General features: G+C 43.1%; 7 protein-coding genes across 7 annotated transcripts; 3 read left to right on the plus strand and 4 right to left on the minus strand.

Annotated features, from left to right (window-relative positions):
* Positions 1–7,404: 7,404 nt before the first annotated feature.
* Positions 7,405–8,830, minus strand: LOC133917536 (uncharacterized). Its single transcript, XM_062361418.1, has 3 exons — positions 8,401–8,830; positions 7,864–8,283; positions 7,405–7,628 (listed from the first exon to the last, which is right to left on the minus strand). The coding sequence occupies exons 1-3, from the start codon at positions 8,497–8,499 to the stop codon at positions 7,539–7,541; spliced, it is 609 nt and encodes a 202-aa protein (XP_062217402.1). The 5' UTR covers positions 8,500–8,830; the 3' UTR covers positions 7,405–7,538.
* Positions 8,831–11,399: 2,569 nt separating this feature from the next.
* LOC133917537 (uncharacterized) lies at positions 11,400–13,287 on the minus strand. The gene has a single exon (XM_062361419.1). It carries the CDS (start codon positions 13,265–13,267, stop codon positions 11,783–11,785), a length of 1,485 nt encoding a protein of 494 aa, XP_062217403.1. The 5' UTR covers positions 13,268–13,287; the 3' UTR covers positions 11,400–11,782.
* A 180-nt stretch (positions 13,288–13,467) lies between these two features.
* On the plus strand, positions 13,468–15,943 carry LOC133917538 (uncharacterized). Its single transcript, XM_062361420.1, has one exon. The coding sequence runs from the start codon at positions 13,997–13,999 to the stop codon at positions 15,548–15,550; it is 1,554 nt and encodes a 517-aa protein (XP_062217404.1). The 5' UTR covers positions 13,468–13,996; the 3' UTR covers positions 15,551–15,943.
* Positions 15,944–18,268: 2,325 nt separating this feature from the next.
* On the plus strand, positions 18,269–22,848 carry LOC133919054 (uncharacterized). Its single transcript, XM_062363280.1, has 8 exons — positions 18,269–18,452; positions 18,564–18,673; positions 21,534–21,621; positions 21,699–21,827; positions 21,915–22,005; positions 22,271–22,386; positions 22,575–22,654; positions 22,726–22,848. Exons 1-7 carry the CDS (start codon positions 18,429–18,431, stop codon positions 22,620–22,622), a joined length of 606 nt encoding a protein of 201 aa, XP_062219264.1. The 5' UTR covers positions 18,269–18,428; the 3' UTR covers positions 22,623–22,654; positions 22,726–22,848.
* Positions 22,849–29,151: 6,303 nt separating this feature from the next.
* LOC133919055 (uncharacterized) lies at positions 29,152–33,316 on the plus strand. Its single transcript, XM_062363281.1, has 8 exons — positions 29,152–29,531; positions 29,660–29,762; positions 30,776–30,883; positions 30,988–31,097; positions 31,268–31,375; positions 32,330–32,375; positions 32,678–32,809; positions 32,932–33,316. The coding sequence occupies exons 1-8, from the start codon at positions 29,305–29,307 to the stop codon at positions 33,010–33,012; spliced, it is 915 nt and encodes a 304-aa protein (XP_062219265.1). The 5' UTR covers positions 29,152–29,304; the 3' UTR covers positions 33,013–33,316.
* Positions 33,317–40,969: 7,653 nt separating this feature from the next.
* Positions 40,970–42,066, minus strand: LOC133917539 (ethylene-responsive transcription factor ERF110-like). The gene is made up of 2 exons (XM_062361421.1): positions 41,805–42,066; positions 40,970–41,727 (listed from the first exon to the last, which is right to left on the minus strand). Exons 1-2 carry the CDS (start codon positions 42,052–42,054, stop codon positions 41,141–41,143), a joined length of 837 nt encoding a protein of 278 aa, XP_062217405.1. The 5' UTR covers positions 42,055–42,066; the 3' UTR covers positions 40,970–41,140.
* Positions 42,067–46,123: 4,057 nt separating this feature from the next.
* LOC133917902 (ethylene-responsive transcription factor 4-like) lies at positions 46,124–56,724 on the minus strand. Its single transcript, XM_062361723.1, has 4 exons — positions 56,102–56,724; positions 46,764–46,842; positions 46,599–46,673; positions 46,124–46,449 (listed from the first exon to the last, which is right to left on the minus strand). Exons 1-4 carry the CDS (start codon positions 56,630–56,632, stop codon positions 46,124–46,126), a joined length of 1,011 nt encoding a protein of 336 aa, XP_062217707.1. The 5' UTR covers positions 56,633–56,724.
* Between the last annotated feature and the right edge of the window lie 14,410 nt (positions 56,725–71,134).

Raw genomic sequence — 71,134 nt, forward strand, 5'->3', positions numbered from 1 at the left:
CGACAAAGCGACATAAGTACATCACATCTGGGGATAATAGGAACGGTAGAGTGAAGGCCAAAGGTATGGTAAGAGTGAGTTAGAGTTTTACTCTCAAAGAAGTGGCTTTGGTGGAGCATCTGGGATACAATTTGCTTTCTGTATCTTAGTTGCTGGATGAGGGTTAAACTTCAAGAGTGTGCCACTTTTGTATAACAACACCAGTGCCATCAACTTAGCCAATAACTCAGTTTAACACTCCAAAACCAAACACATAGATGTAAGATTCCACTTCTTGCGAGACCACAATGAGAAGGGATATATTGACTTGAGATACATAGATACCTAACACCAGCTTACCGACATCTTTACCAAGCCTCTAGATGCAATAAAATTTACCTATTTTAAAGGAGAGCTTGGAGTGTGTCATCCCTATGGCATTATGTGATGAGGAGTTACAGTTGTACATACTCTATCTTACTTTTGATGTATTTACATTGCATATCATCTTGTAAGATAATCATAGTAGTTGTGCTTTGACTTGTATGTCTTTATCATTTTCAGTAGCTAGACTTGAATTTGAAGTAAGTTGAGTAGTTGTGCGAAGCAACCTTTTAAACTTAGGCTTCTCTTGATGCTTTGACATGAATTATTTCAAGCAAGCTGGCTTTCCTAGAGATAAAATTTGGTAATTTTATAAATCATGTAGACTATAAAATGTTACATTCTTGATCACTATGTTCATAATCATTTTGGCTTAGTCAATGCTTGTGTTAAGGCAGTTTGATGAATATTTTGCTCTAGTCTTCTTGGTTCAAGGCAGTAAATTGGGGAATATTATACTATATTTTCTATCTTTGTCAAATGTTTAGCTCATGATAGAACCTTTGGGGAATATGTGTTCCCTGTGTAGCAAAGACACTACTTGATCTAAGTGAAAACTTGATAATTATGCAATTTGACTACTCTTAAGCAATCAATTTTCTTGTGCTAAAAATATGATCTAATACGGTTTTCATGATGCTTCATGTGGTTTGTCAAAGAAGTAAACTTATGGTTGCTAAAGTCAACTTGAGGATAAATTGAACTATAAAGAAATGTGTCTAAATGATCAATTTTGTTTTAATCACTTTATCTAACTAAGTCTTGATTTCATATATAAGCGTTTGCAAAGCTTACTGTCATGAATACTTATTTGCCTAGTTTGAGATTGAAGTTTACTAGTTCTTGATGCTTGTATTGTCTCAGCACGAGTGGATGCTTATATGGTGGTCATTTTTAACATGATTCAGCTATTTGAACTTAAATACGCCAAAAATTCTTCAAAATTAGTTTGTAAAGCTTCATGCTCCTATGTCACTATCTCTTTTTGAGCCTCTATGCGATTATGAGCACCACATTCTACTCTCTATAGTCCTTTGATGTTTCTAGCTTGCACAAATACTTTGTGGTATACTTGTGAAAGCTCATTAGGTTTGTATATTCATGCATTTCATGGTGTTTTTTGTCCTTGATGTTTGCATTGCCAAAGAGGGAGAACTTACGTACTAAATCACAAAGAAGAAGAATCCTAAAATCTGTGCATTCATCAAGGGGAGCTTTTGCATTTGGTTTGTCCCAGCCTCTCATCGAGCTTTTGTGATCCTTCTTATGCCAAATGACATATTTTGCTTTTTCTTGAGTTTTTTGTTCACTTCGGTTCGCTTTTCTTATTGAATTTCTTCAGACCAAAATCTTTGTACTTTGAGGGTTATCAATGCACTCATCAAGGGGGAGATTGAGAAACTAAGTTGAAATATGCTTGGTTTATATGAGATGAGTGATTGATAATGTAGTTATTTTGGTTTGTTGATTTTTGAATTGCATAATCATGTATATGTGTTGCAACTATGATCTTCGCTAACCAAATTTGCAGAGAATATGAAGTTGGCGTGTTTGTCTTTGAGTCTAGGAAAATTATACACACCGGATGATCCAGCGTGAAGGATTTTGTACATACCGGAAGGTCTGGAATTCAGATGAGGTTCACGCTGGAGCTTTTCAACTCCGAAGATGAAATTGAAATACACACCGGATGGTTCAGCGATGGATGGTCGGTCTGCTAGATTGAACACGCTGGATGATCCGATTCCAGCATTCACGATTTTTTTGAGACGTGCTTTAACAGAGGATTTTGATTATGGACTAATCTATAATGGAGTTAGAGATATGTGTGTGCTTATCTCATATTATGCAGGTGATGAATGCAACTTGGCGGTCGATGGCAAGATGACCGAAGCCAAGCTGGGTGCTTGGTGCTGGACGATTGAGGGAGTCAAGCGGAGTTAAGGGTGATCCTAGCTAGGCACATTAAGGTCAAGCAAAGCATGGATGGAAGGATGAAGACGGCATGTTGACGAAGTCAAGCGAAGGAGATACCGGTGCAAGTGATAAGGTGGCCCGAGGGATCAGGATCAGGAATGGGAGAGACTTATCGGCAGTCAATATCGCAAGATGGAGTATATGTGTCAGCATCGAGATGCTTGTTTGAGGTGAAAGCAAGTGGCAACGAGTCACGCTTTGAGAAACATGCTAGGCGGTTTTGCGATTTTGCCTCAAAATCATGGAAGTATGGAGTGCATGTGGCATCATCACGAAGCTAGCGTCGAGGCGAAGCTAAGTCGTGAAGGCTTCACGACCTTTCGATGGACAGAGCAAAAAATAAACCAAAATACCTCGGTGGTAGGTAGGAGGCCATTGAAAGAGAAGTGTATTTTGGGAACAAGAAAGCTTAAGGACTAAGCAACCTCTCTGAACCTATAAATAGAGGGGTAGGACTGTGTGGAAGACTTGAGCCAACCATTTGAGCCTTGAGTGTTAGGTTTTAGAGGAGAGGAAATGAGAGCTTAGTCTTTATAATAGGTTAAAGCTTTCTGTGAGAAAAATATCTTGTAATCTATAGAAAAGAGGGATGTCCTCCGTAAGAAATGAAGAGATTGTTACCTCTGTTGCATGTGTTCATCTTATTCTAGTCTTTTATTCGTTCCCTTGCTTTATTATGAGTTTTTCTCTTTTTGATTGTGTTTTTGTTTTAGTTGTTGTGCTGAAATTTTCCCACCTTCAGAAGATGTTCTTCTCTTACTAGAGGCATAAAATTTACATACAAGTGTATCCAAATAGGTCTTGAATTTCCTTGCCTCTAGATCATCAATCTTCTTCCAGTGATCTTTTCTTTGGAACAAAGATTACTTCCATCAAGTTGCTATCTTTATATGGCGATGACTCGTAAGATGAGTGTCAATGGAACCTAGGGTTCATATACATCCACGAGAGCCATATGTTTATAGGAGATTTCTATAGCAACTTGATTCTCTATGGTTTTTGCTTCCGCTTTATTTTGAGGTGCGTTGAGTGATCAAATAGGAGAATATCATCTGTTTCGAAAGAAATTGATGAGACGTCTATTCACTCCCCTCTAGGCATCATTCTTAGTCCTTTAGTTGCTAACATGTTGGAAGACACAATTGGTTTGTTGAAGTATTCTGTTGCTCTACAGTGGCAATGAATGATAAAGAGCATGACATAACGCAAACTGAATATAGATGATAACAGGAACATGCAGGATTACCAAGAAATAACATGAATTAACTGTTATTGAACTTCTATATATGCCATATGTTGTTATCAACCACTAAGCTACATGGAAGACAGGGTTTTCTGCCTTAGAGGGGAACATTTAGACAAAACAAGATCAGGAGAAGAAAAGGAAAAATAAATGGATGCCAACTTTAGTCAATACTAGTGGCAGCCGGTATCATACCAAATGACATACTAAGACGTCTCAGACTTCTTCCGATCTCACATACCAAATGAATTAACTTACAAGTAAGAAGTGCTAACCTAGCTTGTGTTATACTCCTACTACTATCAACCTCCTACACCTTATTCGAAGTCCCCAAAGGCTTTAGCGGGATCTTTGGCATGAGCGTTCAAAGCAACAGGACGCTCACCAATGGACTCCGATCCACCGAGCTGCCTTGCAAGCTTCCTGCTGCCATTGCCATCCTTCTCTTCGATCCACTGCAATCTGCAGAGGATGAAATCGATCGGCCCCGTTTTTGCTGTGCCAGGCCACTATCTCGCAATGTGTTTGGTGAGTTACTCAACAGAGGATCAGTTAGTTAGTTAATGCTAGAGATGAACTAGATGATGGGACCAAGCCGAGAATAAGAATGTCATGCGCCACCGATTCATTTGGCTCACCACTGTGCAACTTCTTCTCATGTGTGCCATGCAATTGCAGTTAACAAGAGCCAAGGCCCGGCCGGTTTCATAATTGCATCCGTGGGCTTCGGGTGACTCTAAAGAATGCATCCATTGATCCAAGTCGAGTTTGGATAAGGGGACAAATCTATGAAAAACCTTGAGTCCCCAATTCCTTTTCCAAATAGCGCTAGAATGGTATTAAACTTAGAAAAATACATCTCTATATTACAAGAGGTCCTTAAGAAATAAAGAAATTAAAAAGACAACACAACTAAGTCCTCTTGTTCACCTCATCTGCCTTGCAGCAATTGTGGGAAGATGATAGTTGAAACCGGAGTCAAAACCTTATATCAACTCTGATGAGAAACTCTAACCTTTAGATAGCAGCAATAACCAACGTCTTGAATCCACTATCAAGACACATTTGAGACTTTGAACGAGCATCAATGGTGTCCTCATCAAAAGAGATAAATGATTAAATCTAGCACCACCTTCTATGGATTCACCAGATCCAATAACCCAGTAACAAAATCCACGACTAACAGTGAGGAAATCATCGACCTAGAACAGCAAACCACATGAGCGAATGATGAAGTTCTCCAACCCTACTGCAAATAGATAGAGACAAGCTAACCTCTCATGTGCTTCGCCAAAGTAGCTACTGAAAGAATCGAAAGACCCAAGAGGAGATGAATTGGACACTAGATAAAAACACTACAACCAAATTAATATAAAACAAGTAGCAACCTTATCCTAGAAGTAATATAAAACAACTACTCTAACAAGCTAGAACAAGACAACTACATAAACAAGCAACGACACTAATCAAATTGCAAAATTAAAAGCTTGCATTAAAATAAATGCTCAAAGTAAATGCGGGAAAGGAAATAGATAGATAAGAGAGCACCAATTTTTTTTCTCAAGGTATAGAGGAGTTAGCACTCCCCCCTAATCCTCGTTGGAGCATCCACCAAGGATATAACTTCCCTTGAGTCACCAAGACTCAAGTGCTTCCCATGATTGTCACTTCTCCATCTCCGAATTGGCGGACATCAAAAAAAGTACATTGCTCTTCCAGAGGCTCCCACAAGAACTTCAAGAGCTCACCGAGACACCTCCAAACACCAAATACTAGCAAGATATTGCCAACCACCAAGAGTAACAAGTCAATAGCTTCATTTGACTAAGATCAAGCCTAAACTATAGCTAGATGCACACTTGCTACTCTTGAAGTACTAATGATATCCTTTATCTTCAATTAGGGACTTAGAAATCAACTCAAGTACTCTCTCTTGCTTCTTGATGACACATACAGTGTATGAACTCCTCTAGGTCACAAGAGAACCGAATGAAACCAAGTGTAGAGGTATTTATAGGCTAGAGGTCCAAATCTAGCTGTTGACCAATTGCCCCATTTTTCTTTGAACGGCGGATGATCTTGCGTGCACTGACTTACACAAGCCAGAAAATCTAGCGTGTATCTTTTTCAACCACTCTCAACTGTCAGCTATCAATTAGCCGTTAAGCCTGTTAAATACTACAGCGAAGCCTCCAGACACACACCGGATCATCTGATGTGTAGAACCACGAAATCCAGACTTCAAAATTCTTCTCTGCAAGAAACACTCTGGCGTATATTCCACTGTACACATCGGATCATCCGGCGTGCATATTCATCAAACATCATGTTGAAAACCATACTGCAAGAAATGTTCTGGCGTAGCGTCTTATGAACACCAGAACATCTAGCGTGGACTTCAAACAAAAAGTGCTACATCACCACACAAAAATACTCCGATATTCATAAGTCTTATATCGCCGGACCATCTGGTGTACTTAAGATCTTTTTTCCTTGATCCAATAAATACTCTGGCATGTTCATCTCTAGTAACATCAGACCATCCAGTGTACTAAAACTTTTCTGAGCTCGTCCAATTCAAGTACTCTGAGCTCTAGCTTCTCAACATCTTAACCATTAGCTTCTTTGAGCTACCTAGTGCTATAAATTTGTAAGTGTGCATCCAACCTTGTCTAGACTCAATTAGGTCAAGCTACAACTCTTAACCCCTATTGTACGATCAAAAGACTAAGAAAAGAGACTTAAACTACTTTGAGTGGCATTCATCTCCTTATGACACTTAGAACTAAAAGATATTTAATCTTGATGTATATATCCTTTGATCGCCCATTATATCAACTTAGAGACTAAGAAACACACTCATCATTGTAAACTAAATTTTTTTATACCCTTCAAAACATACATATTAGTCACAATGATACGGTTATCATTAATCACCGAAACATAGACTACTTACCTGAGGATTTAGATGCTACAGCTGAAGTTGCCAGAGAAGAGGTTGATAAATCCAATCCTATATGAAGATCTGCGATGAAGATGGGACCCTGCTCCTCCTCCTCGTCGGTGATGTTACCGAATGTAGAGGAGGAGAGGGGGCAAGGATAGGGGCGGTGGGAAGCTCTAGGAACCACCAAAGGTTGGTATTGAAGCTCAAGCTATTGGCATCGACGGGAAACCTTACGTCCTCAGTTAACTCTGAATCCATGAAAAACTAATTAGCATGTGTGCATCCTATGCTAAGTAGAGTCTAGTTTAATTGGAGAGTGTGGATATACGCTTAGATCATTCAAATAGGAGTCATTTTCAATACGAATTTAAGTGTCTATTTAAAAAAATGGTTATTACATCTTAGATATCTTATGTCTTATCATTTTATTGGTACAAAAGTTATAAGTTATACTTCTCTTATTAAATAAACGTACCTTAGGTACAACTCATCGAGGACAGAAAAACGAAGCAGCGAAATATACTGTAATCTGGCTCCCGCAGTGATGCAACGACTGTTCTCTACACTGAGCAGCTTGCGGTGAAGTTTTGACATCACGAACAACATAGCATAGTACACTACTTCACTCGCTACGGTGAAATTAAAGACTACACGATGCAGGCACACCGTACCACTGGATCAAGGATCCGTATCACTGCTTTTGTGCATTCTTCTTTCTACGTTTTTCAGTCGGTGTCACTGCATATATCATGCAGACATGCAGTACTGCTTTTCGCTTTGTCCTGCGCGCGCACGGCATGGGCATGACGGACGTGCATGAAATGAAAGCACCAACTTTACTTTACTCTACTCTCTGCGTGGTGTTAATCAGAAAGGAAGACAAGAACGTGGCCAATGCAAATAAAAGGAAGATGAGCTTTGTTTACATAGGATTAGAACAGAAAGAAACAGCGAGAGAAAGAAAGGAAGAAGCTTTATCTCTGCTACTACTTTTAAACAGCAACCAGCTTAAAGCCCAAAAGACGCCATCATGGTGAACCCAAGCATCAGCAGCGGCACCATACAGGCGGCTCGAACCGAAGTGGCTGCCCCCGCCTCCTGCACGAAGAAAATCATCATCGACAACCAGAGCAAGCAGAGAGAGAATATTAAGATGGAAAGAACGAAATGACACATGACAAGAAGAGTGCAAAGATCCAATGGCGTTTAATAGCTGCTGTTTACAAAAAGATGTTAAAATGGACGAGATGGAAAAGAAACGGAGAGAAAGAGGTACGTAAAAGTGTGATGCATCATGGATTCATGCATGGGCCAGCGCCGTGGCACTCTCTACCTGCCGCTTTTCGCCGGGCTCGAGCATCGGCAGGATGGTGGCTGTGTCCGTCACGCCGCGCGGGACCGGCACGGCCGGGCTGCTCCTGATGAACGCCGCGCCGCTCCCAAAGCCCGGCGCGGGCGTCTCGGCCTCGGCAGGGGCTCGGGCTAGGGCGCGCGCGGGGCCAGCCGACGACGTCCTCGGCGCGGGCGCTTCGCGCACGCCGGCGCCGGCTACCGGGGCGTGCGCGGCGCGCCTCACCTCGCCGCGCCCTCGCCGCCACCTCTCCGTCGGCAGCCTCGGCCGCATGTCATCGTCGCCGCCGCCGGACACCGGAGGCGGCGCGGCCAGCGGAGCCGGGGACAGCTCCGGCGTGGGGTCCGGCACGATCACGGTCAGCGGCACCTTCTCGTCGCCGTATACGTAGTGACCGCGCAGCTGAACACATTGCCGTGACAAGTAACGTCACGTCCGCGCGTGCTGACAACTTACTCCAGCGGCATAGCGCGGCTGCAACTTAAGTGGACATGCATTGATATGCCAGTGCGTGCGTACCTTGAAGGCTTGCGACGGGTGCAGGAACTGGAAGCAGAGCAGCAACGCGAGGAACGAGCCGGAGCATCTCACGACGTTGCGCAGTGCCACAGCTCCCATCTCTTCCTCCTCCCGCTCCTGTTTGCTTCAGCTCTTGCAGTGCAGTGAGCTGTGCTTGAATGTTTGCCGATGCTATTGTGGCTTGCAAGTGACTGGGGTGCAAGAGGAGCAGTAAGAAGTAGCCTTTGAGGGCAAAGGCTGTGAAGAGGCGTTGTCGAAGAAGGAAGTGGAGGCACACGGTGGTGGGGGGGCAGTGCAGCGGAGGCCGAGGCTAAAAAGCCAAAGCCCAAAGCCCAACGGGCAGCACCACAAGAGGTCAAGAGCTAGCTGAGCAGAAAGCAAAGACGGCAGCAAGCTACCAAAGCTTTTGGGACTTTTGGGTCACCATGATGATGGGGGAGAGGGTTATGTTAATCAGCGGTCAGATCTTCATATGGATTTGCAGCTAATCGCCGCGCCTTTTAGGGGTTAATTACAAATAGGACTGGCAATGGGTTGGATGAGATCTAAGTAGAGCAAATCTATATCTTACTCGAAACCCACCCACTAACCTCAACTCAATTTAAGCTTGACATAAAAAACTAATAAAAAACTAGTACTGAATCCATACCCGTTAGTACTCATCGGATTTCAGATGCTCATAGGATTTTTACTCTCAAAATCCAGATATCTCTCTGCAGCCCACCAGTGAAGATGGTTGCGTGGGGCGAACACGAGGGCGTGGGGCTACGACGACGGTGCGTGGTGACGATGGTTGTGCATAGCCGTAAGATCCATGATTGAAAATTTAGATCTAAAACCGGATCCATCAAACGCAGAACTCACAGTATCCGAACCACAGGTCCAATTATCAGCCTTAATTACGAGACGAGCTTTAGCGGTGGTGCACTGCAGCGTTTGGGGAGGGGCAGGCTTTGAAGCCCTTTTTGCTCGGGGCGGGATTCCGATGCGCGCGCGCGCGCGGGTTCCGAGGAGGGCGCCTTTTTGGGACCGATAATTGTGACATCAATGGCTGGCACGGGTTGGTGCCCGACGCTGGGCACGGGACGGGGCCCACCACCGACGAGCTGGTTTTCAATCCAACTCCTGAGTAATGAGCACCATGCGTCGCCACGCATCGTCGTCGTAGTCCGACGCTGGGCTCGGCCGGCTCCTGAGTAATGAGCACCATGCGTCGCCGTGTGCGTGCGGCCGTGCGTCCCGTTTTGGGTATAAAATAAATAGTAGGTATTTGTATTATCTGATATTCATATTATACTATGTATATTATAGCTATATATTTGACTATTTCATCTCCTATCCAACGGTGTAAAATTATTTAAAGTCATAGTATTATATTAAAAATAACTCTTTAACTTAAGATAGAGGATAAACCCACTAAAATAAAGTTATTTATGTTCAATTATTATCGTGCTCGTGTCAAATAAATTTATTATTTTACAATTCATTGTTAAATTTGTAGAATATTGCATACAACTGAATCTAGTATGTATTCCGATACGGATTCAAATTCGAATAATCTTATTCATATTCATATTCGATGATATTTATATTTATATTTATATATATAATATAAAAATTAGACTCTATCTGTACCTAATCCGTTTTCACTAGAGCCCGCTCGTTTGGCAAAAGGCTCTACTGCCGGACGGGCTCTCTCCCCGCCTCTACTATCAATGTGGCCCACGGCCTCGGGGTGCGTGAGCTCGGTGAGCCCAACGTGGCCAGCCTGTGCCCTGCCAGGCTTCTTGTCTCATCTTAGATTTTTATTCCCCTAAAAAAATCTTAGATTTTTATTTATTTATATTTATTATATTTTTGAAATTAACAAAAATAGATGCTTGTCACCTATTTAGTGGGCAAGATATAAATTATCCATTTCCTTTGCCCAATTAGAGAGCGATACGCTAAACAAATCTCTTGCCTAGCGAGTGACCTATGTGCCCGCCGTCACGCGCGCGCCCTTTGGAGCCATGCAAGGTATTGTTACGGGAATGAATTGCCCATTGGACGCACAATTCTTGGCCCCGATCTATAAAAGGCTGAAATCATCTTGAAATGCCATTTTAATTCAAAAAATTGAAAGAATGAGAGATAGGTTGAGAGGAGAGGAAGAGAAGAGCAATGAAGCCCTATCAAATTCCATCTTTATTGTCGGTAAGTTATCTAATCTTGTTACTTTATTTTACAAACTTGTTAGGTTAGCCATCAGATGTAGATTTGTATCTAGATTGTATTGTTATTAGAGCAAGGTTACACGATCTAATTTAGAGGTAGTTGTATTGTTATCAAATCTAGATTTTTAGAGTAAGGTAGAGTAACAATGCAACATATGATCTGATAATTAGGATCAGTTGTTTGAGTATTTATGGTTATAATATTCGAAGTATGTTGTATATGTATTGTTATTTTTAGATCTAGTACTTAAAATTTAGTATTCTTTTTCGGATTTAGTTGTTGTAGGCCGAAATAATGGTATAGTATTCTTATGATGTTTTTGGAACTAATTTATTTTAGGTTTCTAAGTGTTCTAATTTATCCCCTCTTATGACATCACCGTTTCTCACAATGGAGGTCGTCGGACTTTATGGAGCTTGGTGAGTTCAACACGAATCTCTTCGCCAATCCTAAGGTGAGAAATTCGATAGATTTTACCCTACTAAATCGATAAATAGCAATTCTCTTATAAAATGAGGCCTACACGTTTTTCATTTTTTTTATAAAGAGATTGGCAACAACATTGTGCCTCTACTTTACTGCAACAGTCACTCTGAGCATAAGCTTCAGTGCTTAGCAACAGAAATGTTCACACCGACATATATGTACCATTTGCAGATAACATAACATGCCAATAAACCAATGTCATATTCCAGAAGCACATACTTCATACCATTTGGCAAATTGACCAGTGTCACGGTCTCGCAGAAGCATACAACCATCGAACTCGTACAGTCAACCCTTCGCTGCTAAATAACAAGTCAATAAACCAACGTCAAATTTCAGGAAGCTGACATTTCATATTAATTCGCAAACTCACCAGTATCACAGCCTAGCCTGTATGTAATTCTGCAAGCTAATTACATATAGGAAACAGAGATCAGCTTGTTTCTTCTCATTCAAACGTATCACAGAGTTCAAAGAATTAGAGCACATATGTATCAACAGAAGCCAAACCATCATGCTTAGCTACACAGGAAATGATTTAGCGCCAGATCAAGTTTGTGGAAATACACTGCCCAAAGCAATTTTGTTGACTCACCACCATGTATAGAAAATTCAGCACCTAAAGCGTAGACACAAAAAAAACGCAAACAGGTTGCTTGGCAAGAACAACCACAACACCCTATGGTGCCTGGAAGAAAGGTGGGTCACCGTCAGTAGCGTCACTCGGTCGCAGCGGCAGGAAGGCATGCAGGATAAGGCTTTCCCGGAGCATGTATCCGGAGAGTACGGTGCAGTTACCAGCAAGTTGGTAAGTCTGCAGCACGGTCCCAATGGCATCACATTGCAACAGGGCGTGCGTGCACTGTATCAGCACGGTTCGCTCCTCGGACACGACGAACACAGCTGCGGATAGTTCGTCTTGCTCATCATAGCCATGGTGATCGCGAATCGCAGCCTCCGGCAAACCAATCTTATACGTCCAGATCCAAAACTCCACACCGTAAGCGCGATAGAGAAGCCAGACTTCGACTGACCTCGAAGCAACAAGGGTCATAGCGAGCCTGCCATTGATCTCAAGCAGCTGGTCGCCCTCGACCTGAACCACCCTGTCTCCCTCTTGCACCATTGGAGGAGGAATCCAACGGAACAGCTCGTCAATAGTGTTGAACATCAGCACGTAGCTGTTGTCCTGGTGAACCTGTGGCAACCAGTGCAGGAAGTCGTCGACCATGACGGGTGGCATTTCGCAGGAAGGAGATACCCCACCGGCCAGGACAAGGCGGACGGCCTCCGAGTCGGCTGGGCGCCCGATGTCCCTTCCCTCCTGCTCCGGGAAGTGGAGGGAGAAAACCCAGTACCTGCAGCCTGCGTCTTGGTGCCCACGGTGGTACAGCACTCGATACTCCCTCTGAAAGGCTAAGCCGCCCACGTAGAAGCCGACGATGTCGCCGAGGTGGTGGAGCGGCGGGAGGCGCGCCCAGCGGCGGGTGCAGGGGTTGCAGGCGTAGAGTCTGGCACCGTAAGAGAGGAGGAGGATGCCGTCGCAGGAGCCCTCGATCCGGAACACGCGGGGGTCGACGATGGGGAGCGCGGGGTCGAGGTGCGAGAAGCGCATGACCGGGAGGGACGTGCGGCCGCGGATGTCGACGGCGCGGAGATTGACGCGGACTTGGTCGTCGAGGGGCACGGCCTGGTGGTCGAGGTGGAAGAAGAAGAGCGGCATGGAGCGGCCGTGGTCGAAGTGGTGGTGATCCTCGCGGAAGGCCTGCGTGCTGGGGACGTCACGCCACAGCCGGCATTGGGTGCGGCAGCGGGCGACCTCGGCGACCGGCAAGCGGAGGAGGACATGGTAGAGTGCCTCCTGCGGTATGTTCCTCAAGGCCGGCGCCACGGCTTCTCCACCATCCGCGGCCACGGCAAGACCGGGGGCGGGGTTCCCTCCATCCTCCACCGCGGCAGGCGCAGGGGCGGGGTTCCCTCCATTCTCCACGGCCCCATTCGCGGCGTGGTTCCCTCCGTTCCCCACGGGTCCGTTCGCCGCAGCCACGGCATGGTCGAGGTCGGGGTCCCCTCCGTTCGCCGCGGCCACGGCAACGGCGAGGGCGTGGTCACCTCCATTCTCCACGGCTCCGTTCGCGGCGTGGTTCCCTCCGTTGTCCGCCATGCCCGCGGGGCGGAGGTGCCCTCTCGAGTCGAGACGACCGTTGGGTCGAGGGGGCAGCGAGCGCGTGAGGGGAAAGCGAGCGAATCTTCTGTTGCCAGCTGGCGATGACTGGCCTCGTGCTGTGAAGGATGAGAGGAATATTTTGGATGGGCCTTTCGGCACGGCCCCTGTAGGCTCGTGTGACTGCAGTACGCGAGGCCCACATGGAAGAATGCCTGCACAGCGTCGCGATTCCATTCCCCTCTCTCAAAAAAAGAGAAATCATCGCCATTCCATTCACTCGTCTAAAAAAGAATCGCGATTCACGGGCATTCACCCGCATTTTTTTCCTTTGCAATTTTCTTTGTAGTGTTATACACTACTACACCATCTCCATGTCCTTTTCTTCTAAAAGTCTATAACTTCTCATCCACTATTTTTTCACACATCTCTTCTATTTTTTCCTACATAATCTCCACGTTTCTCTTCTTATCCAAACACTATGACAGAAGAGTCTGAAAGGGCATTCCTTTTTGTGAGGCGAATTGGCTTCTAGGCAAATCCCCCAAACATCTTTTTTTGTGAGCCGAATTGGCGAATTGGCTCGGCAGCCGCAAGGCCCATCCAAAATATTCCTCTCACCCTTCACAGCACGAGGCCAGTCATCGCCAGCTGGCAACAGAAGATTCGCTCGCTGCCCGTCGACCCAACGGTCGTCTCGACTCGAGAGGGCACCTCCGCCCCGCGGGCATGGCGGACAACGGAGGGAATCACGCCGCGAACGGAGCCGTGGAGAATGGAGGTGACCACGCCCTCGCCGTTGCTGTGGCCGCGGCGAACGGAGGGGACCCCGACCTCGACCATGCCGTGGCTGAGGCGAACGGACCCGTGGAGAACGGAGGGAACCAGGCCGCGAACGGGGCCGCGGAGAACGGAGGAGGCCACGCGGCGAACGGCGCTGTGGAGAATGGAGGTGACCACGCCGTCGCCGTCGCCGTTGCCGTGGCCGCGGCGAACGGTGGGGACCCCGACCTCGCCCATGCCGTGGCGGCAGCGAACGGAGGCAACCCCGCCCTCGCACATGCCGCGGCTGCGGCGAACGGAGGCTCCGTGGCCCCGGCCTTGCGGCTCATCCCGGAGGCCGCCCTCTACCAGGTCCTCCTCCGCATGCCGGCCGTCATGGTCGCCCGCTTCCGCGCCTCCTGCAGGAGGTGGCGCGACCTCACCAGCACGGAGGCCTTCCGCCGCGAGCACCACCTCTATCGCTCCCGCCGTCCTACTCCGCTATTCTTCTACCGTCTCGACCACCAGGCCGTGCCCCTCGACGACCACGTCCGCGTCCACCTCCGCGCCGTGGACATCCACCGCCGCGAGTCATTCCCGGTCTTCCGCTTCGCGCACCTCGACCCCGCACTCCCCATCGTCGACCCGCGCGTGTTCCGGATCGAGGGCTCCTGCGACGGCATCCTCCTCCTCTCCTATGACGCCATGCTTTACGCCTGCAATCCCTGCACCCGCCGCTGGGCGCACCTCCCGCCGCTCCACCGCCTCGCTGACATCGTTGGCTTCTACGCGCGCGACCTGTGTGGCGGGAGGGAGTACCGGGTGCTCTACCACACGGGGCACCAGGACGAGGACTGCAGGTACTGGATCCTCACCTTCCCGGACTATGCGGCGAGGTACATCGGGCGCCCGACCAACTTGGAGGCCATCAACTTTGTGCTGGCCGGAGGGATATGTCCTTCCTTCGAAATGCCGCCCATCATGGTCCGGGAATGCCTGCACTGGCGGCCACAGGTTTACCAGGACAACAGCTACCTGCTGGTGTTCGACACGGCTGCCGAGCTGTTCCGGGGGATGCGTCCTCCTCGCGTGCTAGACCACCATGGCTGGATTCAGGTCGAGGGCGAGCAGCTGCTTGAGATCAATGGCATGCTCGCCATGATCGTTGTCTCTCCGATGATGGCAGGTGTGTGGGTTCTCCAGGATTACATGAGGCAGATTTGGGTCTACGAGTACCAGATTCAGTTGCCGGTGGGTGCGATCCACGATAACCATGGCTATGATGAGGAAGCAGCACTATCCGCAGTTGTGTTCGTCGTGTCCGAGGAGCGAAACGTGTTGATACAGTGCACACATGCCATGTTGCAATGCGATGCCATTGCGACTGTGCTGCAGACTTACCAACTTGCTGGTAATTGCACCATGCTGTCCGGATACATGCTCCAGGAAAGCCTTATTCTGCATGCCTTCCTGCCGCTGCGACCGAGTGATGCGAATAACGGTGACCCGCCTTTCTTCTAGGCACCATAGGGTGCTGTGATTGTTCTTGCCTAGCAACCTGTTTGCTATTTTTTGGGTCTATGCTTTTGGTGCTGAATTTTCTATACATGGTGGTGAGTCGTATAGGAATTGCTTTGGGCAGTGTATTTCTACAAACTTCTATACATGGTGGATTGGTGGTGAACTATGAAGTTGCGTTTGGCAATGTAGTTCTGCAGACTTAATCCATTGCTAAAACATTTATGTTTAGAAAGCAAAATGTTTCAGCCTTCTGTTGATACATATGCGCTCTAAATCTTTGATTACATAGAATGAGAAAAACAACCTGAGTTCTGTTTACTATAATGTAATGTCTCGTCTCATCCTTCTGTTGTTTTGCATCTGTGTATGGTGATAGCTTGCAGAATTACATATAGCTAGGCCAAGGAGGTAGAAATTTGATGATTACACGCTTCTGCGTGACTGTGATACTGATGAGTTTGAATATGATTCCTGAAATTTGGCACTGATTTATTGACTTGTTCTTTGCACCTGGTATGTATATCTCTACATAACGCCAGAACAAATCATGTATGTCTGTGTGAACACTGCTATTTTTAAGATCATGCTTGAGTTATTTCTGCAGGTCTCAGTAAAGTAGTGGAACAATGTCATATTTCTTAAATATTTATCTCCTCATAAGTACATCAAAGGTGACGTTCAGTTTTATTTCTCGATAGGCAAGCTGTCTGTTGTACTTTCCCTGCTAAGGGGAGACCTCTAGGAGGATGCGGTGATATTAAGAGGTGCAAATATGGGAAAGAGTAACTAAAAGGGTCATTTGTAGGTATAAATCCTCATCACTTGGTTGGGTCATGTGAATATGTGATTGGTAGACCTGCTGTTTGTTTTCAAGTTCTTTACCTGTACAATGGGTTGGGGAGGCTAAAGCTGCTTACAACAATAGTTACCACCTTGACACTGCTTCATCTGTATGTAGCTTTTGGTGAGCTAATATGAAAAAAAATTGTAGTCAAATTATATCTAAGGAGCTGCTTATTTTCAAGTACGAAAGTCAAATTGTGATTTCATCAGAATATGATGCAAAGGGTCATTGCAGCACAATGTTTGATTTTGGTGGGAACTCTGGCAGCTAGCCAGGAACAAGTGATACCTAAAAACTCAACTAATTTTCATTTCTGAATGGTGTCTGGCCGTGGATGAAGGAAATGTGAAAAGGTTAAATATACTTCTGTTCAGGCAACTGAAGATAAGCCATGTGCACTTTGTGATAGGATGAAATCACACAACTACAGAAAAGATCATCATCGTCGGTTCAAAATTGACATCATTGTTGATTCAAAATCAACAATGAATTAACGGCAGTGATAATCATGATCACTACCAGCTTATGAACCGGCAATGATAATCTTTTTAGGTTTGCAAAAAATACTCTACTGTGAACTCTTCAGCATAGGGATCTGTTAATCTCTTGATACAAAAGTCCTACGCTATTCGTTATGCATGTTGCGCGCTAGCCGACTAAATTTACTATCTGAGAGAGTGATAATAGTAAGTTTAAACGAACGGTAAAAACACAATATTTAATACTCAAACTTAGTTCGAAGCGGATGTGCATTTTGCCATTCCTTTATATCTATATCTATTGCCGTAACCATCTTCACACAACATTCGCACGCGTAGTGGAGACATGGAGAGAGGAGATGAGGAGACGGGGAAGGCATGCGGTCGCGCATTGGCTCAGGAGATGATGAGCTCGGCGAACGTACGTGAGGTGGCTACCTGCTCGGAGGACAATGAGATGAGATGAGAAGACGGTGAAGAGGTGACCATGGAGAGAGGAATGAGGAGACGGGGAAGGCGCGCGTGGCTCGGGAGACGGTGGATGTTGAGCTCGGTGAACGGTGGCTACGACAAGAAGCTCGTGTGAGTGGTGTTGAAGTCGGGCATAGGCGGGCGCAGTGGAGACAGCTAGTGATCATCGCTCCACTTTGATTGCCACTACTCCTCGAGAGCAGCTTTAGGGAGAGCGTAATGAGATGGGCGCGACTGAGTGAGATGGGCTCAATTTATAGAAGAATTATCACTGCCGGTTGAAATTATGAACCGATAGTGATTAATATTATCACTGTCGGTTCGGAACACGAACTGTTAGTAATTAATATTAATATTGTCGGTTATTACATGCATGTCTTTTTATGCACGTCTTTTTAAGAACTGACAATAATAAATATTTATCATTGCCTGTTTGAAATACAAATTGGTTGAGATAAATATTATCACTGTAGGTTATTAAATGCGCATCTTTTAATACATGTATTTTTAAAATCACCGATGATAATTTGAACATCATTATTGGTTCGTGTTACGAATCGGTAGTGACAACCATTATCACTGCTGGTTCTTATTAGCACTGCTTTTTTTACGCATCTGAAGATTAAGAACCGACAGTGAAGATAGGGTGCGGATGACCCTTTCTACGGTAGCATCTCTTAATCCAGTTTTCAAATGGAAATGCATTGCACAATTGTATTTGGATTAGCTATGCATTTTCTATACATGGTTAAAAAATACTCAGACCCGGCACATAAGATCCGGCACATAAGAGATGCAGGATAATTGGAACCCAACAGTAGTTTTCCAACATTGAAGGACACAGGCCCAAATCTAAGCCTAAAACTCCAGCTCGGCCCACATCTTCAGCCCAGCCGCTGCCCTTTCCTTCACGTTCTGGCCGCGGTGCCGCCTACCCTTGCCTTCGGCAACCGCCGCGGAAAGCCAGACCAAAATCTCGCCGCCGTCCCAAAACCCTAGCTTCCTTCATTCCCTGCTCCCGAGCAAGCAGCACCAGCAAGAGGAGAGCAACCCCAGTGGCGTCGAATATGAGCGACGACGTGGTATGGCACTGCAGCTTCATGGCCAAGTATGGCGCCGGCAACCGCCGTATCTTGTCGCGTTTTATTTTTATTTTTTCGGGGTGTTTCCTTTTATGGTAAAGCGGCTGCGGTTGTTACGATGGCCGCGGTTTGTGCAGGATCGCGACGGGCATCTTCTGCCGGAACCCCTACAAAGCGACGGGCATCTGGAACCGGAGCTCCTGCCCCCTGGCCAACAGCCGCTACGCCACCATCTGCGATCACGACGGTGAAATCACCATTGTTTTCTTATGATTTTCTGAAAGAAAAATCTAGATTTTAGAAGCTAACTTAAAGATAGTGTTGATAAATTATATACTTTAGGAAGATCTTGCAAATTTAAGTGAGTTCAGCAGTAAAAATGTCACATAAGCAGAACAACAAAATTTATATGGAATCCTAAAGCATTTATTTGTTTTATCCCACAAACTCACAAGGAGGGTGCTCAAGGCATAATGATTGAAGAGGTTTACCCCTGTGCATCATTTGCAATGTTCTATTGTAAAAATATTTTATATGGGCAACAAAGCTATGAAACAATTAGTTTTTGTGAATTGGTCTTCCAAATTGATTTATAGGGTTTTGTGATTTTTTTTCAGTGCTTAAAGTTCCTGTTCTTTTACACTCTTGCATCTGTGAATGGTGGCGAGCTACTTTAAGTCCCGTCAGAGGGTCACTTTAGTCCCTAAAGTTTTAGAAGGGCCATTATACCTAAAATTCCACTTTCAGACAAAATCAGTCACTTTCTTCCATTGTCATACCATGCAGGTGTGCTGACCAGAACCAACTTAGTCCTCGAATTCTTCTGATGATATAACATATATGTAGAAGTTGTTTTTCCCTCCAGCAACTCTTGCTTCTCTCTGAATCTCTACACTATAAGCGCTACCAACTGTTTTTCGGTGATTTTTTGGTAATGGTCAGAGGGATTATGCTCGACACCATAAACGCTACCGATTGTGTGCTGGCTGGTTTGAAGGATGGATCCTGCAGCGCACGCCGCAGATTTGACCCTTCGGTGACCAACTTTGTCATTATGTCCTCCATTTTCATGTTATCCTCTGGCCGTCACAACTATCAGAACCGCAGGACTAAATTTGTTGCTCAATCCCGATCCTATCCGTGCCTATGGCTATTCTTGCCTTGCTGTCGTCCTCTCCATCGCCATGGTTCATTGTCGATGGTTTGAAGGAGGTGTTCTCGAGCATGATGAGGAAATGATGGTTCCTTTGCAACGCTGCCTGACTGGATTCACGCCTGTGGAGCTCTTGCTCTAGGATCAAGATGAGTGGCTGCGCAACAGATCTGAGGCGGCTTATACAATGTTGCTGGGCATCTGCTCTGTTACGGTGGGGGCGACTCTTGGCTGCATGCATGAGGTGCAACAAGGGAGGAGCAGCAGGGCGGACTGTGCTAGCCAAGTGGGCCTAACGGGCCAGCCCGGCACGGGCACGCCTCGGCACGGGCACGCCTCGGCACGGCCCGGTTAGGACACGGCCCATCAGGCCCGGATAGATAACCGGGCTGTGCCGTGTTGGCCCGCATGCTAGAGGCTCAGCCCACAGCACGGCCAATGAGGCACCGTGCCGTACTGGGCCGGCCTGGGCATGACGGGCATGGGGCGCGGACCGCGCGGTGAGCAACGGCATGCAGCCAGGCACGGCCGCACGGGGCCACGTGTCGCACTTTTCTTTGTGTGGCCTACTTGCCTGCCTGTTTGATGCGTCTGGCGTCTCTCAGTTTCTCACTCAATCACTCTCTCTTACATAGTCACATGCAACATGCATAGTCGCATGCCGTTGGCCAAAGGCACCAGCTTTCTTTGCTCCTCATACGTCTCCCAAGACGATGTAGGCCAAGTACTCCTGCTGCTGCCCATGCCACTAGCTTCCACACAGGACATACCCATGGACATGCTTGCGCTTGCACATGCAAAACGGGCCAGGCGTGCCGGGCCGGCACACCATGCTGCGGCCTCGGCCTAGGCCCGTTCCCTGTCGTGCCGTGTTGTGCTCGGGCCTGGCTGAAATCCCCATGCCTCGTGCTGACCCATTTGGCCTGACCCACTTGGCCAGCACTAGCTCTAGGTAGTCTGGCCATTGAATTAGGGGATTTGGATCTTTTCAAGCTGACCTGGGAGGTGAGCTAATGTCGAACCAGCATGCCATGTGGAGGTATGGCAAGGTAGGGATAATGAGACATGAGGTACTAGATTGACCCTTTTGAACTATGACAGAATGACTTAACAAAATGTTGCTTTGGGGGTTAGGGATAATGCACGTCAGTCCTGTTGCCATTGATTAGGTAGATAACAGGGGAAGTTGAGGGACCGAATGGCTCATTAATCCCTATTGATGAAGTAGATTATTGAAAACAAGATATACTCCCTCAATCAGTTCTGTAGCCTTATGTGTTATGATTTATGACTCGTGAGTCGTGAGCTGTGCATTGCCTCCACATTGCTTGACCTGTTGATCTTTGTAAACTGTAGGGAACTGCAAAAGCTTTTATAAACAGTATATGAAAAATGTAAACTGTAGGGAACTGCAAAAGCTTTTATAAACAGTATATGAAAAAGAATAAAATGCACTGGCGGTCAACTTGTCATGTGTTGTCATCCAGGTACATGAACTTCGAAACTGCAAATTGAGGTCATTAAACTTGTTAAATGTGTCATACATATCCCCAATATACCCAAAATACCCCTCTGGTAGCCTATGTGGCGTGCCGGGAGGGTTCCGTTCATGGACCTGACACTCCACAGGCAGCCAGAAGAAGGGTGTTTTGGGTATATTGGACCTGGATGACACATTTAACAAGTTTAAGGACCTAATCTGTAGTTTCAATGTTCATGGATCTAGATGATACCCCATGACAAGTTTATGGACCGTCAGTGCATTTTGCTCTATGAAAAATAAAAAATCAATCTTATTTGAGAGTTGGGACTAGCGGCCACTTGCGACTGTGATGGTGTCATTTTCCTGCTGTTTATTTGTAGGAAAGCTTTGCCACAATGTGATTTATGTTGTTGATGTACAAATTTCTATGGCACATGGAAAGTTGCTAAACATATTCTTCCACTCTGTTAGGGAGAAGATCGTAACCGTTCCCAGAAAGAAGAATCAGCGTGATTTCAGGAAAATGAAGAAAGCTGAATTGGCTGCAGAAATAGATAAGGTTGTTTTTTTGACAATCTTTGTCAGGTGTCGATTATCCATTGGTACATTCTAATGCATGCACCTGCTATCATGCAGTGTGTTCAAAGTGAATTACTTGAACGTCTGACGAAAGGCTGTTATGGTGAAATCTACAATTCTTCCTTCAATGATTTCAATACTATTCTTAACCACAAAAGTGATGTTCGTGAGATAGAAGATGAAAAAGTAAGCATTATAGTTACAAGCTCACTTTGTTCCGTTCTCACTGTTCACAAGACGATTTATGTGTTGTGGGTTCACTTGTCAATTCAGGAATATGAGTTAGAGTATGTTCAAGCTGATGATATCGAAATGGAGATGGATGGCATGGAAGACTTTGAAGGGCTTCCTAACAGTGAAGATGGTAAAATTTTCCATCTAACTACTGATTTAACTTGGAACCTGTTGTGACTTCTGAGCTCGCTGTCTTGCAAAAGATGCTTCTCATATGTTCTTGGTTCAGTAGCTGCTGTGACGAAACTTGCCATGTTATGATGCATTGGCCTTTTGTGCTTTATTCTAATCATTGCCAAGTCCTCTCATACATAGAAAAGGTGTGGGCTTTGTTTGGTTCGGGAAGGATAATATTGCCACTTTAATCTTCTTTAAATGGTTTAAAATGATTGCAGGTGACATAGATGAAGATGATGATCTTTTACATGAGGCAGTTGCAAAGAAACAGAAGGGATCGGGTTCTAATTCGAGATCAATGGTTGGGAAAAGGTCTATGAAGGTTATAACTGAGGTAAAACACATGATTTCAATCTGAGTATTCTGCTTTTATGCCATGATGCTTTTAGTCATCATAATAACTACCTTCTGTCGACAATTCAAATAACAGATCTCTGTCCATGATCTCAGTGTTTTTGAAATTGGTTTTGGGTTACCCCAACCTCCAGTTGACGATAACTCTTTGTTGCCTGTCTGGAACAGTTGGAACACGACGAGGACACGCATCACAAGCAAAGGACGCTAGTGTGAATTCAGCAAACAAGGCTTCGACTACTTGCTAGGTGTTGATGGCCATTTTTGTCGTAGTTTAGGTCAACTTTTTTATTTACGTTCGCCTGATTGTGCTTAAAAGTGCTTTGTTTGCAAATCCGGCGAATATCACACGCGCGTACACACAGACAACCGAGTGGTGGTGGTGCGAGTTGCTTTGCTGTGAATCCGTGGGAAGTTGATTACCGGTACAGCGGATTGGCCTCAGGATCTTGCAAAAGCGGATCAGCAACAGCAATATATTACTTCTCAGGACAAGAGTCGATTGATTAAAATTAAAAAATTGTTCAAAATTCTATGCCACTGGATTTTTATCTCAACTAGAAACTGAGTGGAATAATGTGACATCCATGTTAAAATGGGCGGGAGCGGGTTTACAGAGCTATCTTGGTGTCCCATTGGTTCAGATTTGGGTCGTCCACACTCCCTGGCCTCGCACTCGCACGACGGCACGAGACTGACGACCTGCTAGCGAATTTTTTTATTTTTATATTTTCTAACATAAATAATCGAATAAATACATTTCAGATAAAAAGATTTACGAGAATAGGGTTTTACCGCATTTTTAAAGGGTTGTAGCCTTTTTAAAAGATGGTAATCATACCATGCTAATATGCAGAGTCCTTACCGCATCTAGAGAGGACGGTTAGGTCCTACCCTGGGTTACCGCCCTCTATTATCACTTACCGCTCTCTCAGAGGGCGATTAAACTCATGCTGCCCTCTTAGATGGTAGTTAGCCTCTAGGGAAAAGAAAGAGGGGAAGGATCGGAGAGGAAAGCAGTGTAACGAAACCCTACTGTTTTTTAATAACTCAAACTCTTTCGAAAATATAACTATGACTATAAGGAGATTGACACTATAAGTACTAACGTCTGAATATATAATATATAGAATGTAGACATATACGAATATGTAAGACTCTTTGTGTCATATATGCTCTTTGTCACATAGCTAACGAAGGCAGATCATCGAATAGAGATAGGAAAATAAAGCAGATGACTAGTTTGCGAATCGAAGATGCATCATGAAACAAACATCTAAGTTACAAAAGCAAAGATAAAATCCTATTGATGTCTCCCCGCTACCGTCGGTTGTTCCCACCATCATGGTCCCATCGCTATTACCGTTGGTTCGCCCTCACGTGGCCCATAGGGTAGGTCAGGTTATCCGATGGAACAACCTACCTAGTACGCCTCGTAGCGATCACGAGTGTCAAGGCCTCCTCTTGGGTCTACTGTGTCATTAGTGAAGCAGTGGAAAACTAAGATCATGTGACGATGTCATAGTATGGTGTGCCCCTGAAGAAGTCTATCACGATGTCAAACGCGGGGTCTAACCTAGGCTCATCCTCCTGACGTTGATCCAGTTTGCATCCAAGTTGATAACTCCAACAGCGCCTCCGACGCAAGGTAAGTCTAACAGGTAGGCTACGTCCTACAACGATCAATGCAAGGTAAGTGTGGGTCTCAGGCCTTCACCGATCAACCAGTGCAATGATAAGTGAGCGGTCGTAATAGAATCGCCTTGCGGCTTCCTCAAGGTTCTCTGTCGCTCGGGCCTCCACCAAACGACACAGTGGTAGAAGTTCAAATGCTACAAATCTATATCATTTGGAACATTAAGTGAATATAGAACATACAACAAATAAATAATACGCAGCTAACTCATGACATGCCGGTGCTTCCAACGATCGTTGATCGTAAGTAGCTCCTTAGGGTCACGTGGTCGGAAAACTCCTAACTCGGTCTAGTGAACAACAGATAAGAAGCTGCAGTGTTTCTTGTCCACTACTGGGTCAAGAAGCTCGATGGTCGGTGGGTGCGCCATATCTACATTGAAAATAAATATAAACAGTTAGTACCATACATATACACACAATTACATGAATATCGTATAACATACAGGTAAGTTAACGTGATAAGTTGTCATATGATGCTTCATATGACTTAAACCTCATCTCAATAGTCTTCTGTTTTGCCCTCTATGCCTTAGTGTAGCTTATTGTGTACTGAAACCTTTCCTCAATAGCACAGATTATTGATCGTGGCTCATACTTTAAGTTGTTCACAGTCTCTCCTACATAACATTGGCAACAAAATCAGATGACTGGTTCTGATAGGAGAACTCTATTTCCTAAATGTGACAGTTATGCTCTCTAACTATTGAGCACTCCCAGTAATCAATCTACTTCCCCTTGAATGCGTGCACCCTCTACGGATAATCAGGCACCAAATACTTAACGTCGTACTCCCTTTTGCTTAACTTTACAACCTTGAACTATCTCCGAAGAGATAATGACCAATATTTCACCACATCAATAACAACCTCCTTATTAGGGTACATAGCACCCTATGACACCTTGTTTTCATGATATTCCTACAATGTTCAATGACCCTGAGCGATCACTAGCTTTGAAAATTTTTGATTCCTCCACTCTGCAGGAACCATAACACTTTCCTCTTCGTCAGATGAATCCTCATCGGTAATAGCTTTCTCGAGCTCATGATCCTCTCTCCCCATCTCTTCAATTATACTAGATATGTGCTCCCCCTCATCTGCTACACCCCTCGGTTACATCTCCTGCACATCCCTAACGTCCTACTCATCCCCTATAGTTGTCGGGTCTGCTTCATCCACCACTACATGACTTGTTCCTACTACTGCTTCCTCAACATTTATCTTTATTAGATCTTTCTGTTACACCTCAGCTATCAGCACAAGAGAAAAATCACGTTTACATGCTATATCTACGTACTACCTCCAAGTAGTTGTCGCATTACTCAGGACGAGTTTTCCAAAGTATCCATAAGTAGCACGACTTAGCACAACTCTTAGCTTAAGCTCATGGTGCTGGGGATCTAATTGAAAATGATGCATTAGTCACTTGCACACGCCCATTATGGTCCTCTCATTGGCTCTACTAAGACCTTGATGATATGCTGAAATCCAGAGAGATCTACACTGCTAGTACCATAATCAATTTGACCTTCACCATAATATATATGAAAATATAGCTTATCGAACATACCTAAAAACATCCAAGAATATGTTCAACGTTAATACCGAAAAACTATACTTCTTAATATCGAAACTCTGACAAAATTACAGGAACTAATGATCATCTAATAATACATTTAGTTCACTACGATCAATATTACTTCTAAGAAAACTAACCAATTTAAACTAATTAAACCTTATCTACCTAATAAAATTTCTAATTATCTATAATTATTACCTACAACACTATTTTGTAAAGTCTAGATAATCAAAACTATTGTACTCTAAATACAACTGTACATCTGATAGCTATCCTACCATATTGAAAAAGATCTTTACAATATACTACAAAAGACAGAAAAGCCTCATTTTCTGATTACTGTGTTAAACCTAGGTATCATATAATATAACTACTGTTATGTCACTAAACCCTAGATGTAGAGATATTTTAATTACTAATAAAAACAAAAGTCTAAAAACACTACTGGAAACTGAGATCTAAAATATCCGCAGATAAAAAACAATAGGACTTCACCGCGCTGCCTCCCTCTCCTCTCCTCCCCCTCTCTTTCTTTTTTTAGATTAAAACATTTTGGCTAAATTTCAGCCTTTTTATAGAGCTAATTGTATCGGGGGAGGTGGGGTGAGGGGGGGGGGGCTAAACACCTCTGAGAGGGCGGTGAGAGGGCGGTAAGGAGCCATAGGGGGTGATAAGCCCGAGGTGGGACCTAATTGCCCTCTCGGAAGACGGCAAGGACTCACCTAATTGCCCTCTCGGAAGACGACAAGGACTCTTCATACCACCATGGTATGTTTATTTAACTAGTTGAATGCCCGTGCAGTGTAACAGAAACTAAAATTTTGCACACGACGATTGAATTGGAGAATTACCACACATGACAACTGAATTGGAGAATCACTTGCTATGTTGGAGAAATTTCTTGCTAGACTTCTCTTGTCCAGAAAAAAGGCTGTTGCATTGGCAGTCATAACCAATACTGAAGCAAAAGTTTTTTTTAAGTTAAATCACATAGTTTTGGCAAAAAGAACTTGGAAACATGGTACTAAGAACAATACCTTAAAAGAATAACAAATTAGAGTCCTATCTACAATAGCTTTGTGAAACACAAAAGATGCCTCCTAACCTGAAGAACAAAATTAACAAAAAAAACTTTGTATGCAGTACAGATAAATTATTTTGGTAGTGTATTCCATATCTGTTGTGCATAATTTGCAATATTCGCGATGAGAATATCTCAACCTAGTATAGCTATGTCGTTCTCAATGTAGCACACCATGATGAGAATAGTACTGAATACTGATCTCACATCACACCATGATGGGAGTAGTAGTGAGTACCGATCGAGTGTCTCACTACTTCACACACGTCCGTTTGAGGGAGGCAACTCGATCCCTCCCAACATAAATAGTTAGATGATCAAAATCAAATGGAGGCCACAACTTGCGTGCGCTTGCACTCTCGCTGGCACAAACAGATGCAACATGTGTTTGAGATGCTTCCTGATCATACTATACTAAAAGTAAACTTTCTAACTTAGGCACTTGAGCTTATACTCAAAGTTTCCAATGATTCAAACCTGTCATAGCATATATACCAAACAGGTTACTACAAGCAAACTTATCAAAAAGAATTTTATTCTAATTGCTTGCAATAGTGTACGATGTATAATCAGACCTGGCCCAATTTAGCCTCATGAACATTCCATTGAACACCTTCTAAGCATATTTATCTGCAAGTGCATACAAATGCCGTCATAAGTTGAGGAACATGTCCATTGGGAGTGAAGCATTAAGTAGGCAGCAAGGAGCACCGATTGCTGCTAGAGGACGTACAAGATCAGCACTGAATCAAAAGTGAAATTTCAGACAGGCTGACATCTATACAAGTAATACTGAGAAGGCACCACAATCCAGCTCTACAACTGACAGAAAATCAATGAACATAATTGCTAACATTACAAACATATTCTATGCCCACTGTTTTTCTGTCCACAGGCCTTGTGTGTATGCTTTCATTAGTGACCTCACGAGAACAATTGTTGGATCATCAATTTCTATATTCTGAGAATAGAAGATGATACAAAGTAAATCGGAAATTGAGTTTATATAAGTAAATTCGAGTATGGTATTGAGTTTGTGTTTTAGTTGGGCATGCATCAATCTAAAATCAATAGAGATAGTTCGGCAATGACGCTAACAACATTTCATACTATGAAAAAATCTGGGGAAAAAGATTCTATCTGAAGGCAAAGAAAAAAAAAAAAGGCAAACCATGAGATTTAGGAGGCTCATGCTCAACCGCCACCACTTGTTCGCCCGTGTCATGTGAGGACCGAGTAGGGAAAGCTGCAGATCGAGGGGCAGAGGCTGTGCCTGGATAACACGTGAGGAGGAGGGGAAGCAGCAGAGGAATGCCGGTCGTGCCTGGAGCCACGAGGGCGGAGGGGGCAGTCCATTCAGACCTCACTGCGAGCAGAAACGGGACCCACCGCTAGGGAGCAGATGGCCAGACACGAGAGGGCAAGGACGGGGCCGGTGCGGGGAGCAGGTGGGTGGCGGCGGCGTGAAGAAATGCATGGTTTGTTCATGAGCATGATTGGGGGAGCAACCAAATTGGGAGCGAGTGCGATATTAGGAGATGAGAGAGGCGAAAAGTACTATCTATTTTTAAGTAATAAAGATTATTTATATCAAAAAATGTAAAATAAAAAATTTCTTGCTAGCAGTGCACAGCGCTGCGAAGGCCAAGCGGATCGGAGCAGTTGAGGGGCCGCCGGAGATCCTCCACGGCCTTCTCCTGCCTCGCTATCGCTGAGATCCGCAGGTGAGCTTTGAAATGTTGGGCATGAGAAATAGAATTTTCTTTATTTTTATATTTTTATTTTTTAATATTTACAAAAATACACACTCATTTCAAAATATTACATATATAGGCTACCGTCGCCCATTAGATAGACGATACCAAGACATCGCCCTTCCAACGGACGACACCTTTAAAAATAAAAAAACATTGTGTTCTATTGCTCTCAAAATTCAAAACAATATCAAAATTATCATAAAAAATTCTGAAAAAAAGTATGTTGTAGAGGATTCTATAATCTATCTCTAAAAAAATTTCAATGCAAATACAATGAGAAAAAAAGACAAATTTCATTGCACAAATCATAGTTTTGTCTGATTTTTTTTTAAACTAGATGATAGTATTCCCTACTATATACATTTTTTTTCAGAATTTTTCATAACTATTTTGATTTTATTTTGAATTTTGAGAGCAATAGAACACAGAGTTTTTTGATTTTTTAAGGTGTCGCCCGTTGAATGGGCGACACCTTTATTTTTTCTAAAGGTATTGTCTATTGGAAGTGCGATATCTTGGTATCGCCCATCCAACGAGTGACGGTAGTCTATATGTGCAATTTTTTAAATGAATGTGTATTTTTGCAAATATTAAAAAATAAAAATATAAAAATAAAGAAAATTCTGAGAAATATTCAGTTACAATTGTCTTGTGGGCTACAGGCTACATTAGCCCATGGACCAGCCCAGTTACATCATCAGCCCACCATTCATCCCCCAGCAAGTCGCCGTCGCCTTCTTCCCTACCACCCCACCCTCGGCGTCGGCGGCGAAGACAACAGGAGATGTCGTCGTCGGGGGCGGCCGGGGCGCAGCATCTGCCGCGGACGGAGTCGCGGGAGCTGTCGGGGCACGAGGGCGCGGTGCTGGCCGTGCGCTTCAACCGCGAGGGCAACTACTGCCTGAGCTGCGGCAAGGACCGCACCCTCCGCCTCTGGAATCCCCACACCGGCGCCCTCGTCAAGACCTACAAGTCCCACGCCCGCGAGGTCCGCGACGTCCACTCCTCCTCGTACGTACGCACGCGCCCCCTGCCATCTTGTTGTCTCCCTTCGTCGCATCTGATCTTGAGGCGCGGGGCCAGGGAGTTTGCTAAGTGCTTGTTGTTTCTTCGTTTCATGGTTGGTTGGTTGCCCGCAGGGACAACGCGAAGCTGGTGTCATGCGGCGCGGACAGGCAGATCTTCTACTGGGACGTTGCCTCGGGCCGTGTCATCCGCAAGTTCCGCGGGCACAACAGCGAGGTATTGGATCAGTCATCAATTGATGTCATTTTTTCGATTATTGAGATTATTCATCCATGTGTTGTGATGCCCACGACAACAGATGATTGTTCTTGGAACTGAGCAGTTCACACAATTTTAATCAAGCAATTCCAGTATCATTGTAAGGATGCTACTATTATTTGTATACCTTTTTTGTTTGTTGCTCTGAACATTAGTGAAATGCTATGTGAAAAACACCACGATTAATATTGATCGAGCAGCAAATGCCCAAATGATGTATTGTTTCCACTCACTGTAATACTAGCTGCATCAAAAGCAGTGATCTGAGCCATACTTCTGTAGTAGTAGTATTCTTGTGGTTATATCTTCACATTTGCTAGAGCTCAGTTGACTGAAAATCAGATTTTACAGTCGACGGCTAAAGCTCGTTGCCGGCGGGGTTTCGGGGTTTGAGCTGTGCTCCCCGTGCTTAGAGGGATGCCTGGGGAAGCAGGCTGGTCCCGGTGGTGGTGGTGGACGTGGGGGCGGGACGGTAGGGATGCTGACGGCAACAGATGACAAAGGAACAACGGACGGGAAGGGTTAGGGTGGGGACGACCGGCGATAGCCCCGGCGAAGCCAGGTTAGCGCGGCGGCGAGTGGCGGGAGCGGATCCGTCAGCGGGGATGCTGCCAATGACTGGAGGAGGCGGGTGGGGCGAGGGAGGGAGGCAGGATGTCGGCACTGTCGGAGGAAGAAGAACCGTCACTGCGGGAAGGAGGAAGAAGGGTGTCTGCCCGATTGAAATCCAACCATTTGAAGCATCGACTGTAAACATCCCATTTTTCAGGTTCCTGATGAATAGCACGACCCTTATATCTTATATGTGATAATGCATACCAGTTGGCACTGTACACTGCAGTTCGACAATGTGATTGTGGTCAGGCCTATTGGTGATCCTCAAAACCAGATAAACAAAGCCTCTGCCTGACAGATGTGTGATTTTTGATAATTTGCCATTTTGCTCAGCTATATCTATTATGCTTTTATAGGTCAATTCAGTGAAGTTTAATGAGTACAACACTGTTGTAGTCTCAGCTGGTTATGACCGTACTGTGCGTGCGTTTGACTGCAGGTCGCAAAGCAGTGATCCAATTCAGGTAGTGTTTCATTGTTAACTAACATATAGATGCATAGATTGTCTTATTTTTTTCCTTAATGTCTCCAGTCTCATACACTTTGTTTCTGTTCTCTCTTAATACAGACTATTGATACTTTCAAAGATAGTGTAATGTCAGTTAACCTAACAAAGACAGAAATAATTGCTGGCAGTGTTGATGGTACTATCCGGACATTTGACATCCGCATGGGTAGGTAAGTTCTTGCCTTATTCCACTCTGAACTAATTCTGATATGTGCTCTTTGGTTTACTAAATGGAACTTTGGCTGTTCCCTTTATTTAAAGAAGTATAATCAGATCCTAATCCATGTGTCAATTTATTCTATATTGTTTTGTGGATTCATGTCCTTCTTGCTGTTAACAGGGAGACTGTTGATAATCTGGGGCATCCTGTGAACTGTATATCTTTGTCAAATGACAGCAATTGTCTTTTAGCTAACTGTTTAGATTCTACTGTGAGGCTTCTAGACAAGTAAGCGCTCTTCACAAGCTTCTCAGCACTTTATTTTCAGCATGAGCAAGAATTGCAGTGAAGCCTCCTTTATTTAGCACTTTGGAGGAATTAAACCCCATTACTCAAATTAGAGGAATTAAACCCCATTACTCAAATTAAACCCCTCTACCTTATAGAAGGATGCAGTCACACCCCTCCGTTAGTTTTAATTGGAAAGATGACATAGCTGCCAATGTCATTTCCTATTTTGAATGGGTTGGTTGACGGGGCCTTTTTTGCTTGACTCTGATCCAAATCTATTCACTACTGGCTTCTGCAGCTGCACTGAGCTGTTGTTTGTGCCATGGAGGTGCTTTACCCTTGCACTTGCACGCTCCTCTCCATATCTCATGCAATAGATTTGAGAATTGTAGCACAGAATTTGGGCAGGCTTGAATTTTCTTTTACATGCACAAAGAAGCATCAAGTTAATTTGGTACTGGAACTTGGACCTTCTTGGGCAGGAAGCAAGTAAAATGGACCATTTTGCCATGGTCTTTGCAGTAAATCACAAGCTAAATGGACTTGATGTGGTGTTATTTTGCATCAGAATATCATTGTGGATAAATACTTGTCATGTCACAATTTAGGAGCCATAGCTTCAAGTTTTGGTCCACACGTTTACTCAGAATGGTTTTCTGGAGGAAAGGAACAAATAAGGTTAGAATCACAAGTGGTGGTTTTCTCCTTTTCTTATTTCCCTAGCAAGTCTAGGAGTGCCTAATTAACTCTAATATGGCAAGTACATGAGTGCTATTGCACACATCATCTTTCCATACGAGAACCGACGGAAGGGTGTGATTGCTTCATTCCGTGGAGTACAGTCGTCTCACTGATCCAAAGTACTAAATAGTGGGGCGTCACTGCAATTGTACCTTGCGCATGGGAGTTTTTATTAGCAATTTAACCTTTTGGCGTTTGTATGTTCATCAGATCCTCAGGCGAGCTGCTACAAGAGTACAAGGGGCATGCATGCAAGGTGATATTTCCTGAGTTGGGATTTATGTATTCTTACATTGATCATCAGCCTTGAATTCAACTTAATCTGACAATTTATCCTTACAAATTGAATAAAAGTCTATAGCTGCATAAAAGAATGAACCATCAGCCATCATTATTTTGTAGCGAAAAAGGCAGGTGCTCTGCCTAATGCATTCAAATGAGTGGATAGAGAGGTTCATATTCAAGCTGATAACCCAAATAACCACCATTATTCATTGATTCAAAACAGTAATTCTGTGCATCCTCATTCTTCAGTTTCTGACAATTTCATATTTCCAGTCATTCAAGATGGATTGCTGCCTGACCAATGATGACGCATTTGTTGTTGGTGGATCTGAGAATGGTTATGTTTTCTTCTGGGAGCTAGTGGATGCACCTGTTATTGCAAGCTTCCGGGCACACAGCTCCGTGGTATATTTCTTTCCAAAATTGCAGATTATGCTGCCCAACAACTTATCGTTAATTGATCGTCATTTCCTTTTCATTTTGGCTGTAGTTTTTTCTCATACCTGTACGTGCCTTTTTTTTGGCAGGTCACCAGCATCAGTTACCACCCCACAAAGGCCTGCATGTTGACTTCTTCTGTGGATGGCTCTGTTCGTGTTTGGACCTGAAGAGGCATCGTTATCTGTTCTAATTATTCCGGTGGTGGCAAAGTAGTCTCCAAACCATCGCCAAGCAGCAAGGATTAAGGAAGATGAAAGATGTTTGCATGTTCTAGCCTAATGGGATTCCTGGCTCCTGCCCACCATTACTATTTCCTAGCAGTAGGTCTTAAGCCACGGTCCCTTGGAGAAGCCTCGCCTGTGTAGGAGGAAGCTATCCATGGAGCCAAAGCCTATGCAGGCGGTATCTTTGACATGTATACACACTTTGTGAATTGCATGCACAACATAATACGTCTTGAGAACATTGTTACTGCAGTGTCGTATTTGTCTCCATGAGTAGGTAGTTCTAAGTACTAACTTGCCACGTGAAAGGCATTATATGATGGTCACACATGGATTGGAGCACTAAAGAACAGAGAAATTAAGCTGGGAAAGAAAAATGTAGATTAGAAAATAACTCTCTGGGAGTATTTTTCTACTTAAATGAGAAATTAATTTGGTCACGATTTCCAGGCAAGGTTATACAATCGCACAAACTTTGAAATTGCAGCGGATGAGGGAGTCAGTAGAGCTTCTTTTAAGAAGGCGAGGGAGGCGAGACAGAGGCGTTGTATATATAAGCTAGAGAATAGTGTCCGACACTGGTAGTTTTCACCATCTACAGGGGCAGAGTTCATGCATGTGTTTAAGTATGGGAGAGGTTAGGCTTGAGATGCACCAGGAATTCACCTATGTCATTCGGATCCAGTTAGGCGGTGCACGCATAAGAGCCAGCAAAAGCAATCAATCATAGAGTGAGTTTATAGTCGTCGGCTCTCGCGAGTGCTGTGGAGTTTGACATCCATACACGCCTAGGCTAGCTAGCCACATGCTTGGCTCCACAGCATGGACCAGCATACACAGTTCCGCACGACATTGTTGCGCCCTGAATTGTATTGAAGGAGTATGTTTTTCAAGCCAGCTCGACATTGACGTCTACTAGGCACAAAATTTACAAACTGCAAGCGCACGTGTTATCTGTAGCTCTTCACTGAAGTATTCCAAGGTTATGGAATCCATAAGGATAAGTAAGCAAACTAACAGCTCACCCTTACTCAATCTAAAAGGTTAATCCTGTGCATGAGGCATATATAATTGCATAAAGAGAACAAAGCTTGGTGATCAAAAGAGAATGAAGCATGTTGAGTAAAAGCATCAATGGAATTTACGAGTATTAGCCATATATGAATTAAGCTTAATCTTGATAGCACTAGTCGTAACTCTAGCCAAAAGATGGTATTGCCTCAATTAAGTTAAGCATCTTTAAATCTATAATCCCTCTTGCACGATACCGTAGTCGCACGCTCACCGAAAGCATCTATGACGTGGTCGGCTAATTGCTACACTCTATGGTAATATAAACTTAAGCAGATGGTATTGAAACCAGAAACATTGAATATCCTTGATAATCCATGGTCCTACATAAGTCTATCGGTAGAAACTAGAAGCACATATGTTTAGCCTATATCCTAGCTAACATGATAGTTCGACTAACATATCTAATCACAACAATTACATCTACTAGCTAATCACCTAGAAGCTTACTAAATGAGGAATAGAGAATAATCATGATAACCAAACATCAAGAGAGAAGCAAGATCGTTAGCACACTTTAATAAAAGGCAAATCAATTTTCATAAGATAGTTGATACAAACACCATCATAGGCATAACTTGATGACGATCAAATCTAGCAATTGAAATTTGGTCTAATTATAACCTTGACTAATTAGAGCCTAATTAGAGTGTTCCCAATTGAAGGGATACTCTAATTAGAGCCCTAATTAGCTAGGATAATTAGCTAACTAGCCTAAATTAGACAACCAAACCACATTGCTTCAAATTGGTAGCAAGACTTCACCGTTTGTAGCTCTCAATTCGTTATGAGATTGTATACATTGGGGGCACCCCTTGGGTCATATTTAAAGTTGTGGAGGGTGAATGGTCATGCTTCCACCATCCTATCATAAGATCAAATGGATATGTGGAGTAGAACACGAACTCTAGAAATAATCAAGTTGGTTCAGACTTTTTTTGTTGGTAGCCCTTCCTTCCAAAGATGATATCTCCCACATCGTCCAAAATTGATAAATTTAGACTCTAAATTGTAGCTATCGAAAAGATCTACAACTTTGTCCAGTATGAATTTTTCAGAATTGAATTTTTCAGAGAACACCATCTTTATTTCCAAAAATACATTGCAAGTTGATATGTCTTGTTCTAGTCTCTTCTACGCAGCACACCTTGCAGAGGCAATATCTCCTAGCTTTGGACTCTAAAATATGTCATCCATATATGTAAATTGAAGGTCTTGACAAGATCTACAGCTTATATACATTAATTTTCTGCATTGGAGATTTTCTTGGACTCCAAATCTGTGTTGGAAGATGCATGTAGCCTATGAAATAAAGACAAATGGTTAGGCTAAAAGAAGAACTTTTGGAGATATTTCTCGAGTAAGAAAAACTTACTTAAATGACAGCCAAGGCTTTGTCGCCTTGGAATGACAATGGAATATAGTCTAATTGCTCGATGAACTCCAACCAACTTGGCAATGAGCAGCCCCCGAGCGGGCCAACGCTGGCATCACAACCGATCGTTGATGGATGGGTGGGATTTTAGCTGCAGTCGTCACCATGTCCCTCTCAGAGGTGACTACCACAACTTCTGCCGCTCCTGAGAGGATTTCCTCGGGCTCAGGTACGGCGACAATCTTGCAATATGTAGATGACATCATCATATTCATAGACCATAACCTAGAGCAAGCAAAAAATATGAAACTCCTACTGTATGTCTTTGAGCAGCTCTATGGGCTTAACATCAACTTTCACAAGAGTGAAATGCTATGTTATGGGGAGGCAAAGGAAATGGAAGACCAATATAGACATCTTTTTGGGTGCAATACCGAGTCTTATCCTTTTAGATATCTAGGCATCCTCATGCATCATCGCAAATTACGCAATTGTGATTGGAGGAAGGATGAAGAACATTTTGAACAACATCTAAGTAGTTGGAAAGGCAAGCACTTGTCAGTAGGGGCAAATTAGTATTGATTAACTCTGTCCTTTCTAGTCTACCACTGTTCATGATGTCTTTCTTTGAAATTCCACGTGGTGTCCTCAAAAGACTGGATTATTTAAGGTCCAGATTCTTTTGGCAATACGACAATCACAAAAAGAAATATAGACTCACCAAGTAGAATATCTTGTGTCAACCTAAAGACCAAGGAGGGTTATAAATAATTGATATGTCTACCCAAAATAAATGTCTCTTAAGTAAAAATGGTTATTCAAACTCCTCAATGAGGATGGAGTTTCGTAGCAACTATTCAGGAACAAATATTTAGGGAGCAAAAGCCTCACAGGTGAATGGTAAACCCGGAGATTCCTATTTCTGGAGTGGACTAATGAAAGTCAAACATGAGTTTATACAGTGGGGCACATTCCAAATAGAGGATGGATCGCAAATAAAGTTTTGGGAAGACAAATGGTTAGGCTCCACACCTCTTAGCGAGCAATATCCTTTTATGTATCAGATTGTGAGACACAAACATGCCACAATAGCAGAACTAATGAGTACTATATCGCTCCACATATCCTTTCGCAGACCAATTATAGGAGACAAAATGGTAGCTTGACATGATTTAGTGTCTAAGTTAGTCAATATACAACTCATTGATGAAAGTGATGTTTTTAAATGAGACTTATATACTAGCGGACAATTTTCCGTCCGATCTATGCATCAGCAAATGACTAATAATGGAATTTCCTTTCCCAATAGCTTTTTGTGGCATCTAAAACTCCCTTTAAAGATCAAGATTTTTCTTTGATACACACAATAAGGAGTGATCTTGACTAATGATAATTTAGCAATACGTCATTGGAACGGGGATTTGAATTGTAGCTTTTATAATCAATGTGAAAGCATGCAACACTTGTTTTTTTATTGCCATTTTGCTAAATCTATTTGGCATGCTATCAAAATTGCTCCTAATATTGACACACCGTGGAGTATTAGTCATATGATGGGCGGATGGCTTAGGGGTGTTGAGCAAAAACAGAAGAATGCCATTTTTCTCAGGGTAGATACCCTATGTTGGGCAATATGGCTATGTCGAAATGATATCATTTTTAAAAAAACCAATCACAACTTTTTTGCAGGGTATTTTCAGAGGAACCTATTGGCTAAAGCGCTGGAGTCTGTTGCAGAAGGATGAGTACATGACTGCTGTGTGCACGTCGTGACAAAGGTTGGAAGTGGTTGTGATGGATATCTTCACAAGAATGGATGGCTTTTTAGTAATAGACTATGTGATGACTGATTTGATATCATGTAGTTTATTTTCATATTACCATTTCAAAGGCTGTATTTTGTAGCAATAATGTAATAGTGAACCGAGTTGTGTGCATTGAACAATGCAGAGACTGGAGACTATTTCCTTTATTTAACAAAAAGGTATGACGGAAATCGAGGTTGTAGTTGCCGATGTTGTTGGTGCGGTGACAAGCTTCAATGTGGAATCTTGTGTGAATCCCAGAGTTGGGAGCCACATGGCTGATGAGAAAATATCAATAAGAATACAACAAAGAAGAAAAGTTCTAAGCTAAAAAATGGAGTAAGAATTTTACCTCGAGGGCTTGATTTTGAATTTGAGGGAGGGCCTCACCCTCGCCCTCAGGGAAGGAGTTCTTGAGCTGACAGAGTGATCGACAGACTCAAAAGCAGGGATTGCCAGAATGGCATCCCTTGCCTCTGACCTTCTCTTTGGTGACTCCACTATCGGAGGCGCCTTGTCAGGCCAGCTCTCGAACCTGAGTCGACCCAATGAAGAATATGCAAAAACTAACAACGAGTTAAGAGTCAGAAGGATAATGTAGATGATGCGGGAAATTGGAAGAACAATTACCCGAATCTCCACTGCCCATACATCAGGCTGCAGATCACATAGGGAAACCTAGATGTTCTCTCGATTGTCTGCCGAGGCCTTGTCGAGGAGGAATTTAACCCTCTTCTTCAAAACCACCGTCGTAAGCATTGCAAAAAGATGAATACACTTAGATCTTGCAAGAGTAAAATCAGAAAAAATGAATTGTGAAGAGGTTACCATTGGTGCTAGCTCTATTCGCATCTAGGCATCCTGAGTACATCCACACTTGATGAACTCAAGACTTCAATAGGTTGATGTGACGCTTGGTGAAATCCAACACCACATCCTATGCCATCAAGCCGCTGTCCTTGAGGCCCTTGATGACATTAACGAAAACCTGATGTTCCTGGCAAACCTCTAGAGGTTCTTACAACTCAGATTCACCTGGACACCTTTGTACTCAAGGGCGCCTAGAGCAGGCAATCACAATAAAACCATTGCATGTGCCACCCTAACCAAGATGTCGATATATTCACTGGTGATACCTTCACCAAGTCACTGGTGATACCTTCACCAAGTCGGAAAATGACAGACACTACCTCAGAATAGGTTATCACAGATGAATTTTAAACCCTATCACAGATGGGTATGGGTTATGTCTCTACAAAAGTGTCTTTGATATCGAGCTTATTACAGATGATTACAACTCTGTCTGTAGCAGAGCTACACACAGATAGGTCTAAATAAGATATGCATCTGTAATATAGCTATACACATGTCAGTTTCATAATACACACAGATGGATTTTTCTAAAAAACCATATTTGTGTATTAAGAGTCACATACGGATTTTTTTTGAAAAACCATCTGCATGACACCCCCCCCCCCAGAAACCATTTTGCTTTCTGGCTATCCTCACATGTATATATATCACAGATATCACATTTAAATTAATTAACACATAAGAACACATTATTCATAATATGATTCATAACCTAATTAAACATAGAAATAACATCAGAAGAACATTAAGTGTTCAAAATATAAACCTATATACTACATGAATCCCTAATAGGTCTTCAAGGATTGAGCTTGAGCTTTAACAACACGCCTGCGTTTCACCATAATCTCAGCAAAAAAATATTGTCTTCATATATCATCTCGTTGTCATCAGGATCAGGCACCATCTTTACTAACTCAGTCATGCGCCAAAACTAACAACATTGCTTCTAAATGTCTTTCCCTTGTTAAGTAAGAGATGACAGTTCAAACCAATCTTGCAGTTCACGAATATGTCTTTATTATGATGAACACAAATAGAGAAATTTTAATAAGGAATAAAAGACAATAGAACACGATTCATAGTATAAATTGGGTTCACAGTGATGCCCTTCATAGTAGCGAAGAAAACATGTTCCACAGGACTGAAATCGACGCTAAGCATTTTGACCATGGAAGCAGGCATAGGAACAACCTCATCCTCCCAGCGTTATCAAGCAATGAGCAAAAAATATATTCTGTACAGATTAGGGATACACAACAATAACAATCAGTACACAGAATCAAACCCTAACAAAACTGGGATGCAATTTGAACTCACCTCAGTGTGGGGAAGAAGGGGATTCGTCGTCCAGATCTCGAACCTCCCTTGCAAAATCAAACCCTAACAAAACTTGAACTCACTATTATGGAAGGCGATTGGATGGCAACGAGGAGAGCGAGGGAGATGAAATTCGTAGTTTTAGTGAGGGAGATGAGCGGTTTGTAAAACTGGTAGTGTAAAGCGGAGAGCGAGAGGTCAAATTTAAAACAATATATAGGTCTTTAACTACATATGGTTTATCATAGTAATCTGCATGTGTCTGTACGATAGAAATGGACAGATTTGTAAAAATTGTATGTGAGTTTTGGCACACCCAGATGACCAGTCTTGTTACAAACACATATGCTTAGAAACCGTCTCTGGGTATTTTATCACGGACGGGTCATAGAAAACCGTTTGTGTCACTCTGTCTGCTTTTTACTATGTATGCGGTAGTGAGAACCTGCTATTCCTCCAGCTAAAAGATGTTTCAATCGGTTGAAATAGCGAAATAAAGGGACGAACAACTTCACCCCCATGAAAGCTTCACAGAGGCGCACAAAGATGCTTAACATTGTTTTAAGTTGAGGTTGAGATTAATGAGCGATATGTCGTAGAAGCCACAATGAAAAAAGGGCCTTTAACTTAGTAAAAACATATACCTTTATTTGATAAATCTGATTAAAATCGAATCACAACAAATGGATCTAAATAGGCTACTAGAATGCACAGTACACAACGCCCAATATGACTGCAAAGCCAAATCGGGCTCATTTACTAACAAACTTAAGCATGATTCAAAAGATACAGACAACCGACTAGGACCAAATTACAACATCCAACTTAAATAAGGACCCAAAAGGCAGGTTTACTGATATGGATTACATGAACCAACAGGATACGGATTAAACTATGAGACTTTAATGTGGGAGTAAAGAAAATAAAGAACATTTAGAGTGTCAATAAAATTAACGAAATATATTTTCAGTGAAAAGTTAGAGAAAACATTTTAAAGAAGGGTAGATAATGTAGAAATCGTGTGAAAAGGTCGGATGTGTGCAATTGTGCACGCTAGTAAGCTAGAAATCTTTAAATTAAAAACCGGACACCTCAACCATCCTTTTTAAAAAAGAAAACTTTAGGAGATAAAAGAAAATCTTAGGATTCTGGTAACCGCACTTCTAACTATGGAAGTTGAAATTGTATTTAAAACATTATGTACTCAAGTCTAATTGCGTAATTGTGCGGGCTGTTCGGATAGTCGAGAAGCAAGAGAGGGAAAGGGAATAGCTGGAATAAAATGTTTTGCACATCGAGAAGTTTGTTCCAGGGTGCCTGTTTCCAAACCACATCTGTCCCTAACTCCCAATGTATCCCACGTTCCCACTTCATTCTCTTTCTAAGATGCATTCAGTGAATGCTAGCTCCAACCTGAAATACTGAACTGCTTCAACTAGCCGCTCTCACCTCTCACTAATAGAAAAGGAAAATGTTGTAGTAGTAGTATATATACATATGTACAAACACAAAGTAAAAAACAAAAGTAATCAACAAAAATCAACAGTTGCTACGCCGTCTCAAAGGGAGAAAACAGAAAAGGCAGAAAGAAAATGCTATGCCGTTCCCACAGCCACAGCTAGACCGCGCGCTAGCTCTTGCTTTTCTCGCAACCATTCCCCGGGTCTTCTGTTCCACTGCTCCCTATTCCATGGTTCCCACAAAGCAGAGGAGCAACGACGGGAGCAGACCAACACGCCCGCGACGGCGGCTCTGGTCCGATGCTCCAAGAACCCAAGAAGCGCCCATTCCCACCGCCCACGAGCCCATCCATTGCGCCACCACAGTGCACCATCTCCGGACACGGCGAGCGGTCTGTGGTGCGATCCCAGCCGGAACCGGGCTTCCGAGAGCCCACGGGGGCAGGGGGGCGGCGGAGAGACGACGCGTCCTCCGGGAAGTTGAGCTTGGCGCGGCTCCCGCGGAGGCGGAGCGCCACGGCGTCGTAGGCGCGCGCCGCATCCTCGGCCGTGGCGAACGTGCCGAGCCAGATGCGCGCCGCCTTCTTGGGGTCCCGGATCTCCGCCGCCCACTTGCCCGACGGCCGACGCCTCACCCCGCGGTAGCAACGCCTCACCACCGCAACTGTCTGCTCTGTTCCTTGCGAGCACGTCGATGCAATTGGAGCTTGCGTTGGCGACGGCATCAAGCACTGCGCACACGCAGTGCGATCTTGCACTGTAGAGGCAGAGCACAACAACCACGTGAGTCTCCATTCGGCGACGTGGCCGGTGCAGGGGAGCGAACAGACGTACCCGAAACAATATGCGCCGACGCCGAGGGCTCGCCGTGACACGCCGCCCCTCCAACGTACCCACGCTGGCATCCCATCGCCGTCCACGGACACGGCGGCACAACCAGCGACGGCGGGGGCGGCTTTGGCGTCAGCGTCAGCGTCGCACCACGGCCATTGGCAATGACGTGCGTGAGGGCGGCCACGATGGCCACCTCCTCCGCAGCCTCGAGTAAAGCAGCCGGTGCGAGGGACGTTGGAGGTGGCCGCATCAGCTGTTGGTGTCACTGTTATGGTCTCGTATGAGCGGGAGTTCTAGATGCTATTTATAGCTTCCTTGTCAGTGAGAAGTCTGACTAATTTTGGCGGCAAGTGTCATGTTCCGAAGCGAGGTGATAACGAAAAGAATGTACGAAGTTTCCGGAAACACGGCATGTATCCCAAGAACGGGAAAATACGGGTCGAATTTATCTAGAAAGTGCGAGACCTTTTCCAGACGCGGAGATACACGGATACCTTCCTGAATCTCATTATACAGTATAATTCCTAATTTGGCATATCCTAGGCCTAGCTCTGACAGCGGGCGGGTTTGCGTGGGACTAGCAAAATGGACGGCGGCGCAGCATCCAGGATTCATAGAACCTTCTGAACCGTCTAGAAACTTCAGTTCTTGATTTGTTTCATTTGAGCTTCTCATCAGAAAATGGGAAAAATGCAAAAACCCCTCAAAAGTCACTTGGATTTTGACTTCCCCCCCCCCCCCCACCCAAAAGTTGTTTTGTTGCAAAAAAAAATCCCAAAGGTTTGATTTTGTTGTAAAAACACCTCCAAAAATTCAAAAAAATTTAAAACAAATCACAAAAAATTCTAAAAAAAAACTAGAGACAATTCTAAGACCTTTTGTGATTTTCTTTTTCAAAAATAATATCCTTTGAATCATATTTCATGGAGAGTAAGTTTGAAAAAAAAGAAAAACGTGCAACTCATTTATTAATTCGAGTTAAATGCATAGTTAATTATTTACTAATCCAAAAATCATGAAACAAAAGTTTTTAGTCTTCTTACATGATCCTCTATCTTGTAAAAATACATGAAATCTTGAAATAGTTATTGTAACGTGCAAGATTGAGTAAATGTTTTGCAGATAGATTAATTCATAACTAATTCATAACACCCCCAAAATTAGTGAAACCACTTTTATTAGTTTATTTAAACAATTATTTGTGTAGGAAAAATAATGGTAGACATGACAAAGTTAAAATAACATGAGTTAATAAATGAGTTGCACATTTTTCTTTTTTTTTTCCAAACTTCCTCTCCATGAAATATGATGCAAAGGATATTATTTTTGAAAAAAAATTTCACAAAAGGTCTTAGAATTGTCTCTAGGTTTTTTAGATTTTTTTTGTGATTTTTTTATTTTTTTGAATTTTTAGGGGGTTTTTTGCAACAAAGTCAAACTTTTGGGTGTTTTTTTGCTACAAAACAATTTTTTGGAGGGAAAGTCAAAATCCAAGTGACTTTTTGGGAGGGTTTTTACAGTTTTCCCTCAGAAAAATGACAACGTAGGTACATGTGAATGTACATGGTCCTCCACTCCGTTCCTCTGAATTTGCACTGTACCGTACCTACTCCCTCCGTTTTTCAATACTTGTTATTTTTATCAAACACGTATTCCAAGATATACCAAGAATAGTACCAATTTTAAATAGGAAATGACAAAAATATCCTTAAAAACTAGTCCAAATATTCTATAACCTACCGTAAATAGGTGGGTAAGAGATATTTTGTAGAATAAAATTAGAAACTACGTCTAAAAAAACGTAAAGTAACAAGTATTTAAAAATAAATAAAATAATTAAAAGTGATAAGTATTGAAAAATGGAACAAGTACTCGAAAACGGCTGACACATGCGGTCATCTCGCGCTCGATCACCATCTAGAAAGTTAAGGTGTACTACGTATGATCTAGTGACTAAGAGAGAAGTCGTATACTTTATATACCGTGAAATACTAGTTACCAATGCGCATAATTGACCATTGAGATTTTGAAGAACATTATGCTATTAAACTATAGTGACCTAGAAAAAGCAATTGCGATGAAAAATGTACTGATAATGACATTTTGATGTGACTGCTAAATGCTAGTGATACTCCTATATTACTGTACTAGATATTTTTAAGGTAGTGAACTGCAGAGTCAATGTCCGTGTCGGATTCCGTGTTACAGACATGGGGAGATGAGGGCACTTACACGCCGTGATGGGCCGTGCAACACCGTCATACCCTTATCTGAGCCGAAACGATTTTGGCCCCTCCACGCGTTGGCTCGTCGAGAGCCGAGCGTGTACGTAAGTCTCAGGTATCCGACACCAGGCCAGAATCACGCGTTAGTTGCTGACGTAGCAACGCGCATGCATTGTACAATATAATTTCTCATTTGGCATCTTAGGCTAGGCCTAGCTTAGGAAACCAATTCTATAAGATTCTGTCCAAAAGACTCTCGTGAGATCTCATTCATACTATTTATCTAGTAATTCAATGGCTAAGCTGAAGAAGAGAGAGAAAATGGACACGTGTCATCACAGGAGAGAGAGAGTCTTTCGTAGGACAGGGTCCTATAAAATTTGCTTCCTAGCTCTGGACTCTATAGAGTGAATCAGCGAGTCTAGAATGCCATGGTGGGCAGCGGGAGTGCTTGCGTAGGCCTAGATCAAAACGACGGTGGCGCGGCATCCAGGATTCACATAACCTTCTGAACAATATAGAAACTTCAGTTTCGTGTTTTGTTTCACGAAAATCTCGTTATGCGTGCGCGACTTGGTAAGTCGTGGCCCGGCCTGGCCCTGTCATTTAGCAGTCGGGTTAGGGTTCGGGATTGGGTTGAGCTCCATTGCCCCGTGGACCTACAGGGAGGTTCGAGGGGCGGCGGCCAGTGAGGCGGAGGTGGCGGGCGGGTGCCGGGGGGGGGGAGGCTAGGGTGTGAGGGCGCCGCTGGTCGTGGAGGACCATCGGTGGACGGTGTCGGTGGTGGGGGCGATGACCGGGGTGGGGAGGTGGCGGTGGGAGGACAGGGGCGCGGTGAGGCAGAGGCAGGGAGGTGGTGGAGGGGCGCAGTCGGGGGAGATGGAGGCCGAGGTGAAAGCACAAGCCAGCGGGGTTGGGTTGGGCTCCATTGCCGGCGGGACTAGAGGGAGGTTCGGGGGGCTGCGGCCAGCGAGGCGGAGGTGGCGGGCAGGGAGGCGGCTGAGGCCAGGCGACAGAGACGAGGACCGAGCCGGGTAGTAGAGGGCGGGACGACAACGGTGGGAGGCTGAGGGTGCGTTGAGGTGACGGGACGCCACCGGCTGTGGGTGGTGGGAGGCAAAGGCGGGGGAGGTGGTGGAGGGGCGTCGTCGAGCGAGACGAAGGTGGAGGTGAAAGAGTAAGCCGGCGGGACATTGTCGTTTAGCTGTCCAAAATTGCCCACGCGTTAGGAAGTAGCGCGCATGCGCGGATTAACTTCACCCTTTGTTTCATTTGAACTTCCTGTTGTCAAAAACATGACAACGACACACGTGAATGTAAGTGATCCTCCATTTCGTTCCTCGGACAGTCAGTCATCTCTCGCTCACCATCTAGTAGAAAGTTAAGGTGTATGATCTAGAGAAGTCACCAACTTTATAGGTTACGAGTACTTAATAATATTGTGAAGTATTAGTTACCAATGTACATGTTTAACCATTGTAATTTTGAAGTAAAAATTGTGCTATTAAACTATAGTGCTACTGATAATAATTACATTTTGATGTGACTGCTAAATGCTAGTGGTACTCCTATATTACTAGACATTTTAAAGTCGATCCCAACACATGTTATCGATGAGGGGAGATGAGGGCACATACATGGACGTCAACTGCCAACACATGTTACCTTCGAGCATAGAGAGGCAGAAGCGGAGTCGACCTTTCTTGTTATCTTCAGTCAAAGCGAACTTTATATCTTTTGTTTGCCTTATTATTTCCACTTCCTTAAGACGATTCCACAACATTCTTGGGCCAACATGCAAAGTGCACCCTAAATCACGCAGAGTTGTGCGGTTACTAAGAGGCACATCACGAATACGTTGAGGGTCAATATAAATCCTCTTAGACTACTTTCAATGTGAGTTTCATTTTCATTTAATGAGATGTCATATCAGCATTTTTGATAATGTGGTAAGCTAATTTAGAAGAGAGAGAAATCAAAATAGTTTTATCTAGATGAAGTCCCATGGACACGAAGTCCAACACCTAATGAGTCTTCTACGAAGAGCATATGAAACAACAAAATAAAACTATGCATTAGAGAAGAGTATTTCAGTCATCTTGTTGATGTGACACTTTTGAAAACAACATTATGAAACTCTTCATTGGGAGTAGTCTTACGGCCACAATTTCCTCGCTTCTTGCTACAAACAGCATCAACTCCACCACCACATTTTCCTTCTGTCCAAATACGTTGAACAATTCTCAACGGAACATCTAAATCTGTAGCTACAGACTTTGTTTCTCCAAGTTTTAGTTTGCCTGGAGATGTTCTCTCCAGAAGCATGGAGTAAATAATGGCTCTGTGAGCGGGATCACTTAAGAAACCCCTTGTTTGATTCTGACCATTTGACAGTTGTGCATCTCCATTCTCATCCTCACCTATTCAAAAGGGTCAGAGGTATAGTTAAGTTCGTTACGCAGTGTGCTTCTAAATTGAGGGGACACAAGTTTTTACCCATTCAAGAACATGAAAATTTAAAGAACACAAACCGATGATCTATTACAAGGAACAAATAATTAGAGCTTACCTGTATTGTCATGAATGTCAACATTTTGGTTAGACTCGTATGCAGATGTAGCCTCATTTAGGTCATCCGAAACATCTGCAAGATGATTAAAACCAAAAACAAATGTTTACTCACAACAAAAAGGAAATAAATGACAAACCCTGAATTGTTCTAGAACTTACATACCTCGATTAGTACCGAGCTCAGCCTGCTCAGGCAATAGCAGGTTGAGGTCCGGTAGGTTGATCGAGGTCTGCCAATATTTCTGCCATAGGTTCTAGTCATTCACTATGAGGTCTGCCAATATTACCTCCACAGGTTCTAGTCATTCACTATGAGGCTCTGAGCTAATGGAAAAGTGTTGTTTAGTGCTGAGACAACTCATACTTATGCACAGATTTGGCGGTTAAATTTAATTTGAAATTATACATTAGGCTGTAAGCGCGCGGCAGCTAATTTTTCATTTGAGAACAGCGTGGGAGTGCAGACGAAAATGCAAGCATGCATTCCCAAGTCATAATACGCGCGCGTGTGGTTCGTGACACTTAAATCCGGAACCTCTCAGCTCGCGCGATATGTCCTTATCAGTACTAGTGATACCATTAGCATATGCAATCCTTTTGACATCTTCTGTTTGAAACTTCAAATGATTATTTGGATATCTAAATGATATTAAATGAAAAAGTTTTCAACTACAAAGTTGTAGATCTCGTCGAGAACTATAATTTTGATATAAAGTTTGTTCTCATCCAATTTCGTATGAAAAAATTATGAATTTTTTAAAATAAACTGTCATTCACTGTCACTGCCAACTCTAACTACAAACCAGCAGTGATATTATCACTGTCGGCTCATGGCTAGAGCCGGCAGTGAAACCTTGACTATCACTGCCGGTTCTAATCATCAACTGGCAGTGATGCTTGACGAATATCACTGCCGGCTCTAGCCACCAACCAGCAGTGATAGTTAAGGTTTCACTGCCGGCGACAGTGATAGTATCACTGCCGGTTCGTGGCTAGAGTCAGTAGTGATAATCAAGTTTCACTGTCGGTTCTTTTCAAATAGCTTTTTATGTCGATCCTTGATACAAATCGACTCGTAAGGAATCGACAGTGATGAACTAGCATATAAATCTATTTCTGCAGTAATAATTACCAGTAAAAAAACTTTTGGTTAAGCATATTAGTCAGATAACTTTGCCTTGATCACTGAGCCTGTGGCTAGTACGCCTCATATAAATCAACGGATGGACTACTTCACAGTATATTAAGAACTCGTAACATATAAAATTTGCGGCTTCTCTCTTAGTCACTAGACCATACACCTTAACTTTCTAAGTAGATGGCGAGCGAGAGATGGCTGTACGTGTAGGCCGTTGGCAAGTAGGTATGGGACGATGCAAGTTCCGAGGAACGGAGTGGAGGATCACTTACATTCACGTGCACATACGTTGTCATGTTTCTGACGAGAAGAAGCCCAAATGAAAAAAAAAAAAGGAAGAAACTGAAGTTTCTGCTTTCTAGATGGTTCAGAAGGTTCTATGAATCCTGGATATGCCGTGCCACCGTCCTTTTTGTCTAGTCCCGCGCAAGCCCTCCAGCAGCCCACCATCCCACCATGGCATTCTAGACTCGCTGACTCACCCTATAGAGTTGAGAGCTAGACCTAGGATGCCAAATTAGGAATTATACAATGAGATTCAGGAAGGTATTCGTGTATCTCCGTGTCTGGAAAAGGTCTCGCAGTTTCTAGATTAATTTGACCCGTATATTGCCGTTCTTGGGATACTTGCCGTGTTTCCAGAATTTCGTACTTTCCTCTCCTTACCACCTCGCTACGGAACATGACGCTTCGCCAGAATTAGTCAGAGTTCACACTGAGTAGCTATACGGGCATCTCTCATGCTGATAGGTACGTAGCCATTAACTTTTAGTTGAGAGAGTATATTTCTAAAATTTATATAGATCTTGTTATTTATAATTTTCCTTATCTTATAAAAGAGAAGTACGAGATGACCTAATAAGTACTAGCTCTTTTATCTCTTATCTTTAAGAACCAGTACTTGCTCATCAGTTTCCACTGTAAGATATGAAAAATCGTGTTAATCACACTATTAAAAAATATGCTTTTTTAACTAACAGATAACAGCTATCTCTAATAATTAGAAATGCCTTAAAGAGCAACTAAAACTTGACTGCACAAGTCACCATTCATACGTGCTGAGCGCAAAGCCGTAACAGTGACACCCACAATTGATACGGCCATATCCACCATCCCTCGCGCACCGGCGGCTTTACTCGAGGCTGTCGGGGTGGCCATCGTGGCCAGCCTCACGCATGCCATTACCAAGGGATATTATAGTGCCTGAACGTCCGATAGATCGGAAACCAACTGTCCGTTGCAACATCGAAAACTGACATCCGCAACATCTAAAATCAACATTTGCAATATTAAAAAATGTACCAAAATAGCACACAGATTTGGATCCAAAAAATTATTCAATTGAGTTTATTTCTATATTTCGTATCTCCAATGCTATAGATGTTCAAATTTAATGTTTCAGACGTGATAGAAATTTATTGTAGAAGCTATTTTCGTTTGTTGGACTCAATTCATGCATCAAAATAGCACACAGATCCGGATCAGAAAAAATTATCCATTTGAGTTAATTCTTATATTTTTTATCTCTAATATTTCATGTGTTCAAATGTAATGTTTCAGATATTATGAAAATTTATTACCATAATTATTTTTTATGTTGCATTTAACATCCGACGTTCAATTTTTTATTTATTCTTCGAATGTTTAGAGCAGAGCATTACCGCTAGGGATGGAAACGGATCGAATACGCATGGAATCGAATTCGGATAGTACGATTTACCACATTTTAATCTGAATGTGAATACGGATCCGGATATCCTCGAATACGAATACGAATCGGATAGTTCGAATACGAATCTGCATTCGGATATCTACTCGATCTTCGAAATTCAGGTCGGAAATTTAAATTTTTGAAAAAATGTGACTGAAATTTGATAAAATTCGACTAAATTTTGTTCTAATTTGATTGGGCCGGAATTTTAGAAATTTTGTTCAAAATTCATGTTGGAAATCTAAATTTTTGATCAAATTTAACTGAAATTTGATGAAATTTGACTGAAATTTGTTCCAATTTGATTGGGTTGGAATTTCGTTCATATCTAAAATTTCTAAAACTTTAGCAAAATTTGATTCCCTGGTTGGCGGATACGAATACGAATCGGATATATCTCAAATTCGGATATCCACATTTGAATCCGAATCTCGAAAACGAATTCGAAAATATCTATTTCAGAAACGAATACGGATACGGATTTCCATATTCGTATTTTAACAAATACGAAATCGAATAATTCGAATTTCTTACCACCCATTTCCACCCCTAATTACCGCATTGCCAATGGCCGTGGCGTGACGTTGACGCCAACGCGAAAGCTGCCCCCGCTGTCGCTGGTTGTGCCTCCGTACATGTCTGTGGACGGCGATGGGATGTCACCGTGGGCACGATGGAGAGGCGGCGTGTTACGGCAAGCCTTCGGCATCGGCGCATAGTGCTCTGGGTACCTCTTTTCGCTTCCATGCATCGGTCACATCGCCGAATGGAGACTCACGTGGTTGCTGTGTTCTGCCTCTACAGTACAAGATCGCATTGCGTGTGCTCACTGCTTGATGCCGTCGCCAACGCAAGCTCCAATGGCATCGGCATGCTCGCAAGGAACAGACCAGACAGTTGCGGTACCACGGTGTAGCTGCCGTGGGTAAGGCTTTGGAAGTGAGGCATCCTCTTTTAGAAGCGTGCCATGTATTATTGTTTTAGTTGAATGGATCGATAGTGTAAAAGATATTATTTTTCGTTCTAATTGGCAATGATGATTGGTGGTTATAAATCGATAAAGATATTTTTATTATTGTTAGTTATAGCTAAACCAGTACTGATGGTCCATCGCTTATTGAGATTTTTTACGTAGTGAACAAAGGTACTAAAACAATATGCATTAACACAAAAACTTGTTGTGACATGCCACATCTCAAATGTGTCCACACTAGCATCTCATCAACATCCATAGATATGACAACACAACCAAAAACGATAAGGGTGGCTTTAGCATTGATGTCAACATTGCACTACAGCTATTGGTAATGGACTGTGTGAGGGGTGGTCACAATGGCCACTCCTCCCCATCCTAAGGTAAAGCCACCAGTGCGAGAATTTTTGTTGGAGATGGTTGCATCAACTATTGGTGTCACTGTTATGGCTTCACGCTTAGTTGGCCTCATATGAACGGTCACTTATGGAGGGGTGTTCTAGTTGCTATTTATAGCTCACTTGTCAATACGAACTTTGACTAACAGGGCATTTGGTAGTGAGAAATGTTTTTGACCTTGCCAGAAATATGAGAATTCCAGCAAAGCGGTTAATTTAGCTTCTAATTCTTGCAAGGAACCAAAACAAATCTTCCTATTTTTTTTACCAGCAAGAGAATCGCTTAAACTGATGTTTCTCATTAGAATCACAATCCCACTCACATATAATCTTCTGAAACTCAAATCTACTGAACTTGCTAATAATTGCATAAATTGATTCTAATTCACCATAAAAAATATTTCCAGTGAGAAACCAAATCGAAACATTTATACTTCCTCCCTTTTTTTTAACTGTCACTGCCTTCTACTATAGTAAATTTGACCAAACATTTTTTCTAAAAAATATTTGTCGATACTTAAAAATATACCATACTAGTAAAGTTTATTTCATGATAAATCTAATAATATAATTTCTTAGTATCTAATTTGCTACAGTAAAAAAGAGTAGAAGGATCTCATTTGATAGCCTATTTTGTCGCTATATTTTACTATAGTAAATTTGATCGTGTGTTTTTTACTATGGTAAATTTGACCAAATATTTTAAAAAAAATATTTATAGATACTTGAAAATACACCATACTAGTGAAATTTATTTCATGATAAATCTAATAATATATTTTTATAAATTCTTTTTGAAAATAAATAATTAAATTTACTACGGTAAAACAATGATAAATAAACGAAAACAGAGGGAACAGAAGGATCTCAACGTCCGTGCCAAACTGTGCCTAATTTTGGCGGCGTGTGTCATGTTCCATAGCGAGGTGATAACGAAAAGAATGTACTAGTACGAATGAAATTTCTCGAAACACAGCAAGTATCCCAAGAACGGGAAAATACGGGTCAAATTAATCTAGAAAGTGTGAGTGAGATCTTTTCCACACGCGGAGATACACCGAAACCTTCCTGAATCTCATTGTATAACATTACGTGAAAAGATATCATTAGTAACAGGTGATAATTATTATTAGTGATAAATTCTGTATTCGTTACTCTTATCACGTTATTAATGATAGGTTATTAGTGATGGGTTATGATAGTAACCCGTTATTATTGACTAAATATTAGTGATGGATGGTAATACTGATCGGTCACTGATGATTGATAATTTTTTTAAATGAAAAAAACCAAAAAATATTTTTTTCACACATGCTATCCTAATGTAGGTCTATCGCACATGTCTCACAAACCACATTATTTTTACATTATTTTCAAGTTTGTGTTACGTGAAAATCAAACCCACGACCTCCCCTTACGCGCGTACCCACCTTACCACATCTGCTATCATGCAATTGTGATAGAAACCAGCTATTTTATCCTTTTAATATTTTTATCGAAGGTCATTAGTGACGCATCATATCCATGATCTGACACTAATAATTGAATATTAGTGACGGGTTGTAATCACTAATTACTAATTTTATCAAATTTCGTCGAGGATTATAATTTAAATATGAATTTTTTCATCATCCAAGTATGTGTTAATATATGTGATGAGTATATGAATATCTCATGTAAACGATCGCAATTTTATAGGTGACTCGGAGTGTCTTCAGTAAAACAGGTATAACTTTTGCATACAGACGCTACGAACATCTATAGAAAAAGTTACATCTATTTCTCTCCCACTTTATCGGGTTCGGGAAATTTTTTTAGGCCAAATTCGGCCTAGAAGATTAAGTTCACACCTCCTAAATTTTCTACACTATTTTCGTCCATTTTCAGAACACATGCTTGTATCTATAGTCGCCACATCTTATATCAAACTTGAGCAGAAATGTACATTGTTTCTGTTCCAGTGCTACTAAGGTGAGAAAAATAAGAGAAAAATAAAAAAAATATTTGTGAGTAACTCAATATCAGATTTGCATTGTTGAGCATTTAAATGGAGCAAAAATAACATATTTTATTTCAATAGGGAACACTTGATTTGGGTAGATGAAGACTAGCATGTTTGTAAAACAGTTGTATGATTCCATTTTCATGTTTTTTTATCGATGGTAAATACCAAAGTTCTGCACTGATGAAAAACCATCGTTTGTGACGGATTACAATTTGATCGTTACTAATGACTGACCTATGATGATATATCACTAATGAGTAGGTTATTAATGAAGGGTCACAACTTGATTCATCACTAATCACTGACCTAGGACAATCCATCACTAATGATCTAGTTATTCGTGATGGGTCACAACTTGACTTGTTACTATTATCATTAATGGTAGATCATAACTTGACATGTCACTAATGATCACTTATTAATAACAAGTCTATATCTGAGTCTGATCAGAAGACACATCAGTGACATATCTTTATTAAACTTATCATTAATAGGACACTAGTAATACATGCTAAGTAGTTATCACTAACTTGATATTTTTTTTCTGATTTCTTACACAGTGTAATTCGTAATTTGTGATTTTAGACCTAGCTCTAGACTCTATAGAGTGACTCACTAAGTTTAGAATGCGGACATAGTTCCTCTGATATCCTGTATAGCTACTGCATGCATGTTAACAGGTAGGTTCAGACCCTATGTATTAACAGTCGTGTTATGGTGGCCAGCGGGAGGGCTTGCGCGGGACTAGACAAAAAGGACGGTGGCATGGCTTCCAAGATTCATAGAACCTTCTGAACCATCTAGAAACTTCAGTTTCTTGCTTTGTTCCATTTGAGCTTTTCTAATCAGAAACATGACAACGTAGGTACATGTGAATGTAAGTGATCGTCCACTCCGTTACTCGGAATTTGCACCGTACCGTACCTACTTGCCAACGGCAGACACTTGCAGTCATCTCTCGCTTACCATCAGAAAGTTGAGGTGTATGATCTGGAGACAGTGGCGGAACCAATGCTAGAGGTAGGTAGAGATATATTTTTTTTATTGAAAAAATGTTAGGTCAATTTTAGATAGAATGTTTTGCTCGTATCGAGAGAAGTTGAATGATTGGTACATAAATACTGATTTGAAAAGAATGCTTTCTCTCCGAATTCATAAAATAAGTACTAAAGCCTTATAAGTAATAAAGAAATACGGTCTCGAGTCATATCATCATTGCCACTATTTTATTATATTTCAAAATAAATATTTGCTTCTCTATAAAGAGCATGCTATCAAAAATAAGCATAGCATCAATATCTATACATTATGGTGCATCGATCGGTACGAAAATAAGTATAGCATCAGTATCTATATATTAGGGTGTAAGAAAAAAAAAAGCAACAAACAAAAACAAAAATTAGTCACCACCATCATATGCAACCACCATAAAAAATCTATTATTTGATTGATCTGTATCAAATTATGGAGATAATATTATACGACTGCAAACTCGACTAGGATAGTGAAAAGACGTGCAAGGTGCATATGTAATAACCATCACAGTCGAGCTTTGCAGCTATATATATGGTAAATAGTTATCTCCTTTCATCATTTGTGACTGTAAAATATGCTTGAGGATCACCTGAATACAAAAATCAAGAAACAAAGTAGTTTATATACACTGAACATAAACATATACGTAAGTGCCATAAGTAAAGAAGCAAAACCACCTCCCATCAAATAAGATAATGAACTGAACAGCATATGGATGATTGAATAAAATTGCTCTCAGATAAATATAACAATTAGTCCCAGGACTACGATATCCTGCTCCCTAATTATCCATTTAACACATTACAAGTTGAGCTAGAAGCTAAGATCACAACTAAATGTAAAATGAAAAAAAAAATATTCTCTGAAATTGAGCTTTCTTCATAGACAATGCTACTGGACATAAAAGCTGGCAGGGAGAGAATTACTCTTTAAGAAACAAATACTAACCGAGTAGCAAAATATTAAAACAGTACCAAAGGTTTTCCTACTCTTCCAGAATTCAATCAAAACAAGATTAATTGAATCACCAAATACAGTAGCTCATAGTCTAGGAATCAAGCCTAACTGGCAATGTAAAAACTACCAACAATAAGCACAGGGACTAAACAATGGAATGCACCACTACTATCAGGGCATTCCGATTTCGCCAATTCAACAACAGAGAACAAACAGATTTAACACCTATTGCACTTAGACATCTAGCCTAACCTCAGTGTTCCATTTGATCATCACAGAGCATATCACCAAGCAGTCCAGAGAGTAGAAATGAAAGGGAGGAGAAAACCGAAATACTCCCAGTGCAATTCGGCTAAAGGCAAAATCAATACAGTCAATAAGCACCTCCAACACAGCATCTCCACCAACATAGCACCACCGCCAATCAATTGCCTGAGCACCAAAGTTCTAAGCACCAGAATTGAGCTCACTCGGCTCAATTTAAATTGACTAAACCACCCAGTGGTGAAACCAAAACTCAATTACCAAATCAAACACTAACCTCACAGTACCTATCACTTCGCAGTAGCCACAAACACCGCCTGGGAGGTGGAGGGAGACGACGTGTGGTGGAGTACTCACCGCAATGATGTATTGGAGCTCGGGGACAGCCGTGTGGAGGATAGGGAACGACGTCGAGGAGGATGAGAATGGCGTCGGGGAGGAGGTCGGCGACGACGGCAGGGAGGAGGATGACGGCGTCGGGGAGGATGGGAATGACACCTGGCAGGAGGACGGCGGGGAAGAGGACGATGGTGTCAAGGGGGACACGGACAACGGGCATGAGCTCGTGGATCTCCGGCGGCGTGGGCTCCTCAGCGTCGTGAGGCGTTTCGGCAGACAACATAGGAAAGGTGAAATTTTTTTTAAGTGTCAAAGGGCGTAGGGCGTCGAACTATTTTATATGTGACGACTTTCACTGCCGGTTCAATATGACCACCGGCAATGAAATGTTACCGGCAATAAAAGTAGTTTCACTGTCGGCCCAATATATCCATCGGCAATGAAACCCCTTTCATTGCTAGTGCTACGGGGTGCAAAAATTTTGTTTTAGCTTCGCGCGCGTGAAGAAACTCGAACCTAAGCCCTACACGAAGTAAGACTAAACAAACCGTTGTGCTACTCAGGTGATTTCGATTGTGTTATACTATCTATATTTATTAACATAAAGTTACAAACCTAATACATATTTATTTAAATTTGAACTTACTATATACCAAAATTAATTTTTTATATGCCTAAAACCATTCCCCGGTCTTCTGTTCCACTGCTCCCTATTCCATGGTTCCCACAAAGCAGCGGAGCAACGACGGGAGCAGGCCAACACGCCCGCGACGGCGACTCTGGTCCGATGCTCCAAGAACCCAAGAAGCGCCCATTCCCACCGCCCACGAGCCCATCCATTGCGCCACCACAGTGCACCATCTCCGGACACGGCGAGCGGTCTGTGGTGCGATCCCAGCCGGAACCGGGCTTCCGAGAGCCCACGGGGGCAGGCCGGCGGCGGAGCGACGACGCGTCCTCCGGGAAGTTGAGCTTGGCGCGGCTCCCGCGAAGGCGGAGCGCCACGGCGTCGTAGGCGCGCGCCGCATCCTCGGCCGTGGCGAACGTGCCGAGCCAGATGCGCGCCGCCTTCTTGGGGTCCCGGATCTCCGCCGCCCACTTGCCCGACGGCCGACGCCTCACCCCGCGGTAGCAACGCCTCACCACCGCAACTGTCTGCTCTGTGCCTTGCGAGCACGTCGATGCCATTGGAGCTTGCGTTGGCGACGGCATCTTGCACTGCGCACACGCAGTGCGATCTTGCACTGTAGAGGCAGAACACAACAACCACGTGAGTCTCCATTCGGCGACGTGACCGATGCAGGGAAGCGAACAGACGTACCTGAAACAATATGCGCCGACGCCGAGGGCTCGCCGTGACACGCCGCCCCTCCAACGTACCCACGCTGGCATCCCATCGCCGTCCACGGACACGGCGGCACAACCAGCGATGGCGGGGGCGGCTTTGGCGTCAGCGTCAGCGTCGCACCACGGCCATTGGCAATGACGTGCGTGAGGGCGGCCACGATGGCCACCTCCTCCGCAGCCTCGAGTAAAGCAGCCGGTGCGAGGGACGTTGGAGGTGGCCGCATCAGCTGTTGGTGTCACTGTTATGGTCTCGTATGAGCGGGAGCTCTAGTTGCTATTTATAGCTTCCTTGTCAGTGAGAAGTCTGACTAATTTTGGCGGCCATGTTCCGAAGCGCGGTGATAACGAAAAGAATATACGAAGTTTCTGGAAACACGGCATGTATCCCAAGAACGGGAAAATACGGGTCGAATTTATCTAGAAAGTGCGAGACCTTTTCCAGACGCGGAGATACACGGATACCTTCCTGAATCTCATTATACAGGATAATTCCTAATTTGGCATATCCTAGGCCTATCTCTGACAGCGGGAGGGCTTGCGCGGGACTAGCAAATGACGGCGGCGCAGCATCCAGGATTCATAGAACCTTCTGAACCGTCTAGAAACTTCAGTTTCTTGCTTTGTTATATGGGAAAAATGCACAAACCCCCCCATAAGTCACTCCATTTTTGAGATTCCCCCCATAAGCCATTTTGTTGCAAAAACCCCCCCAACAGTAATTTAGATTTGCAAAAACCCCCAGCAATTGTTTAATCCAGAAAATAGGCTTTCTTTAATATAAAAAATATGTAAATTCTTTAATAATTTAGATAAAGGTTTTAAAAATGATTCCTTTGGTGAAATAAATAAAATGAAATGTTTTTAATTCTATTAATCTTATATATATATGTTTTTCAATGATAAAATAAATGTTTTAATTATGAGAAAAATTTAGAAAATCTAGAATAATGTTTTAATAGGTTTTCTATATTTTTAATTATGGAAAAATGGTAAATAATTAGAAAATAAAGGGAATCTTTAATTTTTCTAGGTTTTCTATGTTTTTAATTTTAGATAACACATAAGGCAAACGTATAAGTTGCAATGGTATAAAGGGAATCTTCTCTAATTTGTCCGGCCGGCCTACCCATTGGCATGGCACTTGGCCGCATTCCAGCGCCCAGCATATCTTTCGTAGATGCAGAGAGTTCGGCAAGATTTAGCATCAGTCTCCATTGATTTGTTGTTATTTGTGAACACAAATAATAAATAAAATTATATCCTTATTCCTCTAAGGGACATAATTAAAACATTTATTTTATCATTGAAAAACATATATATAAGATTAATAGAATTAAAAATATTTCATTTTATTTATTTCACCAAAAAATCATTTTTAAAACCTTTATCTAAATTATTAAAGAATTTACATATTTTTTTATATTAAAGAAAACCTATTTTCTGTATTAAACAATTGCTGGGGGGTTTTTGCAAATCTAAATTACTGTTGGGGGGTTTTTTGCAACAAAATGGCTTATGGGGGGAATCTTAAAAATAAAGTGACTTATGGGGGAGGGGGGGTTTGTGCATTTTTCCCTTGTTATATTTGAGCTTCTTCTCTTCAGAAAAATGACAACGTAGCTACACGTGAATGTACATGGTCCTCCACTCCGTTCCTCGGAATTTGCACCGTACCGTACCTACTTGAAAACGGCTGACACATGCCGTCATCTCGGCTCACCATCTAGAAAGTTAGGAAAAATTCAAAATTAGACAACATATGTGAATGTATTTATTGAAATAGATAATATATAGTTGTATTTACGAATTTAGTATCCGTATTCGACACACGATATGTCGAAAAGGCTTTTTTGATACACCGTATGCCGAATATGGTACTGGTTCCCGTATTTAGTACACGGTATGCCGAAAAACCCTTTTTCGGTACACCGTCAGCTGTCACGTCATGTCACGTCGTGTTTTATCCTTTAAACTTTATTCCTTTCCACGTTACGCTTTATTTGGCCGGTCGGCTCACGTTTGTGCTTTACTGCTTTGCAATTAATTCGTTCGGCCGGGCGTTTCCATGCTCTGCTACCTATAAAATGGCGTGAGCAGGAGCACAGCAGCAGCTGAGCTTGCGCTACAACAGTCGAGCAGAAGCGCAGCAGCAGCGCAGTGAGGAGGAGTAGTGCAAGGAGAGGAGAAGTAGCAACGTTCGGCGTTTAGCAGCAGCGGAGCAGCGAGGAGGAGGAGCAGCAGCCACACCGAGCAACAGCGCGAGGAGAGGACTGCCTTCCGTAATAGTAAGTACGTAGATTAGGTATGTAATTAGTATTTAGATTAGTAAATGTAATTAGAGTAAGTAGAGTGTTTATTCCGTTCGAATACATTGGTTAAATGGTATTATGTTGATAAATTAGAGTACGTAAAGTATTTGTATAATTTATGATCTCGTAATAGTAATTATGATCTCGTAACAGAATCTATCACAGTGTAACCGCAATTATGATCCCGCGATAGGCATGATAACCGGAGTTATGATAATGAGAGTTACAATCCCCCCACAGGTATGAATTCATGAAAGAGGAGAGAAAAATGGATCTTTGAAGAAAATTAACAGAACTAATTTGATTAATTAGCTTTATCACTTAGATTAATGTATGGGGTGTAATTAGCTATTTATCGTACATACATCTAAGTAGTTATTTGCACATTTACGTTTGTTTAGCAGAGACGCTATGACTATCTATATTTATTATGGAGAATGTCTTGCTATTTTGTATGGGAGGCTCGTATCAATTCAGAACTATCAGTATGTAGAGAGTACGATTGAGCTACCTACTGATCTAGATAGCTTAAAATAACATGTTATGAGACTTTTGCGTGTGAACCAGCAGTCCTATAATATTGTCCTAGAGGGTGTGTGGCCATGGCTTGTGACAAACAGCTCGATCATTGTCCATACGTTGTTCGATTTGAGAAGGAACAACACATGAGCTTTGTACTCACGCAAGGCATTGGAGGAGAGCTTTGAAATGGGGGTGTACGTAGACATAGTATCACGACTGATGCAAGGTGAAGCAGTGACTAGCATGGAAGGATCATACCATCATGTGATGCATGATGAGGAGTGAGGGCATGTCGGGGAGGGCAGTTCCGGTACAGAGGGACCTGAAGTGGACCTTACTGAGGTAGATGCAGGATGCATGGATGATGAAGCTGGTGGTAGCGGGGATGAAGAAGGTGCTAACAACGATGACCCGGTGCTGATGATCCAATACTTTCATGGTGTTGGGCTGCTAGATTGTACCATCGTTGAGTATAACACCCTATCTAACTGGGGATACCAGAATAGCGACATCCATATGGGACAATGGTTTCGAAACAGGGAGGAGGTCATCCACTTTATCAGCAACTATGCTATAATCACAAGAAGGGACAACAAGTGCACCCGGTCTAACCCTACGGAGTATGAGGTCAGGTATATCAAGCACCCGAATTGTCCTTACTTCATACAAGCGCATAAGCCAAAATACGAGAACTATTTTGTGTTGAGTAGACACAACCCACACACATGCAGCAAAGAGGCTGTTAGGAATGTGAGCCACGCTGCTGATGCAAGGTTCATAGCCTAACTCCTCATCACCCTTGTTGGCATGAACATATGTTTGTCGCCAAATTCCATTATGGAGGAGGTGCAGACTAAGACGGGTATGCTGATCAATTACTACACTCGTGGAGAGCGAAGCAGAAGGCGTTGAAGATATTGTTTGGAAGTTTCAAAGAATCTTACAACTATGCCCCGAAGCTGTTGCAGAAGATTGCCATGACGAATCCAGGGACTCAGTGGGCTATGGTGGATGAGCCGATCAGGCTGGAGGATGGGTCATACAGTAGCACTGACCGATACGTCATTAGGTTTTTCTGGTCCTTTGCCCAATGCATCAAAGCTTTCAGACATTGCAAGCCGATTGTATGTGTGGATGCCATATTTCTTAGCGGCAAATACCATGGTAACCTTATGACAGCGATGACGACGCATGCAAACAATCAGATCATTCCTCTCGCGTTTTTAATGGTTGAGAGTGAGAACAATGATAGTTGGCTGTGGTTCCTCACCTTGGTGAGGACACATGTCGTTGGCAATAGGGAACGTGTTTGCATCATCTCAGACTGCAACAGGGCCTCTTGCATGCGTTGGACGTACTGCATGATAGCACAAACTACTCCATTGCATGGCCTGATGTGGAGATAAGGTGGTGCATGCGACACTTGTGTGCGAACCTGTACTCAAGGTACCACAACAAGGGTCTTGTAAAAAGGTTCAAAGGGTTGTGTCTTCAGAACCAGCAGATGAAGTTCAACGAGATATGGCGAGAGTTAAATGAGACCACTCGCAAGATGATGGCAGAGCAGGAAGCATAGGAGGACCATCTGCAGACGCAAATGGTGGGGGGCCAAACCATCATTAGCTATTCACGTGCTACGTTTAGCCAGTGGATAGCGGGAAAGCCAGCGGAGTGTTGGGCCCTAATCCATGACACTCACAGTGTCAGGTTAGAACATAGCATTTCAATGATCATATTTTACTCTTGGTTATGCAAATATCCCATCTAAAACTATTGTCTCTCATGTTAAATATACGATCATGACAACGAACATAGCAGAAGTGTTCAACAATGTCCTAAAGGGTGTACGCGGCCTCCCATTGTGTGCCATCATTAAGCTCACATTCTATAGAATGGCTGACTACTTTCGAGACCGTTGTATAGTTGCAACGGAGTGCAGCACACGGTTTGCACCTAAGGTGGAGGAAATCATATCCAGAAGGAGGAATAAGACACACTTTCATCGGACTAGGATCTACGACCAGGTCAACAATGAATTCGAGGTCATGTGTCACCACGGGTACACTTCAGGGTATGGCACGGGTGACACCGTGCAACAATATCAAATTGATCCTCACGAGGTTAAGTGCACATGCAATAAGCCAAAATCGCACCATATCCCATGCTCCCATGTCTTCGCCGCTTGCAGGGACATGGGCGGTAATGATGGATCACAATACATATCACCCCACTTCATGATTGATGCATTGAGGAGCACATGGCTTCCAAAGATGCATTCCTTCAATATTGAAAGCAGTTACAAAGTGATTGAGGGGCCTAGGTAGATACCTTATCCCAGAGCATGACGCACGGATCCTGGGAGGCCTAGAGCCACGAGGCTGCAAAGTGACATGGATGCAACAGATGCTGTTGATGGCCTACGTAAGTACAAAATATGCAAACAATATGGCCATGATAGGAGGACTTGTCCGACCTAGCGGTAAACAATCAGGCTATGATCGAACTGGATTGTATTAGAGTTGTTGCAATTTAGTTTGTTTTATGAAGTTAATCGCAGGCATGGTTTGTATTGTAAATTGTTATTCCCATATTAGTTGTTGTACCTACTTTGTAATAGTTGTTGTCCTATGTTGTTTTTTTATTGAACCATGAGGCTTGAAATCATTGGCATGGCTCACGTTCATGTTCTTGAGCTTCTTCAGCTATGGTACGATGAGAACCACAGGGGAAGGATGATTTTCACAGGGTAACAGGTACAACGATAATACATTTATGTACTTCCTCATATTGTATGGTTAGCGGGTCAGCTCGCGTTACGTCTCTACGAGCCGACATCTTACAGTTAGGGATCTGCTATGTTGGCTGCTACGTACAAAGGATTGTGTGCCGCAACCCAGCAGTCAAAGAAGATGAGCTCTATTTCTGGCTGCCTACACCTTTTACAGCTCTGGAGCTGGGAGTACCTCCCGGTTTGTCGACCGTAGGTGAGCAAGAGCTACTATTCAGTCCCCATCTTCGATGGCGTTGTAGATGACATGAGGCCTATGATGGGGTATCAGTGGATTCATGCCAGGCCGAGATGGACTCACCAGCAAGACCATGGCAACTACTCCCGGGTGATCAGTGACCTGTACGTCCTCAGTGCCGATCTCGTGGACTGGGATCCATGGCATATGGAAAGAGTGGTCGAAATTGCGAATGGAGGCCTCATCACATCCTCTTGTTTTTGTGGCTCGGACTTATAGATGACCAGATGCTTCTTGCTGTACATGAACAATGTGGAAGTGTATTCTCCTGAGCGTGTGTAGAGGTAGTTCGGTCAACAACGCGTGCTACCTTACTCAGTGAAATCGTAGTGCCGACCCCCAGACCCTTCCCCAAGGATCGTGCCTGTCTTCTTCATGTGGTGGTAAGTGATGCTGTACTTCTAATGATTTTCATTAGTTACACATCCATGTTACTAACATGACCCTCATCAAATACGGACCAAAGCGGGGTACGAAATGCATATGCAGGCGAATCAAGCATGTGGGGAAGCAAGTGGGTCATCAACATGGAGGATCGGAACCCTCTCCGGGACTACATGAGGACGAGAGGGTCTCGCTTGTTGTCTGCGTTACATGGTGTAGGTGGTTGTGCCTCGCGTTCAAGGGGGTACGACGTAACAGCCATGGACCCGTCCAGTGCCTCTCACAACAGGTGCTCGTCTAGTGCTTGTGAGGCACAATCATGGGAGGTACCTTCGTCTGTAGCCCATCATGTGCCACGTTCTTATGCTGAAGCGGAGTTCACGGAGGCTCTTGCTCCCGAGCAGTGTACACTGGGTTCCCTGCCCCCTCAATGGACACAACCTCCTTAGACTACGCATACACCTCCACCAGTAGTATCAACTCATCACAAGGACGTCATTGACTACACGCAGCAGATGCTAACCTGGAGCGGCACACAAGATTTTGACTGGGCTGCTGCATTGCAGGCGGGCAGCTTCACCGAGCTACTAAGCGACCAGTACCCCCAATATCCCGATGCACCTGGGGGTTCACAGTGATACTAGTATGATGAGACTTTGGCAATCCGGACTCCATCGAAGCACGTACTACCGGCGTCCACACTTCCGCATGAGGATCCTACATCGAGGTACATGCAGGGCCGAGTTAGCGGTTCTGGATACACGTTCGGTGGAGGTGCAACACGACACGGCGATGACGATGATGAGCAAGGGCACACGTGGTAGGGGCCAGTACAAGCCGTTGGGATGAGGGCCGCACACCCACTAGACGCTTACACTCCTACGGATTGCGTGCGGCATCGTCGTTGTTAATGAGCCAGTGCAATTGTTTGATGCACTTGCACTTGTTATTGACACATGTGTTATTCACTATATTGTGTACTCATTTGTATTATGTCTTATGCACTGTAGTGTTAAAGTAATTACATTTAATTTATATAATATTTATTAAATAATTAGGACACATAACTTATTTATGAGTTACTTATTAAGCATTTATATATATTAATTATGATATTTAATACCTGTTTAATGTTTATTAAATAATCAACGATTCGTGCTTTGGTGCAGAGCAAGAACATTGCAGTCAAAGATTAATATATATATGGTGGGATATCCTAGTACAGGCTATCCATAGACACCTACAACGATCGATATAGCACTAAATGCCTCCTTGCAGGTTGTGCATGGAGGGAAGGATGATCCCTTCAATGAGCGCAACCTAATCCAAACTGTGTCCAAATTGCATGCAAGATCGCCCTGTTCTGCGTTGACCGCTCCACTCCTACATGTAACAACCGACGACCTTAGGCCCCCCTTGCACGACGTAGCCAAATATACCTTAGGGTGTGCGAACTAGACGACCATCCTTCTGTACTAGGTTTCTGTATGAGGCAAAGAAGGATGACGATGTTGTCCGACTAGTATGCATCCCACATATAGGTTCGTTATTTTCTATTTGGTCACCCTACTTATCTTATTGTCATTGATTCAGAATGCTCCTCTTCTATGTTAGGCGTTCCCAGAAGACGCAGAGTTGATCAACAAAAAAATCCCACACTTCTTGACGATGCATATGCTCTTTGGCGGGGGTGTGATACCTAGTTTGCGTAGAAGACGACAAAGATCAGCGAACCTAAGGGGTACAAGAGCGCCCTCTACTATTCTACCTGAAAATGACAAGGCTGATGCGGACGATGATTTCATGCCACCAATGCCTCGATGTTCTATAGCCATACAGGAGAAGGCACAACGAATACTGCAAGAGGACGTTCACACACCACATCGACACGGTGTCCTACCGTGATAGCTCAAGATGATGACAACGACGATTTCATGCCACCTCGCCCCCTCCCTCCGAGGCCTCCATCTCCAGAGGACCGTGATGACCGTGAAGATGATGTTGGATTTCCTTGTACCTGTCCTCACAATTTCCAACCACCACCTCAGAGACGACAACCATCTTACCCTGATAACCTTGACTGGCATTCTTTCACTAATTTACGTCGTCATTTTTCACCGCCATCTTGAGATGCTCAATGATACAAGGGTTAATGTTGTGCATTTTAAAACATACCTAAATGTTAAGACTGCCCACCGTCTTAGAGACTACATGCTTTCATTTGAAATGTACAATTAAATTAGCAAATAATTTCAAATTTTGTTGAAAGTTGGCAATTACATGAAATGACAAAACATCGGTAAATAATTTTAAATTTGGTTGAAATTTGCTAATTACATGAAGTGCCAACACACCGGCATAAAATGACAGTTAAATTAGCAAATAATTTCAAATTTAGTTGAAAGTTACCAATTACATGAAATAACAACATACCGGTATCAAATGACAGAATCAAACCGCAGCCGGCCACGACCATATTTGGCAATTACAAATAACAACATGCGCAAAAAAAAACAAATTTTTTGTCAGGAAATAGGCATTTTCGGCACACTGTGTGCCGAATATGCACTATTGCCCGTATTCGGCACACGGTGTACCGAATAGAGGTGATTTTCAGCACGTGTGCCGAATACGGGCAACAGTGCCGTATTCGGCACACGGTGTGTCAAATATGTCTTTTTCGGTACATCGTGTACCGAAAATAGATTTTTGGTATACTGTGTGTCGAATACGGATGCTAAATTCGTAAATACGATTATATGTTGTCTATTTCGATAAATACACTCATATATGTTGTCTAATTTTGGATTTTTGCCAGAAAGTTAAGGTGTATTATGTATGATCTAGTGTCTAAGAGAGAAGTCGTATACTTTAGATACCGTGGAATACTAGTTACCAATGCACATAATTGACCATTGAGATTTTGAAGAACATTATGCTACTAAACTATATTAACCTAGAAAAAGCAATTGCGATGAAAAATCTACTGATAATAACATTTTGATGTGACTGCTAAATGCTAGTGATACTCCAATATTAATGTACTAGATAGTCAATGTGCGTGTTAGATTCCAACACGTGTTATGGACCGGGGGGGGGGGGGGGGGTGAGGGCACTTACACGCCGTGACGGGCCGTGCAACACCGTCGTACCCTTATCTGAGCCGAAACGATTTCGTCCCCTCCACCCGTTGGCTCGTCGAGAGCCGAGCGTGTACGTAAGTCTCAGGTATCTGACACCAGGCCAGAATCACACGTTAGTTGCTGATGTAGCAATGCGCATGCATTGTACAGTATAATTTCTCATTTGGCATATTAGGCTAGGCCCAGCTCTGGAAAACAAATTTTATAAGATCCTGCCCAAAAAGATCCTTATGAGATCCCATCCATACCATCCATCTTGTGATTCAATGGCTAGACTGAAGAGGAGAGGGAGAAAGTGGATATGTGTCATCACAGGGGAGAGGGTCTAGACTCTGGACTCTATAGAGTGAATCAGTGAGTCTAGAATGCCATGGTGGGCAGCGGGAGTGCTTGCGTGGGCCTAGATCAAAACGACGGTGGCGCGACATCTAGGATTCACATAACCTTCTGAACAATATAGAAACTTCAGTTCCATGCTTTGTTTCATGAAAATCCTGTTATGCGTGTGCAACTTGGTAAGTCGTGGTCTGGCCTAGCCCTGTCTTTTAGCAGTCAGGTTAGGGTTCAGGATTGGGTTGAGCTCCATTGCCCGATGGGCCTAGAGAGAGGTTCAGGGGGCGGCGGCTGGCGAGGCGGAGGTGGCTGGCGGGGGGTGGGGGTGGGTGGGCAGCGAGGGCACCATCAGCCATGGAGGACCATTGGTGGGCGGTCGGTGTCGATGATAGGGGGCGATGACCGGGGTGGGGCGGTGGTGGTGGGAGGACAGGGGCGCGGTGAGGTGGAGGTGAGGAGGTGGCAGAGGGGCGCCATCGGGGGAGATGAAAGAACAAGCCGATGGGGTTGGGTTGAGCTCCATTGCCTGGCGGGCCTAGAGGGAGGTTCGGGGGGCTGCGACCAGCAAGGAGGAGGTGGCGAGCAGGGAGGTGCCTAATGCCAGGCGACGGAGGCGAGGACCGAGTCGGGTTAGCGGAGGGCGGGGCGGGGCGACAGCGGTGGAAGGACGAGGGTGCGGGTGGTGGGAGGTAGAGGCGGGGGAGGTGGTGGCGGTGCGCCGTTGAGGGAGACGAAGGTGGAGGTGGAAGAGCAAGCGGGCGGGATGTTGTCGTTTAGCTGTCCGAAATTGCCGCGCGTTAGAAAGTAGCGCGCATGCGCGGATTAACACCGCCCTTTGTTTCATTTGAACTTCCTCTCATCAGAAACATGACAAGGACACACATGAATGTAAGTGATCCTCCACTCCATTCCTCGAGCAGTTAGTCATCTCTCGCTCACTATCTAGTAGAAAGTTAAGGTGTATGATCTAGAGAAGTCACCAACTTTATTGGTTACGAGTACTTAATAATATTATGAAGTATTAGTTACCAATGTACATGTTTAACCATTGTAATTTTGAAGTAAATTGTGCTATTAAACTATAGTGCTACTGATAATAGTTACATTTTGATGTGACTGCTAAATGCTACTGGTACTCCTATATTACTAGACATTTTAAAGTCGATCCCAACACATGTTATCGATGAGGGGAGATGAGGGCACATACATGGTACGTCAATAGCCAACACATGTTACCTTCGAGCATAGAGAGGTAGGGGCGGAGTCGACCTTTCTTGTTATCTTCAGTCAAAGTGAACTTTATATCTTTTGTTTGCCTTATTATTTCCACTTCCTTAAGACGATTTCACAACATTCTTGGGTCAACATGCAAAGTGCACCCTAAATCATGCAGAGTTGTGCGGTCACTAAGAGGCACATCATGAATACATTGAGGGTCAATATAAATCCTCTTAGACTACTTTCAATGTGAGTTTCATTTTCATTGAATGAGGTGTCATATCAGCATTTTTGATAATGTGGCAAGCTAATTTAGAAGAGAGAGAAATCAAAGTAGTTTTATCTAGATGAAATCACATGGACGCGAAGTCCAACACCTAATGAGTCTTGTATGAAGAGCATATGAAACAACAAAATGAAACTATACATTGGAGAAGAGTATTTCAGTCATCAATTTATTGCTATCTTGTTGATGTGACACTTTTCAAAACAACATTATGAAACTCTCCATTGGGAGTAGTCTTACGGCCACAATTTCCTCGCTTCTTGCTACAAACAGCATCAACTCCACCACCACGTTTTCCTTCTGTCCAAATATGTTGAACAATTCTCTACGGAACATCTAAATCTGTAGCTATAGACTTTGTGACTCCAAGTTTTAGTTTGCTTGGAGATGTTCTCTCCAGAAGCATGGAGTAAATAATGGCTCTGTGAGTGGGATCACTTAAGACACCCCTTGTTTGATTCTGACCATTTGACAGTTGTGCATCTCCATTCTCATCCTCACCTATTCAAAAGGGTCAGAGCTATAGTTAAGTTCGTTACGCAGTGTGCTTCTAAATTGAGGGGACACAACTTTTTACCCATTCAAGAACATGAAAATTTAAAGAACACAAACCGATGATCTTCACAAGGAACAAATAATTATAGCTTACCTGTGTTGTCATGAATGTCAACATTTTGGTTAGACTCGTATGTAGATGTAGCCTCATTTAGGTCACTACGTGAAAAACAGACAAAGAAGACACACAGAAGTGACAGATCATTACACAATCCATCACTTATGTCATCTCAGATCGGGACCAGGTATTTACCCATCACAGATAATAGTTAATAGATGACATATCGTAATATCACCCGTCACCTATAACATAAGTGACGGGTAATAAATAAACCGGTTACTATAACATGATTATAAGTGACGGGTCTTCCTGTACCAGCCATAAGTAACAGGTGATGTTACGACCTGTTACTTATAATTTGGCAAAATGATTAAATCCAAAAACAAACGTTTACTCACAACAAAAAGGAAATGACAAACCCTGAATTGTTCTAGAGCTTACATACTTCGATTAGTACCTAGCTCAGCCTGCTCAGGCAATAGCAGGTTGAGGTCCGGTAGGTTGATCGAGGTCTGCCAATATTTCTTCCATAGGTTTTGTCATTCACTATGAGGTCTGCCAATATTACCTCCATAGGTTCTAGTCATTCACTATGAGGCTCTGAGCTAATGGAAAAGTTATGTTTATAGCTGAGACAACTCATACTTATGCACAGATTTGGCGGTTAAATTTAATTTGGAATTATACATTAGGCTGTAAGCGCGCGGCAGCTAATTTTTCATTTGAGAGCAGCGTGGGAGTGCAGACGAAAATGCAAGCATGCATTCGCAATTTCGCATGCTATGCATAGGTGAACCCAAGGTCATGCAATAATTGTAGCTGCATGCAATTACTAGTCAAAGAAGCTTTTGGTTAAGGGCATATTAGTCAGATGACCTTTGCCTTGATCACTGAGCCTGTGGCTAGTACGCCTTATATAAATCAACGGATGGAGTACTTCACAGTATATTAAGTACTCGTAACCTATATTAAGTTCTCTTAGTCACTAGACCATACACCTTAACTTTCTAAGTAGATGGTGAGCGAGATATGGCTGTAAGTGTAGGCCGTTGGCAAGTAGGTATGGGACGACGCAAATTCCGAGGAACGGAGTGGAGGATCACTTACATTCACGTGCACATACGTTGTCATGTTTCAGACGAGAAGAAGCCCAAATGAAAAAGAAAAAGGAAGAAACTGAAGTTTCTGCTTTCTAGATGGTTCAGAAGGTTCTATGAATCCTGGATATGCCGTGCCACCGTCCTTTTTGTCTAGTCCCGCGCGAGCCCTCCAGCAGCCCACCATGGCATTCTAGACTCGCTGACTCACCCTATAGAGGCGACAGCTAGACCTAGGATGCCAAATTAGGAATTATACAATGAGATTCAGAAGGTATTCGTGTATCTCCGTGCCTGGAAAAGGTCTCGCAGTTTCTAGATTAATTTGACCCGTGTATTGCCGTTCTTGGGATACTTGCCGTGTTTCCAGAAATTTCGTACATTCTTCTCCTTACCAGCTCGCTACGGAACATGACGCTTCGCCAAAATTAGTCAGAGTTCACACTGAGTAGCTATAAGGTATCTCTCATGATGATAGGTACGTAGCTATTAACTTTTAGTTGAGAGAGCATATTTTTAAAATTTATATAGATCTTGTCGTTTATAATTTTCCTATCTTATAGAAGAGAAGTATGAAGATGACATATAAGTACTAGCTCTTTTATTTCTTATCTTCAAAAACTAGTACTTGCTCATCAATCTCCTCTGTGAGATATGAAAAATCGTGTTAATCACATCATTAAAAAATATACTCTTTTAACTAAGAGATAACAGCTATCTCTAATAATTAGAAATACCCTAAAAAGAGACTAAAACTTGACTGCACAAGTCACCATTCATACGTGACCAGCTGAGCGCAAAGCTGTAACAGTGACACCCACAACTGATGCGGCCATATCCACCATCCCTCGCGCACCGGCGGCTTTACTCGAGGCTGTCGGGGTGGCCATCGTGGCCAGCCTCACGCACGCCATTGCCAAGGGATATTATAGCGCCCGGATGTCCGATAGATCCGACACTTCAATTGCCCGTTGCAACATCGAAAACTGACGTCCACAACATCTAAAATCAACATTTGTAACATTAAAAAATGTACCAAAATAGCACACAGATTTGGACCCAAAAAATTATTCAATTGAGTTAATTTCTATATTTCGTATCTCCAATGCTTTAGATGTTCAAATTTAATATTTCAGACGTAATAGAAATTTGTTGCAGAAGTTATTTTCGTTTGTTGGACTTAATTCATGCATCAAAATATCACACAAATCTGGATCCGAAAAAATTATCCATTTAAGTTAATTCTTATATTTTCGTATTTCTAATATTTCATGTGTTCAAATGTAATATTTTAGATATTATGAAAATTTATTACCATAATTATTTTTTATGTTGCATTTAACATCCGACGTTCAATTTTTTATTTATTCTTCGAATGTTTGGAGCAGAGCATTACCGCATTGCCAATGGCCGTGGCGTGACGTTAACGCCAT

Source organism: Phragmites australis, chromosome 5, assembly GCF_958298935.1.
Source record: "Phragmites australis chromosome 5, lpPhrAust1.1, whole genome shotgun sequence".
In the NCBI taxonomy this organism is placed as follows: Eukaryota; Viridiplantae; Streptophyta; class Magnoliopsida; order Poales; family Poaceae; genus Phragmites; species Phragmites australis.

Excerpts from the sequence above, each read along its gene's own strand:
- LOC133917537 (XM_062361419.1), bottom strand. The coding sequence starts at position 13,267 with ATGGCGGACAACGGAGGGAACCACGCCGCGAACGGAGCCGTGGAGAAT.
- LOC133919055 (XM_062363281.1), top strand. The coding sequence starts at position 29,305 with ATGTCGTCGTCGGGGGCGGCCGGGGCGCAGCATCTGCCGCGGACGGAG. Across the intron at positions 31,098-31,267 it reads TTTGACATCCGCATGGGTAG|GGAGACTGTTGATAATCTGG; the intron begins GTAAGTTCTTGC and ends TGCTGTTAACAG. Across the intron at positions 32,810-32,931 it reads TCCGGGCACACAGCTCCGTG|GTCACCAGCATCAGTTACCA; the intron begins GTATATTTCTTT and ends TTTTTTTGGCAG.
- LOC133917538 (XM_062361420.1), top strand. The coding sequence starts at position 13,997 with ATGGCGGACAACGGAGGGAATCACGCCGCGAACGGAGCCGTGGAGAAT.
- LOC133917536 (XM_062361418.1), bottom strand. The coding sequence starts at position 8,499 with ATGGGAGCTGTGGCACTGCGCAACGTCGTGAGATGCTCCGGCTCGTTC. Across the intron at positions 8,284-8,400 it reads ACCCGTCGCAAGCCTTCAAG|CTGCGCGGTCACTACGTATA; the intron begins GTACGCACGCAC and ends CAATGTGTTCAG. Across the intron at positions 7,629-7,863 it reads AGCCCGGCGAAAAGCGGCAG|GAGGCGGGGGCAGCCACTTC; the intron begins GTAGAGAGTGCC and ends TTCTTCGTGCAG.
- LOC133917539 (XM_062361421.1), bottom strand. The coding sequence starts at position 42,054 with ATGCGGCCACCTCCAACGTCCCTCGCACCGGCTGCTTTACTCGAGGCT. Across the intron at positions 41,728-41,804 it reads GTCGGCGCATATTGTTTCGG|TGCAAGATCGCACTGCGTGT; the intron begins GTACGTCTGTTC and ends CTGCCTCTACAG.
- LOC133917902 (XM_062361723.1), bottom strand. The coding sequence starts at position 56,632 with ATGCCGTCGCCAACGCAAGCTCCAATGGCATCGACGTGCTCGCAAGGC. Across the intron at positions 46,843-56,101 it reads GAACAGAAGACCGGGGAATG|AAATATTGGCAGACCTCGAT; the intron begins GTTTTAGGCATA and ends AACCTATGGCAG. Across the intron at positions 46,450-46,598 it reads TGACATTCATGACAATACAG|GTGAGGATGAGAATGGAGAT; the intron begins GTAAGCTCTAAT and ends CCTTTTGAATAG.
- LOC133919054 (XM_062363280.1), top strand. The coding sequence starts at position 18,429 with ATGGCACTGCAGCTTCATGGCCAA. Across the intron at positions 18,453-18,563 it reads CACTGCAGCTTCATGGCCAA|GATCGCGACGGGCATCTTCT; the intron begins GTATGGCGCCGG and ends CGGTTTGTGCAG. Across the intron at positions 18,674-21,533 it reads CACCATCTGCGATCACGACG|GGAGAAGATCGTAACCGTTC; the intron begins GTGAAATCACCA and ends CCACTCTGTTAG.